We start from the raw sequence: 72089 nt of genomic DNA, 5'->3' as shown, positions 1-72089 counted from the left end.
CAAGTCACAAGAACTGTTCTGAGCCACCGTAAATTAACTGTGTTAAAAATTGTGGTGCAGAAGTATGAAGAAATCACTCAGAGGAGTGCAGAAATTAAGTTGGAATTGAATTGAAGGCTGTGAAGATTCATAATGGATGTTATTTGGGGTCAGGCGATTATAAATATGTAATGAATTTGAAGTATACTGTTATCTTGACTTATATCGGATGTCATTGTGGGTTAGGGTGATTTGTAAATATGTAATGAACTTGAATTTATATTCCTGTCTGACGGGGGGATGGAGGCAGGGTTTGGTTTTGTTACTTTCTGGAAAAATTTAATAAAGAATATTTAGAAAAAAAATGTTTACAATAAAAATGGCAAAGGCAAATTTACTGGAGACTGGATATCAAAACCAAAGTTTTAAACATAGATGTATTAATGCTTGTTTTCTAAGTGCTTTACTAGTAATGTTTGTTTGGATAACACTGATTGTTGTTGTGCCTTATTTTATGTACCCCACTAAAAATAATATTACTAATAGTGTGTTGAGTGAAAAAGTAGATGTGGGAAATCTTAAAGATGGCATCGTAATAGAAACCTACGAAACCTCTCTCTTACCCGGTACAAACATATCCCGGATTAGTTTGGTGGCAGCAATGGCATGTGAGGGGCCGTGGGCAGTGGCAGGACTCACGGTGCCTTGGTGTGTGCCGGACCAGCTACGTTGTGGGGCAGACACAGCTCATGTAGCAGTAGGAATACCTGGCTGGAGCTCCGGAGCTGGGAAAGATTAACTTGACTTTTGCTAACGGTGATCACTGGTGGCTGGTGTGCATACGCTTCATCATGGTTGCCGCGTTCCCGGAAGAACTACCAAAGTCAATAGCAACTCGAGGCAGAGGGAAGCAAGGTACGGCGGTTGCGACAGAACAGCAAAACGGAGTAGATTCAAAAATTGAAAATCAGAGACATGAGCGCCCTTCTCAAACTGACAAGCTGGGTAAGGGTATACCTGTAGCAGGGAAAAAAGAAATGGCGACCCCACGGCAAAAGTAGTCAGCCACAAAAGTAAAGTACCCAGGCGAGTTGGAGAAAACACAACCGGCTATCACAAGTCTTTTCATACCTAAAAGTGAGGCAAAAGACATGTACCAGCAGGAGAAAATTCTACAGAGAGCCCAGGGATCGAAACTGACCAGATGGAGCAATCACTTACTGACAATGCACCACTAGGAGTTGAACAGATGATGATGGAAAACATGTGCACGACGGAAGGACCACAAGTAGAGGAATGGGCGAACAATCAAAGGGAGACAGTGAAGAATATAGCAGCGGAACAAGATTCAACCTCAGTCTGTAATTTGGTTGATAAAGATGTAGTCCCAGATGTGGCAGATATACATGGCAACTTAATGGCCCCCCAGAGGGCTGTGGTCAAAGGGTTTATTGATAACTGAACACAATGGACCCACCTTCGGGGGCCAACTCAAGCCGCACAGCCGAGTATTTGAATGAATCCAATCAATCAAATTATTAATTTATTCTTCCATTTAATCCAATCTTTTTACTCAATATTTTCACCAGTTTTCTCTTTCTTCAATTCATTTTATCCATTCATAATCCACAGCAGAGATGATCACAAACACAGGAGCGGTAATAGCTTTCTCATGTCACGTCTTTATTGAAAACTGCCCAATGCATTTCGGGATTTCCCTTCGTCAGGGGCATCTATAATACAAATGATTTTTTAAGGACTTCATATACAAAACCAATATCATGATTCTTATACATCTAATTACATCTCTCATGAAATAACGAACTACCTCAATCTGTTTTATTGAAAATGTTATCTGTGGTTTTTACTGGGGTTTTTTATCCGTATTTAAAATAACATAACATCAATCACAATCCCGTCTTCAAAAACCCACGACATTATCCATTTCATTTATACTAAACCCTGCCAAGCGTGATTATCATGACTCCCATAACTATTCAAAATGTCTATTCAAGTCCTCGAACTACTCGGAACTAAATCTACTCACCGTAACTTATATTGCATTCCGTTTATAATCCACAAAGGGCTTATTGAACAATGTGAGCTACCCTTGGATGTAACAGGGGAAAAGATGTTTCCCTTATGGAAGAATCCGAACAGTCAGTAATATATCCGATAGTAGGGAAGAAGATGATTGTTCACTTTCAGGTGACAGCATGAAAAGCCCGCTACCACCAGGAAAAAACCTAAAAGGGTATAAAGGGGTGGTGCTCGTCGAAATGCCTCTAAAGATCAAGATCAAGAGAGATGAAGAGAGAACTGACGAGATGGAATGGGACTATTCAGCTTCAATAATGATGTCCCCAGAGACACAAGACGAAGATAAGAAGCTCTCAAATGCCATGGGAGGCGTACCAGAGCAAAGTAGGAGGGGGCCCCCCTCAGACCCATCACTCACTCTAATTCTACAATCCCTGAGATCCTTTCAAGACGACGCCAAAATAGACAATCGACAAGCAAGGCATGCCACAAATAATTTACAAGGGTCTGTATGTATAATAGGGAAGATTTGTTCAGATATCGCAGAACGGATGAGCATGGTAGAATCCCGCACGGAAGTCTTGAAAAAGACAGTGGAAACCCTCCAGGTACAGTCCACTCTTCAGGATAAAACTATTAAAGATGTGATGTGGAAATTGGAGGATTATGAGAACCGCCAATGCCGGAATAACCTGCGGCTGCCCGGGGTACCGGAGAACCTCGAAGGCAATGACACAAGGAAATTTGTGGGGAAGATGCTCAAGGAATCTTTACTGGAATTATCATCTTGGGACTGGGAAAAAGAAGTACAGAGTGCTCACAGATTTCCATTAACTCAAGCTAAGCATTACCCCGGGCCATATTGGTGTTTTTCGGCAACTTTATCTTCAGACAGGCTGGATATGATTTAGCTCGACCCAACGCTAGGAAACAGTTTGAGTACTGTGCCTATTTTGCGAAACCAGATTTTGCCCACGCATCAGTGGAGCGTAGATGGCGACTCAGACAATTAATGACACCCTTTCAAAAGGTAGGGGCGTTGGTATTTCTGTAAAATCCATCTAGGCTCAAGGTGGTCTATAAGGGGCAGAATTTCAACTTCAGCTCAGAAATACAAGCCTAAAAAATGTTGGATGATATATGTCAGAAGCTGGAGGATCGAAGAGATGAAGTTTTTTTGTCTTTTTTTTTAGTAAAATTCAGCACTGGAATTGTGGAATGGTGTATAAAATCTGTTGAAAAATACAGGATTAAGGCATAATGTTATGTAATTGCAATAGTAAGAGAAGGGGTAGAAAGGTGGACAGATTTGGACGTCCTCACACAGGCTCATGCTTGAGCCTGGTTGCCTAAAAATTGGTGGAGGGTGGGTGTGAGAGTGGGAGGGGGAGGGTGTCAGACAGGCGATTGAAAAGGACATGAGAAATGTAAGTATGTCAATGGAGGGATGAAATGTATGGTGTGTAGGAAGAACCAGGATCTATGTGGATAAAATGTTTATACTATTCACTGGATATGGAGTTCTATCTAATAGGCAATATTTAAGGGTATGGGGGTGTTAAAGGTTATGTCCATGAATATATGTGGTTTGAACAATATAAATAAAGACAAAAAGTGGCAGTGGGATTACTAGCACTGGGAATCAATATTGTAAGTCTTCAAGAAACACACATAGAAGGTTCTCAAACACATGTTTTAAAAACACTAGGGTTCATGGTGATGAGTGTGGCATCACAGGGAGCCAGGGTCCGAGGGGTGGCTATTTTAGCCTAAGGGAGTGGGTTGGTGTTTAGCCGATCTAAAGCAGATAAATTTGGCTGCTGGGCAGTTACAGAATGTCAATATGGGGCTGGGCAAAATATAACTCTTTGCACAATATATGGTAGTAACAGTGATGATGAAGTAGTGTTTGATGATATTTCAAGTGAACTTACCCACTGGCCTTTACCACTTATGGTTTGTGGGGATTTTAATATTAATCTTCCCAACGACTGGTCTGTGGAGGAGGGATGGCTTTATACGGGCCGGAAGCATAAAGTATTCAAGGCATTAAAGAATATGTGTCAGATACATGGTTTAGTGGATGGCTGGCAGACTGCAAATTTAAAAGACCCAGTGTGTACATTTTTTTCCAACCCACGCTCCACCCACGCCAGACTAGGTTATGTGCTCATCTCCTATTCTTTCAAAACAAATTGCAGAGTAGAGAAATTGCTGCGTGTCTTATCGGATCATAATCCATTAATTTGTAATATAGAAGTAGGAACGGGTAACTCCAACACAAGATCCTGGACATTCGAGAAGCTCCTGCTTCTAGATAGTGAATACTGTGCAAACATGAGGGAATGGATTCTAACTTTTTGGAAGATAATGTAGGGTGAACGACAATCAAAATAGTGTGGGACGCTTTAAAGGCTAGAGTTAGAGGGGAAACGTTACGATATTCTCTAAATGCGAATAAACAAGCCAGGGAATCTTTGAAGATATTACAGGATAATCTTAAATTGGCTGAAGAGGAATTGGTGAGGGTGGCTAGAACAAACAGCGAGATAGGGGAATACAAGGACAGGTTGCAATAGCTAAGGCAGCGTTAACCAACATATTTACTGATAAAGCTGTAAAAATGGCTTTAGAACAAAAATAAATGGTCTATGAGGTAAATGAGCAAATTGGCCACCAACTTGCAGTGCGTACAAGACAACAGGTCTCTTTAAACCTGATACGAGAGATTAATGTTCCAGTGTTAGGCCAAATAACTGACCCCAAGATCATAAGAGAAGCCTTTTGGAGATTTTATCATGATTTATATGCTGCAGAGTTTGGGGTGGGCAGCAAGATATTGAGGGGTACCTAAACATATAATGGACGGAAAATTTGATGTTGAAGATCAAGAATCTCTAGAGGATCTACCTGACGAGGAAGAAATCATAAGGACAATTAAAGGTCTGTCAAAAAGGAAAACTACTGGAACAGATTGTATTCCATCTGAATTTTATGTCACCTTTATAGAACATATAAGAACTATTCTTTCAGACCTCATGATACATATTTTTAAGGGGGGTCAACCTCCGAGCCCCTGATCAAGGGCAAAAATAGTTTTCTTTCCAAAGAAGAATAAACCTCCAGAACAATTAGGGTCTTATAGGCCTATCACACTCATTAAGGCTGATTCTAAAATATATTCTAAAATGCTGGCTTATAGAATTGCACCTATCATTCATAAAGTGATCTTCAAATGGCAACATGGATTTTTGCCAGGGAGATCCACCATAAATCATATCCAAAGAGTTATCACCCTTTTTGATACTATGGATGTTGCAGGAAACCCTATGGCATTGGTTTTATTACATGCCAAAAAAACCTTTGATAGGGTCTCCTGGCAATACTTGTGGGTCGCCATGGCCAGGGTTTGAATTAAGGATGGGTATATTCAAGCAGTGCAAAAGCTATATATCAAACCAACAGCGGCAGTAATAATTAATGGTATCCTTTCAAAAGATTTCACAATATCCCGAGGTACGCTGCAGGATTGCCCCTGTTCTCCGCTGTTATTCGCGATTTAGATCGATCCTTTTATCTGTAGACTTGAAGAAAACACAGAAATAACACCTATATGGTCTCAAAATTATCCCACCAAATCCTTAGCCTATGCAGATGACATCGCTTTGGTAACTGCAGATCCCAATACCACCATGACAGTTATTGAAGACGAGGCCAAGAGTATCGTAGAGAAGGCTACATATTTAGGGCTCTGCATATCATCCAATTTAGATAATGTGGTCAAATTAAATCTAGAACCAATTATGGATACAACGCAAAAAGATCTTCAACGTCTTGATTATCTGCATCTTTCTATTATAGGCAGTGTTAACGTTATTAAGATGGTGTTTTTTCCCAAGATTTTATATTTGTTCAGACCAATATGTTTAGAATTTTCAACACAATGGTTTAAATCAATAGAGGGATTGTTTTCTAGCTTTATTTGGGCTTATTCGCAACCACTGCGTGCTTTTAAATTCCTCACCCTCTCTAAAGATAGAGGAGGGCTGGTATTCCCAAATTTAAAAGCATATTATTGGGCTTCCGTCTTGCTATATAGCAGAGAGTTATTACAGAATACTAGTGAGGAAGTACAACGGGATAGTACACCATCCATTTTTGTACTTGTGCTTGGCAACGAGAGTAGAGGCTATCTCTGGCGCCATCTACATGATAGTTATCATAAAAAAGTCAGGTACAAAACTTTATTTAGTGGGTTTAAAGTATGGAATTCAATAAGAAAAATGCTTGGAATTTGTAGAATTTCTTTTTACACTCCCCTAACCGACAATCCAACTCTGCCGGAGATTTTTAGAGGAGCTTGTATGTAAAAATGGAGAGATGCAGGAATTGTTCAGATAGGCTGTCTCCTCTCCCCTATAGGGATACAATCTTTTGAAAAAATAAAAAAGGATTTTAATTTGGATTGGTGAGACTTTTTTAAGTACCTTTAAATTAAAGATTTTTGTGACGGAAAGTTGGGGGAAAGGCTAAATTTGAAAAAGTGGAAATTGTGGAGAAACTACTTCACGCTAAAACAAGCACCATTGGGGAAATATATACTCTTATTAATACGTTATTCCCAGATGATATGGATAAAGTCTCAAAGAAGTGGCAGGAGAAAGTAGGAATTTCAAATGAGGAATTTAAGTATGCATACGTCATGTCACAAACTATTTTAATGTCGACAAAATTACAAGCAAAGTTTTTTAAAACATTTTTTTTGTATTATACGCCAGATAAAATTGCTAAATGGGGGAGTGGTAAGGGAACATTCTACCCGAGGGTTAAGGTGATTTGTAAATATGTAATGAATTTGGATTTATATTCCTGTCTGACGGGGGGATGGAGGGAGGGTTTGGTTTTGTTACTTTCTGGAAAAATTAAATAAGGATTATTTAGAAAAAAAATGTTTACAATAAAAATGGCAAAGGCAAATTTACTGGAGACTGGATATCAAAACCAAAGTTTTAAACGTAGATTTATTAATGCTTGCTTTATAAGTGCTTTACTAGTAATGTTTTTTTGGATAACACTGATTGTTGTTGTGCCTTATTTTATGTACCCTACTAAAAATAATATTACTAATAGTGTGTTGAGTGAAAAAGTAGATGTGGGAAATCTTAAAGAGGAACCACAAACTAATATTGAGAGAATAACAAGTGATAATATATATCACCAGGATAACTCCATTAATGATTTTTCGTTAAATGTTTTACAAAATTGTTGTATGAGTATGTTGAAACTATGGATGCAAGAAAGTGTTATGTGTCCATGCAATTATCTTCGTCTGTGTCTGAGGGGGTGATATATCATCACCTTCTCTTAACTTATGGAGTTTCGTGAAGTGTACCAACAAGTCTGTTCCATGAAAAGGGAAATTTGCAGTACTATTACTCATATTATGATTAAGTGTTTTCTGAAGTGCCAATTAGAAAGAATATGAGCAGGGTAAATAGTGCGAGAAATGCTCAATACATGGGTGAATTCTTTCATGCGACTAAAACAATAGATACTGTATATGCACATTGTAATAATTTAACCTGTAGTTTGTGTCAGGAAGTAATTGAGTTTATACATTTGGTAGAAGATAGAAGACAGAATTCAACTTATGGAGTTTTGTGGAGTTATGTTGAAACAAAAGAGAACTACTGCTTTCTATAATTAGTATAAATGATGACAATCAGATTTTTGGGTTGTTATTATGATGGCTTAAGTGGCCATCAAAAGGCAGATCGATGGAGCAGGGTTCCTGTGAAATGAAGCCTGCTCGGATTGAACTCCTCAATGTGGGACTCATTACCCAAATGTTGTGAAAACCTAACCATGCAAAACTAAAAGGGATAAAATGAAAATTGTGCAAGCGTGTGCTGGGAGTGTTAGAGTAGGCCCAAATGCACATGCTAAAGTCGAGGGTTTATTTTTCACTAACAACTAGAAAATAACAAGCACCACCTAGAAAAGAAAGCGAATGAAAACATTCAAAAGAGGATTTAATAGTGGAGTTTTATAAAATGATAAATAACACTTGTATTTGTTTTCCCTAGAAGTGTACTTACTGCCCTGCAGAAAAGGCCTGAGAGTCTTTATAGAATTAACATGACATATTAGAAATGTAGAAGGGAGAAAGAAAATGTGATGTGTCCTTCGCAAGTTCCTGATGATGGCCAAGGATAAGCAGAGAGGAAAGAGATAAAAAGAAATGAAGCTTCCTTGCAGAGCGGAGCATGAGGACATATGTATTTCAAAATGATAGTGAGATGGAGAGACGAGCAAAACAAGGAAGCCAGATACTAGAGTTTCCTATGCTGGAAGTTGATTACAATGGGGTAATTACTATAAGGCACTGTTCCAGGGTCGGTATGGTTGAAAGTCAACCAAAGCCGTACCTCAACAAAGGGAAAGTAAAGAGAAGGATCTATGTATTAGAGGTCTAGGATGGGGTACTCAGGATGGGGGGAGACAGCATCAGTGTCTCTTGTTGCCCTCACACACCCCGAGGGATGTCATGCTTCATCATCGGGCGGTGCTCCTCGTCGGGCCGGCGGTGCAATGCCCTACGGGTCCCCCGAAGGGTCTCTTTAGCGGAGATCTTTTAAGAGCGCTGCCGATTGGTGCATGTGGGTATGTGGAGGGGGAGTACCAGGGTCAGTGGTGGCTGTAGTGTGTGCAGGAATAAAAATACCTAAGGGTTACCAAGGAAACTAGTTTAATAAGAAGGCACCCTTAGTACATTAAAATACGTGGCAAAAATGTTACTAATTAAAACGTGATGTGTTTAGTAGTAACTAAAGGTACAGGTCAAATGGTCGACATGTTTCGCGCCTTTCAGTGGTCAGAGTGATCCATGGCGCTTCATCAGGACCAGTAGAAGTGAAAAGTGTGGGGAAAGGTGTCCAGACTATGTGTGGTGGGTGGGGTAAAATATCACCCTCCCACTCGGCAATGAAAGGGAGTACAGTGTCTCCTAAACAGGTGATGCGTGCAGGGAGGAGTCTGTTGTGCCCCCTTTGCGTAAGACCTAAAGTAAGAGCTGAAATTGCTCCTTGAGTTAAAAAGCGGCGTAGGAGGCCCACACCATCTAGGGGGGTTGCTCAGGTGACGGCACTGGAAACCTGCCCGGTCCTGACGCCTGCTCGAAGGTGATTACAATGTGCAAAGTTAAACAAAGGGACATTTAAAAGTTAGACATGTCAAGACTGGTGTGACTGTACACCCCCTGGTTTGACCAATGAAAATTAATAAATCCATGTGAGATGACACTATGAGGGTTGGACCTTTAGTGAACTTAGAGTATAGCTAGTAGTAGCAAGTGGGTGGGGTTTAGGAGCGCGTTTTCTTACTTTACGAGAAGAGAGAGCTGTGTTGCTGTTTTCTAAATTCTCTGGGCTGGCTGTTCTGCTGATCCTGACTCTTTGACTTTGCTTCTTAACTCTTCTTGAGGAACCCAACTTACTCTCATGGCCAGAGGGTAGTGTTCAGTTTTCTAGAACCTCATAAGATTGGTTAATATGATATTCTGAATTTGCATAAAATTATTTTGCAAATGTCTTTTATTCTTTTGTCTCTGTGCCTCTCCATTCACTCATTGCGTTGACATTTGAGATTTACAATTGGTGTTTATTTGCTAATGTTTCTCTTGTGTGGTGATCTATGATTTGTGCTATATTGTACTTGATGAGCAATTCACAATATAGATAAAGCCTTTTAAACTTTCAAGGAGTTTGTCATTATTAGTGTCATTGATCAAGTTATATGAAATTATTATTCTTTTGACGATATTTAGAAATTCTGATATTATTTTGCCAAACTCCTGATTAACTGTAAAAGATTCATTGCCAAGACAATAATTAAATAAGTTGAACGAGGGACTGTAGGGTTATTGAGTTGGGTCCAGATGATAAAATGTGTCTGTTCCTGAATGCTGGATCAGTGACATCGCTTGTTAGCACCAAACGCATTCCCTTTTTGGGATGCACTGCAAAGTCTGTAATATCGGCAACATGGCAGCTGCAGCAGAAACCCTATAAAACGTTTGTGATCCACTCACTTCAGCACCCCTGTCCTGTATTAATCGTAAATAATTCAGTTAGACCTTATATTTGGGTGTTTGTGCCTATCTTGTAGGAAATGCAGCCTGCCAATCAACACTGGGCGAGTTACACTCATCTGGCACGAGGAACCTGAGCTCTTTGGAATAAATGGATTCTGATTTGTGCATGAAGAGAGCACTGCCACGGCTGCTCAACATCACTTGCACTTGGAAAACTAAACTGCAAAAGTCGCAAAATGGCTACAACATTTTCGGAATAGCACCAGACAGACAGGTTTTATTTCAACATGGCATGTGTTCCTGCAAGTCAGCTAGAAAATGTCTAAAACACAGAACCAGCATCTGCTTGCTTTTAAATTATTTATAATGTAGAGGAGGAGACCCTCTGGAAGTCATTAGTTTACCAAAAAATCATAACCGCTCAGTCTTCTCAGCCTAAATCGAAGCAGCCTGCATATCAGTAAAGCACGCACAAGGGCCTGTGAGCAGACTACTGGGAATCCTCTCCCAACACAGACCTGGTGTGGCTTTATGTTCTTAAGGAGGGAACAGCCCAACACTGTATTAGAAATAAGAAGATGACGCGTTTGCACATTTTGAGGTCAGAATAGTTAATGCCAGGTCACACAATGGCTCTCTTAAGGCACAGGCACCTCAGTTTGAAAGCCTGTCAGGCTGAGTACAGGAATAAATGATTGATAATCTAAAAAGCAAATTGCAAATTAGAAGTCACTCACCTTTCCATTGACGGCTGGCAGCTGTTTTCCAGTCAGAATCCCAAAGCCAGGCCAGCAGATTAGGAGCATGGTGCGGAAGAGAAATGGGGTTAGACATTATGAGTCAAAGCCACTGCATGCCAGCAGCAACAATCATGACCTGCGGGTCTCTGTGCTCCATCAAAGCTGTGGGTGATACTGAATATATGAGAGATGTGCTTGGTGTACCAGGTGCAAGAATGGCTACCCATTTTCTTGACACTGGGGGACATTGTGTGTTCTAGCTGTGGGATCAACGTGTGAAGAGCCTACACATTACATATCCATGTGGCAGGTGCAGAATGTGACCTCATGCCCGTCTGGGTTACAAATTTTGGGCCAGATTTACAAAGGGTTTGTGCTGCCCATGCATCAAGCAAGGCAACGCAAGTCCTTAAGTGAGATTTACTAAGCCATGCAAAGCCATCATACATGTTTAGTAAATCCAAGGTAATCCAAGGTAATGCATGGCAACGCATTTCGCTGCATTGTGTTACCTTGAGGCAGGGAGATGTTCCATGGGCAGAGTGTGGCGGCATTTGCACACATCCACCCATGACCTTTGGCACATTCTTAGATTTAAAAAGAGTCGAAAACCTGGAAATGCATCAAAATGGTACGCCTACCAGAACCAGGCGTATTGAGTAGAAATATCTTTATTTCTCCTCATAACTTCATTTTTCTATGTGTGATGCATTCTGCATCACACATAGAAAAAGGAAAATGCCTTTAATGATTGTCTTTGTACAGGAAGGTGTGCACAAAAACACATTTTTCTCAGGTCTCAGGCACCGTTGCATCATGGTGCAAGGATGCCAGAGTTGGCACTAGACAGCACACAGTGCACTAGCGCAAGGAGGCATCAGAATTGCACCAAATCTTTGAAAATATGTCTGCATGGTCCCCCTCGCCGCAATAGTCATTCAGGATGGGCTCAGCATAGTATCCTATGCCGACGATACCCAGCTCATCCTTTCCCTTACAAAGAACCCTGAAGACACCAGACTCAGCTTCCAGGAAGGAATGAAAGACGTTGCAGCCTGGATGAGCAACAGCTGCCTCAAGCTCAACTTGGGGAAGATAGAGGACCTCGTCCTGGAACCATCCCCCACCGCTTGGGACAACACCTGGTGGCCCTCCTCCCTCGGAAACCCACCCACCCTGACGGACCACGCACGGAACCTCGGCATCATTCTAGACTCTTCCATCACCATGACCTGCCAAATCAACACCATCGCCTCTACCTGCTTCAACTCCCTCCGCATCCTCTGCAAGACCTTCAAGTGGATCCCCCCCCCCCCGGAGCCAGAAAGACCGTCACCCACGCTCTCATAACCAGCAGGCTAGACCACGGGAACGCTCTCTACGCTGGAATCAACAAATACCTGCTGCACAAACTCCAAACACATCCAGAACACCACAGCCAGACTCGCCCTCAGCACCCCACAACATGAGCACATGACCCAGCACCTGCAAGACCTCCACTGGCTCCCCATCAAGAAGAGAGCTACTCACCCACGCCTACAAATCCCTCCACAACATCAGACCCAAATACTTCAATGAAAGAATCTCTTTCCACATACCCAAAAAGAAACCTCTGCTCCGCCGACCTCGCCCTAGCAGAGACCCCACACATCCACCGAACCAGAACAGATGGAAGAGCCTTCTCCTACATTAAAGCCTGGAACGAACTCCCAGTCAACATCAAACGCTCCCGGACCCTGCACACCTTCAGGAAGTACCTCAAGACCTGGCTTTTCGGCTGACCCGGAGCTGCACCTCCCCCACCCCAGCGCCTTGAGACCCTCACAGGTGAGTAGTGCGCTTTAAAAGCCCCTGATTGATTGATTGATTCATTCATTCATTCATTGATAACGCAAAAATGGCTGAAAAGAGTCACATAAAATTTGGCAGGATCATACATTATGGTGCGTAGATTATCCTTTTTGGGTACTGCAGGTAAGTAGGGTAAGTATTTTTTAAGTTATAAGCCATTTACACTTAGTGATATATGTGACTGCAGTACTTGTTGTGGAATTTAGTGAACTTCCGTGAAACTACTGTGGTACATGGTGATGACAATTCATTATCAGATTGGATAATGACTGCCTTACAAAAGTGCAAGGCAGCCATGTTGTTTTAAGGCCTCTTTGCCGATGTTCTGGCTTAGGGCCTTAGATATAGCTCAGTATTAGGTTTTATATTTTTCCCTACTTATTAACACTTTAGTAAAGTGGTAATAGAAAGGGAAAAATAATTATAAGTTTGTGTATTTTTTTAAATTTCACAGAGTACTATGGTACTACCTATGAAATACCATGTTACTTAAAAAAGAAATATATTTAAAAAAGTGAAAACACACTGCAGTACACTATATTTCACAAATATAGTGTAGAACAGTGTATAATTTTTAACATATTTAATCCTGTAAAAAGAATTGTATGGAGTAACGCAGAATTACCTAAAAAAAAAGCTCCTAAAAATACAGTGCATACTTGGTACAGTAGCAGTACTCTGCAAACTTATTTAGAAATATGTAAAAAAATATATAAATACATTTCTCTTTCTATTACAATTATAAAACAATTGTAATAGGCAGGGAACTACAATAAATCCTAATACTTACCTATATGTAGGGCACTTAAACAGAACCCAGCAAAGTGTAGTAAAAGCAATATGGCTGCTTTTTCCATTTTCTAAAAAACAGTTACTACCTAATTATATACTGGCTTGTTATCACCATGTACCATGATATACTGCAAAGTTACCGTGGTATACTGTGACCCAAAATAGCTGCCTACCTATATTACTGTATTGCATCACACACGGTGTCACATGGGCAATGCAATACATACGTCAGATTTACAATTCGAAACAAGGTCAACATGCATGGCCCTGCATTGATTGGTAAACTCGGAGAAAGACAAGGCAGCGCAATTCACTGTTTTGGGTTACTCTGTGCACCATATTCTACATTGCTGATAAATTTAACAGACATTCCTGCGCCACTCAACTCTATGGTATTCCAGTATACGCCACTCTAGTGTACACCACTTCACTCTACACCACTCCGCTTAATGCCACACCACTGTATGTCACTCCTCTATATGCTAGTCCACTCTACGCTACTCCACTCTACACCTCTCCACTGCACGAGACTTCACTCTACGACACTCCACTCTGCGTTATTATACTGTATGCAAGTCCTCTGTACAGCACTACACTGTACACTCTTACACTGTACGTACCTCCACTCTATGCCACTTCAGTCTATGCCACTCCACTGTATGCCAGTCCTCTGGATGCTCCTTCACTATATTCTATTCCACTCTATGCAATTCCAGCATACTCCACCCTACACTAATCCACTGTATGCTACTCCACTCTACAACACTCCACTCTACCTTATTCTATTGTATGTCATTCCACTGTACACTACTACACTCTACGACATTCCAGTGTATAGCACTCCACTCTATGACACTTCATTCCATGCTATTCCATTGGACACCACTCCCATATTAGCCACTCCACTGTATGCTATTGCACTCTATCCCGCTCCACTGTAAGTCACTCCAGTCTACGCCACTCCAGTGTATGCTGCTCCACTATAAGCTATTACACTCTACACCACTCCACTGTGCAATACTCCACCCTACACCACTGAACTCTACTCTATTACACTGTACACAACTCCACTCTCTGTCAGTCTACTCTATGCTATTACATGGCATGCAACTCAACACTACGCCACATCAGTGTATGCCACTCCATTGTATGCCACTCCACTATATGCTACTCTGCGCTATTCTACTGTATACTACTCCAGTATATGCTACTCCACTCTATGCCACTCCTGTGTACACCACTCCACTCTATGCCACTCCATTCTATGCTAGTCCATTGGAAGCCACTCCACTTAACCCCACTCCACTCTATGCCACTCCAGTCTATACCACTCCACCTTACGCCACTCCGCTGTACGCTATTCAACTCTACACTATTCCACTCTACGTTTCTACACTCTATGCCACTCCCCTGTACTCCACTCTTCGCTGTTCCACTGTATGCCACTCCACTCTATGCTTTTACACTGTATGAAACTTCAATATTTGCCACTCTACTGTGTGGTATTCCACCCCACACCAATTCACTGTATGCCACTCCATTCTACTCTTTTCCTTTGGATGTAACTCCACTGTAATCCACTCCGCTGTATGTTATTACACTCTACCCCACTCCACTGTAAACCACTCCAGCCTACACCACTCTACTGTAATTTACTTCAATATACACTCTATGCCCCTCCATTGCATAACACTCCACTCTACACCACTCTGCTGTATGTCACTCCAGGCTACGCTACTCCACTGTACGCCACTCCACTGTCCGCAACTCCACTATATGTTGTTCCACTGTACACCACTCCACTCTCCCTTTTTCCGCTTTAACCTACTCCACTCTACACTACTTCACTCTACACCACTCCAGTGTGCTCTGCTCCACTATATATAACTCCACTCTACAAAACTCCACTACAGTTTATGCCACTTTACTAGCATCTACTCTCCTCTATTTCCATACACTACACTGTTCAAAGTTGTACTTGGACTCTATGCCCGTAAACTCTATTGTACAACACTTTACTTCACTCTGTGTATGAGACGCCACTCCAATTTATAACAGTTTCCTCGTCTCTGTGCTGTGCCATTTCAATGTATGGCACTCCACTCAACACTAGTCCCCTATACCATACTATACTCTACACAGCACCTTTGTACACCATTCCACTCTACGCTATTCCACTCTACACAACTCCTCTGTATGCTATTCCACGGCATGCCACTCCACTTTACGCTACTCCACTCCAGTGTTCTCTCTTCCACTCAATATAACTCCACTATATAAATATCTACTCTACTATACTTTATACCACTTTCTTAGACTCTGCTCCACTCCATTCCCGCACACTCCACTGTCCAACTTAATACTAAACTCTATGCCCATACACTCCATTGTGCAACACTCTGTTCCACCAAACAACACTTGTCTATACTCAACAATACAGCACTCCACTCTACGGTACAAGACCCAACTCTAATTTATAACAGTTGACTACCTAGGCTATACCACTACACTCTACTCCATGCCACTCTACTCAATGGCACACTAATACACCACCCTACATGTGCCACTACACTTGCCTCTACTTCACTGTACAAGACTTTACCTCACTCTATGCTATTTTACAAAAATCCACTTTACACAGCTCCACTGTTTGAACTACTACTTACTCTATGCAACTCCACTCCACAATACTCTACTCACTGTATGCCACTTTCTGACACTTTACGGCTGTATAAACAACTCCACTCCACTGTACAACACTACAGAATACTGTATGCCACCGAACAACACTCTAGTCCACTCTTTGCCACTCTTTGTATTCCACTGCACCCCACTTTACTCGACTCTACAACACAGTATTCCTCTCTACTCAACAACTCCACTGTACACTGCTCCATTCTACGCCACTCTATGCCATTTTACTCAATAACACTGTATGCCAATCCACTCTACCACACTGTACAACATTGTACTATACACCACTCCACTCTACAAAACTCAACTAGACTGCATACCACTCTACTCTGATGTAGTCGACAACACTTTCCAATACTGTACAACACACCACTACACTCTACAGCACACCATCATACTCCAATTTACAACATTTACTCAACTGTATGCTACTCCACTCTACTGCACTTCATGCCACTACAGTCTTCTACGGCATGCCACTCCACTCCACTCTACTCTATGACACTTTACTCCACTCTACGCTACCCCACTCCAGGGTACTCCAGTCCACTATACTCCACTTTATCCCACTCTTCTCCACTGAACCATACTCGGCTCGAAAGCGCTCCTCTGTCCGACACTCTACTCCACTGTATCCACTGTTTAGAATCAGGTGGTCTTTAGATTCAGGAGCATCGGCTATGTTGGTGCTCCTGGATCTATCTGCCGCTTTTGATACTGTGGATCATGGGAGGCTACTGTTAAGGCTAAAAAACACAGGCCTGGAAGATAAGGCTCTGGGCTGGCTACAGTCTTATCTCACTGATCGTACCCAGAAAGTAGCCTTGGGCCCCCTTTCTTCAAAACCCAAACCCCTCTGGTGTGGTGTCCCTCAGGGCTCGGCCCTCAGTCCATTACTTTTTAATATTTATCTGGCTCCACTCTTTTCTCTTATTGCTAAATGGGGCGTCAAGGCGATTTCATACGCCGATGACACACAACTAATTTTCCCCTTCTCGGATGTTTCAGAGGCAGCCTTCAGCAATATGAAGGGATGCTTGCGAGATGTTGCCAATTGGATGAATGCAAACAAACTCAAACTGAATGCGAGTAAGACGGAGGTCATCTTCTTTGGCAAACATACTCGGCCCCCCCCAAGCATGTGGTGGCCCTCCGAAATGGGTTTCCCTCCTCTACCCAGCACTAATGCGAAAAATCTGGGAGTAAGATGGGATGAGAGTCTTTCCTTCTCTCCTCATATACAGCAGGTCTCTGCGTGCTGTCTCCATAAACTAAGAAACCTACGCAAATTTCTGTCCCTTCTGCCTGAAGACTGTCGCAAGACGGTGGTCCATGCTACAGTCACTTCCAGACTGGACTACGCAAACGGCCTCTATCTTGGCCTACCCAAATATCTGGTGCAACGATTGCAGATCGTGCAGAACGCGGCTGCGAGACTGCTAAAAAACATCCCTTTTAAACAGCATGTCTCTCCGCACTTGCGCGATCTGCATTGGCTCCCTGTAGCCTGCAGAATCAAGTTTAAAGCTCTAACTCTGGCGTTTAGAGCCCAAAAGGGGACCTGTCCCAACTATTTAAAGCTTAGACTCCCCAGATACTATCAGGAGAGATGCTTGCGCTCTAATTCACGACACCAGCTTTCTATCCCCCGCGCCAGGAGAGCCAGACTCGGAGGCAGATCCTTCTCTGCCTGCACGGCGACACTCTGGAACGCTCTACCGGCCAACATCCAATTGGCTCCAACGGAAGCCAGTTTTAAGAGGCAGCTAAAGACTTGGCTCTTTTTCCCAGAATAACTAAACACTCCCTCCCCTTTCTCCGCCCATTCTGCCTGGAAAAATGATCACTCAGCGCCGGGACACCTCCTTGCGAGGTAGCTGTTCGCGCTATACAAATATCGGTATTATTATTATTATTATTATTATTATTATTATTATTATTATTATTATGCAACTCCACTCTACAACACTGTACTACACTCTATGCCACTCTACTACACTCTATGCCCATCCACTCTATGCCACTGTACTACACTGAATGACACTCAACTTTGTGTCACTCCACTCCTCTGCTGACACAGCACTCTTCTCTGCGACACTCTCTTCCTCTGTACAACACCCCCACATAACAACACTCAGCTCAATGACACTGGACTCTATAATAGGAAACAAATGTTTATTAAAAAAAAAAAATTTTAATTCATTGAAATTCAATGAAAGAAATGAAAGGTTAAAGCTTACTTATAGTGAGCAAAACTTTTTTTCCTATACAAACCAAACATAAACTAAAAATTCTAAAGTTGTAGTTATAGCTAGGTCTGGGCAAAGTGACAAAAAAACTCTGCTGCGCTATGCAGAGTTCCACAAGTGGCAGAGTGCGTTAGGTCGCACCGTTCACGCTGGTTTTTAGCGCTGTGTATTTGTCCCACACTGAAAAATCAGGGCAAACCATACCATGCGCAGAGCAAGAGGACGCTACTTCTTTCTGCTGCTCAAGTGAATTTTATACTTGAGCAGCAGCTTCCCCAATGTGAACGGATGTTTTTTCAACATGAGCGGTGGCGACCATCTACGACCGCCCGCGTTGAGAAATCTCGCTGGGAGGTGGTCTAGACTAGCATTGGTTTTCCTCACTCATGCTCATCTAACTTAACATTGGTGAGCGCGAGTGAGGAAAAAACTCTGCTCCGTTTTGCGGAGGGGAGTTTTTTGGACCTCCGCATGCTGTCTTACACTGTGCAACACGCCACTCCACTCTGCGATACTCCACTCCACTCCACTATATGACACACCACACCACTCCACTGCATAACACTTTAATCCAATGTATGCGACGTCACTCCACTCGACTCCACTATATTCCAGTCTCCGACACTAGACTCTATGGCACTCTCCTTCACTCTACTGTACTATACAATGCTCCAATTAATAAGACTCTACACTACGATTTGAAACACATTTTTATTTAAAAATAAAAACGATTAAAATACAATGAAAAAACAGATGTTAAGAATGATTTAGCAAGAAATACTGTATTTAGGGGCACCTGCATCAACCTATTTACCAGCCGCAAACGTGCCTATTTGTAGAATCAGCCCCTTTGTGACCGGTTGATAGCCTTTTGGGATGCATCAACCCCAAAGCCATTCGCTAAATAGGTAATCGCAAATTTTTCGATTACCTATTTTGCGAATGCAATTAGGGAATCTCAATTTGCGATTCGCTAAATGCAATGCAAGAAGCATTCTCAGAATGTGACTTTGCATTAAGAAATCGCAAATTAGCATCAACTTCAAGTTGATGCTAATTTGCAATTCCTTAGAAAAATGCACAAAATTGCATTATTCTAAGTGCCATGTGGCGCACACACATGCTCTTGGGGCATGTGTGTGCGCCATATGTGCACACATGCCAATTTTGGGGGTGCATCAGGGTGGTCTTTTGGCCCCCTAGCACCCTTGAAATTGCATTCGCTATTTGCGATTACCTAAATGGTAATCCCAATTTGCAAATGCTTCCCATTCATTCCTATGGGTGTCTGGGCAATTTGCAATTCGCTATTAGGGAATTTGTAGGAATCGCAATTTATTTTGTGATTCCTATATGCATAAGGAATTGAGAGTCCTTAATAGCGATTGCTTAATAATCGCATTTAAGGAATCGCAATTCCTTCGGTTGATGCATGTGCCCCTTTATCTTTTCTATACAAACCCAATTTAAAATACACAAACGTTAAAAATTGTAAGATATAATTGAAACTTAAACTTATAATTTATGCACCAACTTCAAATTACTATAAGTCGCGCACCTCCGAACACAGTCTTGTTACCTCACTCGCCGCACTACATTAACGAGGTGCACTACTTATAATAATTTGAAGGTGGTGGATAAATTATAAATGATAGCTATAACTATATCTCTTGAATTTTTAAAGTTTGTGTCTTTTATGTTTGGTTTGGTTAGGGGAAAGTTTTCATAACTACCACTAAGCTTTGACCTTTGTTTTTTTCATTAAATATATATCTGTGTGTGTGTATGTATATATATATATTCACTGAAAAAACCATAGGTTTCAGGCACGTTATAGTTAGGAATTAGCATTTAAAAAACCTTAGAAATTCACTGACAAAAACATAGGTTTCAGGGGCGTTATAGTTAGCTGGACTTTTCACTCGTACAAAACCATTGAAATTCCCCCGTTATAGTTAGCTGAACTAACTATAACTCGCGCTCCCGCAATGCACTGCTGATGACGTCACATATTACATCACTCATGACATGGTCAGTGACATCACGCATGACATCACTGATGACATCTCAAATGACATCACTGATGACATCATCCAGTGAATGAGTGTTTTTCTGAAAATTACATATGTTTTATTTATGTATATCTCAAGGTCGATGGAAGAATAAATGGGTATATAAGTGTCTAAAAGGATGATTTGTTTTTGAAAAATTTATTGTATAACTGACTGATTAAGTGTATCTTAGTGAATACATGGCTTAGTGAGTAATGTTAAAATGTGTAAATATCTGTATCAGTCTCTCACTTTGTGTATAAGTGGCTGCATGGGTTGGTGAGTAGCTACATGAGTGTCTATATAGGTTATTAGTTGGTTTTTTGAGTATCAGTATGAGTGTCTGAGTGTCTGTATGGTTCGTGGGGGGTATTACGTAGTGCATAGGTGCATGAATGAGTGACTCACTGTTTGTATGTGTTGAAGACAGCATGTGTGCAGGAATGTATGGGTGGATGAGTGTGTGCATGGGTGTGTTAGTGAGTGATAGACTGTCTCAATAGTGTCTTTATGAATAACTACATATGTTTTAAACTAGTATATGTGACTATTGGTGTATATAAGTGAGTATATGTAAGAGTGAGAGATTGAAAGAGTTCCTGTATGAATAAGTATGTGTTTCTATAAGTGACTGTTTAAAAGACTAAGTATGTGTAAGTTTCTGTAGAAGTAAGTGTGGTGGTGTGTGTATAACTGTATATGCAAGTAAATGGATGTTTGATTCTTTATTAGCATGAGTGACTATGTGTGTGAGTAACTCTATGGATGAGTGGCGTTGTGTAACAGGATGTATAGGTGTGTGAGTACATATGATGAGTGAGTACATGTATGAGTGACTGTATAGGACTGTTGGTGAATGAGTGGATGTGTATGTGGATCTTAGAATTACTGAAAAGGTTGTTGTAACTGGTATTGGTATGTCCATTGTTTTGAACATTGTAGTTTCTATTTTTGAATGTGTGTATCAAAGGTTATATTAGGGGAAGAGGAGGTGTGCCACTCTATCACAAGGATGATGTCATGAGTGATGTCATTAGTGATGTCATTTGAGATGTCATCAGTGATGTCCTGAGTGATGTCACTGACCATGTCATGAGTGATGTAATATGTGACCTCATCAGCAGTGCATTGCGGGCGCTTGAGTTATAGTTAGCTGAACTAACTATAACGGGGGAATTTCAATGGTTATGTACGAGTGAAAAGTCCAGCTAACTATAACGCCCCTGAAATCTATGGTTTTTTCAGTGAATTTCTAAGGTTTTTTAAATGCTAATTCCTAACTATAACGTGCCTGAAACCTATGGTTTTTTCAGTGAATTTCAAAGGTTTTTTAAATGCTAATTTCTAACTATGCCTACAGAGATAGGACATGTGAAGAAAGAAGAAAAAACGCACAGAAAAAAAAAAAGAAATGCAGAAAGAAGCAACAGAAGTCCTCAAAGACGAAGAAAAGTGCAGGAAGAAGGATAACGTGCAGAAAGAACAAACAGAAGAGCAGAAAGAAGCCTTGTTGCAAAATCATCCTGTACCCTCTACTTTTTCAGACGGATACTGGTGGTAACTGAGTCTGACTAACCAGTCCTAGAGCCAGTGCTATGTTAAAAGACACTCAGAATACAGTGAAAACACCTACATACACTAGGGAACACTATGCGTTGGGGTCCCCCTGTGATCAGCATGACCTCCTCTGTAAGCCCCTAGTATATAATAGGGCATTATAGAAACACCTAGGACATGCTGGACAAACCGTATGTATCTATCACCATGACGATTTGCGTGATATTCATTAAAAGGCGACTATGCATAGAATGAATCCACATGGAATGTATTTACAGCGCTAGTGAAGCTCTGACGTGTCTGACGCCCTACCGTGCCTAATCCCGGCGCCCCCGCCGGTGGGTACTCTCCAAGTAGACACCCTTGTCGTTTATTTATACAAACATGGGTAGCTATTGACGGGCACATTTAATATACACGCACACCAAGCCATTCAAAGGGGATTCGACAAAAATTCGACAAAACTATGCAAGAAACCCCCCTCACGGCTAATAAAAAACACATCCACCGCCGGATGTATAATACTTTTTATTTTACTCTCTGGAAAGGAGACGGACCTCACTTGAGAGTCACAGCGTGCTCCTGGCTGAGCCCAATGCTGTGTTATACCCACTAGTGCCCGCCGATTGCCTCACACCTCTGTGTTGTTTTCCACCAGCTAGTGCGTATGCTATGTAGGCCTGGGCGAAGCACTACGCTACGCACGCGTAGTTTGCGAAGTTCGCGCTACTTCGCACTACGCGAACTGCACGTAGCACAGTGCGAACACGCGTAGCGTAGTGTTGCGTAGTGCTGCGGTCATTTTTTGCTTGCTCGCGGTCCTCAACGTCAAGTTGGCGACCGCGAGCAAGCAAAATGACATCCCGGCGAGACTTTTTCCTTGTTCGCGATCGCGAGCATGGAAAATAAACCTCCCGGCGAGATTCCCAACGCGAGGAGGTCAGGTTTCTCATTGCGAGGGGTCGCGTATGCTAGCGACCGCTCGCGATGAGAAACTACCAGTTCGCGTTGAGAAAGCTGCCGCTCGAGTAAAAATCTACTCGAGCAGCAGAAAACTACAGCTCGCACTGTGCAAGATGCCATTTTCAATGATTGCACAGTGCCGGTTGCTTGTCCGCACTGTGCAATCATTGAAAACAACATCTTGCACAGTGCGAACATGTTACTACGCAGTTCGCGAAGTGCTACGCGTAGCTCGCGTAGTGCGAACTTCACTTTGCGTAGCTTCGCGATACGCCCACCCTTAATTGCTATGACACTCTCTAGCCCATGTGCACTGTAACACCACCCCGTGAATATGTCATGCCACACTTGCCTTCGCACGGGTTATATTGCCCCATCTAATGTGCCTTCCTCGATGTGTATGTTATAACGCACAGCGCTATGCCATACATATTACAATCTGGGATCCATATCTTTGTCACAGTGCATATGCAACGTTACACTCCCCAGCACATATTTTATATTACAACTTTAGAGACTAGTTATGTTACACAACACTGCCCTGTGCATATTACACTCCAAGGCGCATATCGCATAGCACGCACTTGTGCCTGTGCTATCTCGCGCTCTCCAATGATCCTGTCATTGCGCACAATGTATTGCATATTATATTTCACGCCCCGGTTCATCTTATATCACACTTTTTGGTGCATAGTTTATACCATATACTACATCTAGTTTTCATTTTCAATCGTGCTCTCAGGACTATGTTCTATATAACACTGCGTCCACCTACCCTTTTCACGGGCATTACATTTTGCGATGGGGTGGAGGGTCAGGGGGTGTTTCTGCCAAGTGAGCCCGGAGTCACAAACGTCCTCTTCTTCCTGAATAAAAGTGAGATTATGCTGCATACTTGTTCATATTTTAAGTAGTTCGCACAGACATACATTTTAAAAACAATAAAGTTCCTAATACCCACCTTCTCTGAACCGTTAGCTTGCTGCCCCATCCACCTTCTCCCTATCCTCTGTTGTCTGAATCCATGGACTAGCTTCCTCCCTCCTGCCATGCATGGTCTGATGTGCTGCCACTGCCCTCCATTTAGCATGATGTACCAGTCCACTCCTCCTGCCCTCCATTGCCCAATTCTATGGCCCATCATTGACCTCCTGCTTAGCCTCTGTGCTTAGCTTGCTGCCCCTATTCTCCTTCCCCCTGCCCTCCGATGTCTTTGTGCATGCCCCTGCTCCATCCTTTTTGCCCACTATGTTCCATGGACCTGCCACTCCTATCTACTCTGAGTGTTCTGTTGAGCTGCCACTCCCCTCCCACCTGCCTAGCATTGTCAGATGACTGTAATCTGTCCCTGCCACCTCCACCCTGCCTGTCCACATGCCATGCCCCTATCCCCTTCCTCCTGTCCTCCATTGTCCATTTTACTGCCACACCCTTCTGCCCTCCCTGATCTGTTGTGCTGCAACTGCTCCTCCTGCCTGCCCCGCGCGGTCTGTTGTGAGGCCCCTTCCCCTGAACTCTCTTGTCTGTGCCCAGGTCTTGACCCTCCCTTCTATCCTCCATGGTCCTTTGTGCATGCCCCTGCACCCTCCTTCTTGCCCATCATAGCCATTGTGCTGCCAATAACCCTTCCGCTTGCCATGCATGGTCTTCTGTGCTGCCCCTGACCCCCTCCCACCTTCCCTCCATGGTCTGTGTGTATGCCACCATAGTCTCATTGTTGCTCTCCATGGTGTGTCTTGTTTCTAGTGCCCATCCTGCCTGACCTCCATGGTCATCTTGCTGCTCCTGCCCTGCCACCTTGCCCCCAGCCCTCTGTTTCCATGTGCAGACCCCCTATTCCCTCCCTCCTGGCTTGTCTGTTCCATTGTAATGCCCCTGATCCGTCCCTCCTGCCCTTTATGGTCTGTTATGCTGCAGCTTTCTCTCCTGTCTGTCCATTATGGTCAGCTAGCTACCATTGCCTCTTTCCCATCTGTTCTCTGTTGTCCATGTGCATGGCCCTGTCCCCTCCCTATTGCTTTCTATGGATTGTTGTGCTGCACTCCCGTCCCGCATGCGCTGTGTGGTGTATTGTGCTGCTGCAAACCCTGATGCCTGCCCTGTAGGGTCAGTTTGGTGCACCTCTCCATGTCCCTCCTGTCCTCTGTTATCCGAGTCCATGTCCCTACCCCAATTCCTCCTGCCTACCATGATTCAATGTACCATACTTGCGAACATTTTGAACTTGGTAAGAGGGAGATTTTGAAAAAAAACTGGGGTATTGATTTTCCCCTTTGAGTTACATTGAAAAAGAGGAGATTGTAGACAGGAGACAGATAAAATAAAGCCCATTTGAGCTTAAAAACATTGGACGTTTCCTGGCTGAAACGGGTCTGTTGGCATGTATGGTTGTACTACCACTGCCTCTTCCTTCTGCCCACAATGGTCTATTATATTGCCACAGCCTCTCTTGCCAGTCCTGTATTGTTGGTTTGTTGCCCCTGCCCCCCTTTCCACTTCCCTCCATAGTCTGTTGTGCTGCCACTGCCCTTCCTGCCTGCCCAGTGTGGTCAAATTGTTGCCTCTGCACTCTCCTACCTGCCTTCAATTTTCAGAGTCCGTGCCCCTGGCCTCTGCCTCTCAACAGTATCCCAATGAACAACTAGATTGCTAACATTCTATATTTATTACAAAAGTGTGGAACGCCTGACGTCATCTTGATGTAATCAAAACTGTAATACCTAGAGTATTTCCTTTAGAAATTACATATATGAGAGGGTCTTATTTGCATCAAAATTATGGTTAGTGCTCTAAAAAACTAAAATGAGGACATATTTTCTGAGTTTTCAAATAGCGACAAAGAACTTTTAAATTATTTGTAATCTTTATGTTTTTTTATCCAGTTGACCACTTGATTAAATGTTGCACCTTGGCGAGAGGATGTGGTGTTACTTCCAGAGCTGCAGACTTTTCAACTGGGGAACCAGGTTGGAGTTTCTGCTTCAGCTCAACATTCTGTGATTGTGGTCAAATCACTTAATCTCCCCTTGTTTACAACCATAATGAATTTGATCTTGTGTGATGTAACCAATGCTCATGTAAAGCATTCCAATAACTGACAAGTCTGCACTATATAAAACTGCAAATACACAAAAAATAAGTGTTTTGCACACTTCTGTCATTGGGCTACATGTGGGCTACATCTGGATGATATTTGTGCTGCATTTAGGCTCTTTTGTGTCTGGTTGCCATCTTGGGAGATTTATTTGTTATGAAGTTTCCTAATTTCCTCATTTACTGCAGTCTCCTTAGTAGGAAATGCTTTCAGTTTTTTACTTTGATTCCATCAAGAAGGTATTCAGATATGTCACACATTTGCCATAAATTCTGAATGTTAGCACTCTAGTTGCTCATTAGATCACTGTTGTAAAGCTACTGCTCACCACGGAAGTCTGCTGCTGGTATTAAAAGTGCATGTTTCAGTCTGCATGTCAGAATTTTTTAATGAAATAGAAGAGGATTTGAGAAGTCACTCAAAATGTGCCCTAATTTTTCTTTCTGCAGCACTAATCATACTTTCTATGGCAAAATGAACCCCCTCATTGTGTTCCTTTTTAAATTAAATGTTTTAAGATTTACCACTTTATTCCAACCAAGATGGCTTCAGGTGTGCCATACGTTTGTCATAAGTAGGACTGTTAGCGCTCTAGTTGTTCTTTAGAACACTCTGGGAAGCTGCAGTAGATAGAACACAAAGGAATCAACTGACAGTCTCTGCCCTTGTTGGATGTACATGTTTTACTGAGAATGTCAGACTTCATTCTCACATGACTGAGAAAGATAATGTGAATTTACAGAAAATATGCTCTCAGTTAGCTTATAGATCACCTTCCAAACCTCTGTGGGAAAAGCATGAGAAAATAGTTTTCTCTCAAACATGATATCACAGCAGAAGGTTTTTTCACATGGTAAAATCACCTTAGAACACACCACAATTCCTAAAATGAGTATGGTACCATCAACAAATGATTTATAATGTAACTAAAGTCTTAAAACCTTCTATTAACTGCAATGCTTTTTAATGAGGTGCTATCATGTATATTGGTCCCAAGATGGCTGCCAACACTTCTTGGATGAAGTGCTGATAGCTAATCAGATCTCACGATGAGATGTGTGGTTAGGCTCCGCCTAGATATATATGTGATTTTACTTTTGATTTTCTCAGGAACTACTGAACGGATTTACACCATTTAAGCCAAAGGCACATGCCTGACCTGAGGACTACCTCTTTGCCAAATTTCAAGTAATTCTGTTCAGCCGTTCGGGCTGTACCTTCGACTAAAGGTCCTATGGGAAAATGCATGGGGAAAACGTGTTTGGGACCCCCTTTTTTCTCAGCCCCCGCTTGACGAATCACCCTGAGACTTTCAGGGTAGGAGCTGAGCGGAGCGCCCCATTAGTTTTGAAAATTTCACGAAGATAAGTCAACCAGCGCCAAAGTTATTCAAAATAGAATTTTCAGATTTCCTATGGGAACTCGGTCCTAACTATAACTATCTACTGGTGACCGCCAGTAGATAATATGTATGTATATGTATGTATATATATACATATATACATCAATATATACAGATGTATATATTAACACAAAAAAACAAAGGTTACAAAGACGTTATAGTTAGGCTGAATTTCACTCGTATGTGTTGGTGAGTGGGTACATGAGTGGCTGTATGGGTGATTGATTGGTTGTCTGAGTACCTGTATGAGTGTCTGTGTGGCTGGGTGAGAGTGTGTGTGACTGCTTGCATGGATGATGGAGTGGGTGAGTCAGTAGCTGTATGGGTTAGTGAGTGTGTAAGTGAAGGGCTGTATAGGTGACTGAGTGTGTGTGTGTGTGTGTGGCTGTGTCGGTGAGTGAATGGATGTGTCACTGAAATATGCGTGAGCAACTGAATATGTGAAAGGCAGTATAGGTGAGTGTTGGAGTATATGAATGTCTATATGTGTGAGTGAGGGATTGTGATAGTGGCTGTATGGGTGAGTGTGTGCTTGTGTGAGTGAATGTATGGGTGAGTGAGTGAGTATGTGTTAGTATCTGTATGTATAAGTGAGTGGGTGTGTGTCTAACTGTATAGGTGAGTAAATGGCTGTGTGATTGACTCTATAGGTGAGTGAGTTGGTGTATGAGTAGCTCAATGAGTGACTGACAGTGTTGTAGAGTAAGTTCTGCATAGCGGTATTCTTATAGAACTACTCTTTATTGGTGGTCCACTTATTCATTTTTGCGTTCTTAGTTATGCAACTCTCTTCTTTTATCCCCCAGATTGTGTCTCCTATTCACCACAAACAGCACATATCCCATCCAGCTGTATGGGAGATATATTGAGATCTCCTCTCTCCTCCCTTGAGGACATGCATTAGTTTCTTTCCATTTTGAACCTCGACCTCTACTCCTTTTCTTAGAGGACTTCTACCCAAGGAATCATTTATAAGGTATGCGGGGTATGGTTTAACCCTCTAGAATAGACATATAGCTGCCTTTTGTTCTTTTCTCAATTTTTAGTACCATTAACATTAACTACATTGAATTTTGCTAGACTCGCCCTAGGAATTCCTCACTTTTGGGCCATTTTCTGCGTTACTCTTCTTTTGCTTCGAAAGTCCTTATACCTCTTGAATTTGAAGTTCGTCTAGAGGGACAGGTAAGTACATGGCTCCCAAGATTTTCCTTTGTTCACAGCATCAATGGTGAACGGCACATATTTCCATATGGTGGCTACCGCTTGACAGGCAACTGGCACTTTACCCGTAGCCGTCAATCCATCTTTCTCTGAGACACCGGGATGGGTTTGCACGGTGCATGTTTGTATCCCTTTCTCTGTGACTTTTCCTCTTTACATAATACTCTCTGGAGAGTTGGGGCTTTCCCTATTTTTGCTAGACTCCACACTGGTCATACTAGACATTGTTCTATGCTTCTTACAAGTAGCCTTGACACAAGCTACCTTCTACACTTTCCTTATTCTTTGTTTTTTGTATAGTTAGTCGTATCCTTGCATGAGCCCAGTTATTTCACTCAAAAAAATTATTTTTTTTCCCTTTTTTTAGAAGTTGCCCACTTTTGGACACCAAGACTACCTTATCCTCCCATGTTTTTAGGCCCTGAAGAAGGTACAACCCCAACTACATGTCATTACCGAAACGCGCATCAGCGCATGTTGTGGAGGCCACCAAAAAACAGAATCACCACATACAATGTTTGTAGTAGTGATCAAACTACTTCTATTTAGAATTGTATCTGTGTAGGAAATTCATAAAATTATATTAAGATACTACAATAACACTGAGTGAAATAACTTTTCTGTTCTATACACTACTCAAACATTTTGAGACGGATGTATAAATGTATAAACAGACTCTACATTGTAGGTTTTTGTCTGAATATGTCTGAGGGATGGTTCTCCCATATTTCCTTACTTTTTTTTTTAGTGTGTGAAATCTGTTTGTGGTAGGATTGTGTTATTTATAGAATGTGGGGTCAGATATATTAATTTATTTCTTTGTGTCTTGGCGTTGTTTTTTCATTCTGTGATTTTATAGTTTTTTTCAGGCTGTGATTATATAGTATTCAGTTTAGATTGTTTTCTTACTCATAATAAAAATAAGAATGTATTCATTCTCTGTTTAACTATTGTAACTTATAAATGCATTGCATGCGATTGAATATTTTCATCCATTATACCAGAATGTATAGTGAGTGTAGTCTCTGTTTGGCTCATGCATGACTCTTTTTTAGCACAATGAAAAGACAAGTTTGTATTTTGCTTATTAAAGTGCCTTCAGGAAGGATATTATTCATTTTAGAGAGTGTGTGTGACTACCTGTATGGATGAGTGGGTGGGTGAGTCAGTATCTGTACGGGTTAGTGAGTGCATAAGTGAAGGGCTGTATAGGTGACTAAGTGTGTGTGTGTGTGGCTGTGTCAGCAAGTGAATGGATATGTCAGTGGTATATGGGTGAGCAATTAGATATCTAAAAGTCAGTATAGGTGAGTGTTGGAGTATATGAATGTGTGTATGTGGGAGTGATGGGTTGTGATAGTGGCTGTATGGGTGAGTGAATGCCTGTGTGAGTGAATGTATGGGTGAGTGAGTGAGTGAGTATGTGTTAGTATCTATATGAATAGGTGAGTGAGGGTTTGTATAACTGTATAGGTGAGTAAACGGCCGTGTGATTGACTCCATAGGTGCATGAGTAGGTGTGTCAGTAGCTCTATGAGTGACTGACAGTGTGTGAGTGGCTATATGGCTGTATGAATGGATATATCAGTAGCTGTATTGGTGAGTGTGTTGTTGTATGAGTGGCTGTATGGGTAACTGAGTGGATGTGTGTGTAGACCTATAAATCAGTGAGTAAGTGTAGAAGTACTGGTATGTGTGTGTCAATGATACCTTTTTTCATTTTTTTAATAAATAAACGGGAGGGGCCATGCAGTCCCCCTCCGGGGCCAATTTCGGTCCTGGGGACCCCATGCCCTGGGGCCCGGCCTTTAATTCTTTTCATTTTAATAAATAATGGAAGGAGGGGGGGGGCAGTGGCCCCTTCCCTGGGCCATTTTCAGCCCTGGGGACCTCACCTGCCGGGGACTGCCCCTTTTATTAATTAATGATGATAAAATAATTTAAAGGAGGGGTCTGTGCAGCCCTACTCCTGAGGCCAATTTTGACGTCATGGCCCACGGCCCCGGGGCAGGGCCTTTATATATATATATACATATATATAAATATATATCCAATTACCACTCCCACGTGTAGCGATCACACATAGAGTAATACGAACAACGAAATACGCTTAGTGCCAGTGTAGCTCTTTATTTTCACGTTTGGTGCAAGCCAGACAGACGCGTTTCGGCCAACACAGTGGCCTTGGTCACTTGTCTGCATTACGTGATAGGGATACATTTATTGGTTGATGGTTGATCACATGATCTCTGGTTTCTCGCACAAAAGGCATAGATATAAACAAAATACTGCATTATTTTGAAGTCACAAAATAATAATCAAGCGGAATCCAAATTCATTGACTCTCATTAGGTATTGAAGGTATATGGTATAATGTGTTCTGTAACCACATTGCGTCAACATTAGGAAAGCATATATAACAATGCACAAATGCATTTACGTTTTAATGCTGGATTCAATGGATAAAATCATTAGGAGAACATCATAAGCATTGTCTCGCTAGTTGTTACATGTGGTGTATACACTGTTAGTCTACATTCTAATTACAACAATAAAACTGTGCAAATACTGCATCGTACAGTACGTTGTAATCATATGCCCATAATGTCAAGGTATTCATCAGATTTCTTCAGTAATGTGCGATACCAATGTATCACTGTTAAGTGCAACAAAAAGTGTCAAACGTGCAAAGTTAAAAACAAAACATGTCATGGCATAAACATGCAGATATAGTTGGTTAATAAAGATTCCTAGTGAGACTACAGTGTGTTACTTAACAATTTCATACATAAGAAAACACTATTTAGAGATTCATCTTCGAAGTTGATACTGTAAAAAACCAGGCCTATGGTGAATACTGATAACCTACTGTGTAATGAAACTTCACAGGTAATTGTGTAAGTCCTTCCCTGTATTCATACCCTGGGGGTATTTAGTGTCGAGCTCAACTTTCAAGTTGCCTCAGTTTTTTCTCACGGTTACCCCCTCTTTTATTAATGGGGACAGTATCAATCACATAATATTGGAAACTTTCAAGATTGTTATTATGTCCCGTTTAAAATGTCGCGCCACTGGGTATGCTGGGTCGGAATTAACAATAGCACGTGAGTGCTGTAAGATACGTAAATGAACCTGTAGTTTAGTACTGCCTACGTACTTGAATCCACAGCCACATTGTAAAACATAGACAGCATAGTCCGTCCAGCATGTGAAATGGCCTTTCAGTTTACTGGGTTTAGTATTGAATGAAGGTCGTGTAATAGGAGGTGGTGTTGACTTCGAACTTGCAGCCACAGCAAGTGCTACATTTGAAAAAACCTTTTTTCGGGGATAACCAGCTGATTTTTTTGTTGCTGTTATCGCATTCAGGGCTAGCCTTAACGAGGTAATTATGCATAGAGTAGGCTTTTCTTAAGGTCAAATTGGGTCTGTTCGGAAGTATTTGTCTCAGGGTGTTATCAGTTAGGACAATAGGCCATATATATATATATATATATATCTTTTTTTTTTTAAAAGGGGAAGGGGACCGAGTGGCCTTCATCCCGAGGCCGATTTCGGGCCCAGGGACCCCATCCACCAGGCCTGGCCATTTCTTTTTTTCTTAAAAAGCCGTGGCCACCTCGTTTGGAACGGCGGGGAGCCTGAAGGCCCCTGAGGTCCTTGCTGGCTCCCCTCCTCCTGTGGGACCCGGCATTGCTTTTACACACAGGGAGCTGCTGACAAGCAAAGTGTGCTCCACTTTGAGCAAGCGAGAGCAAAATGCTCTCTCTTGCTCAAAGCGGAGGCAAAGTTCTGGAGTCAGCTTTCTTTTATCAGGATATAGGGTGGGGCCATAAGTTTTCTAAAGTATAGAAACCGGAAATGCCCAGATTTATATGCCCCACTCCCTTCTATGCCAACATAAAACAACTTTACCATGTCCTAGTCAGGCACCTTTACTAATTGGCTTTCAAGTTTTACCTTAATGTGTAGGAAGGAATATTTATGAAAGCAAACGGTTAGATGATGTGGTGCCCATATCCAACTTTTCTTTACCGAAAATAGCCAAGGCTGGTTCGGCCCCATAACGCAATAGTGCCTTCCCTTTATTGTTTTTGGTGGCCCTTTGTCCGTTCCACTGCCATAAAATCCATTTTCTGTGGAAACGCTAACAAAAAGAATTTTAGTTGTGTCAAAAGTGGCAGCCATCACGGCCTGCCTTTAACATCCATACTGTGTCGCACTAATGTTTTTCTAATGTCTGCATTGCCGCGCGTCGTGCCTGCTCCCTGCGGCCATCGCACAGCACTGAGTATACACACATGACATTTTGCGGTGATAAATGCCTGTAGTAATGTGTTTTCCCATCTCTATAACTCTTTAATAACATCGCACCCTTGGGGGGCTTCCATAAAATATGTACAGCGAAAGAGCGAGAGCCCAGCGCCTCCGCCATCATCCAGAACACATCAAGAGAGAATCCGTACATCTCCCGGTCTTTGGTTCCAGGACAGCGTTTTCCCACCGGACGTGTCCTCTAATCGCGCCAGCCATGTTGTCTCAAACACGCGCCATGTTCGGGAGACTGCAAGAGCTTTCAAATGGATTCTCTCTGCAGGTCTTGTGGACGAGTTACACTTTATTAACTAATTTCCTCTCTCTCTGGTATAAATTCTGCTGTACTCAAGGGTGGCGCACAGCTTACTTTTCATGTTTAAAATGCACCTAGATTCGAGGTACATTTTTAACGTGTTGCCTAGGAAAGTGCTCGGTGTCTCACGTTTGTTTCATCGCATTGCCTATCCTAGGTTAATTCCAAGTATTTCCCTCTTCATTTCTAAATGTAAGCGATAAGTGTCCTACCAAAGCTTATAGGCTGACTTACAAAGGCTATTTTCTTGATTTACGACTGTCCTAATCCTGCAAATAATATTGCAGAATATACATATTATACTGCATTTACAAAATTTCAAACACCTGCTTAAATCAGTGATGTAAGAGTAATTTGAAGATGAAGGACCAGATGTGTGCCTATGTTGCAAACAGGGCTCCGGCATGCAACAGGCGTGTGCATCTGTTCACAGTGCTCCCAGGGCACTGTAGTATTACAGAAGAAGATGCAGACACTTGTGCGCCCTCTACAGGGATGCTCCTAGGATTTTTGGGCTCCGGGAGATAAAGAAGATGTGAGACCGCTCTAATTTGCAAGTGACATCACAGGACTTTTAATCTTTGGTATCGCTGAAGTCACCCAGTGTGGATATCAGAAACATGGATAAAGCTAAATACACAAATAAAATAAGTCTGTCTATTTTAAAGCTGTATTACAATAGTCACGTTGAAGGGAAAAGCTAGGCACAGGTCTCAAAAAGATGGATTTCCTTACTCAATTTTAACGGATTGTTTCTAGATGAGTGCTTGATAAAATATTCCAGAGCACTGCGCGAAATTAATTGCAAGGCATCAATATCGTAAAAATGATGCAACCGGGTATAAAGTTTGATGATGCACTTAATTTGGAACCATTAGTGAAGCGAGTTGTGAGGATAAGGCAATGGACAGCTTTGGTGTGAGTGTGTTCACGCAAGTGTGTGCGTTTGTTGTAGCAGTATAACAGTGCTGTTTATTCCTACAGCTGTGACTAGAGTTTAGGACTTTGTATCCTCTGGACAGAGAAACAATATAACCCTGGGCGTAGTTTGCGTAGTAGCGCTACGCGTAGCTACGCGACTACGAGAGCTACGTGAACTGTGTAGTGCACTGTGCAAGATGCTGTTCGCACTGATTGCACAGTGCCGGATGCATGTCCGCACTGTTCAATCATTGCAAACCGCATCTTGCACAAGGCAAGCGGTTGTTTTCTGCCCCTCGAGTAGATTTGTACCCGAGCGGCAGCTTTCTCAACGCTGACTGCTAGTTTCTCATCACGAGCGGTCGCGAGCATACGCGACCACTCGCAATGAGAAACCTGACCTCCCCACGTTGAGAATCTCGCTGCGAGGTTTATTTTCCACGCTTGCGATCGGCAACTCGATGTTGCTGATCGCGAATGAGAAAAAGTCTCGCCGGGATGTTATTTTGCTCACTCGCCGTCACCAACTTGACGTTGAGGACTGCGAGCAAGCAAAAAATGCCCGCTACGCGTTTTTGCACTGTGCTACGTGCAATTCGCGTAGCGTGTTGTTGCGCAAACTATGCAAACTACGCCCAGAGTTAAATATCAGCGATTAGGTTTTGCCTTGAGACGACTGCAGAGCAGCTCAGTTTCTTAGCTAGAAACTGGAAGCTGACCCCTTAGTCATCTCCAGAGAATTAATCTAATATACTCTTGGAGTCATTAGGAAGTTCTTGCATCGAAATGCTGTGGGATGGCACTAAAGAGCTCTTGCTTTGGTGGTGAACTAGGAGGATTGCTGTGGTGGACCCACTATAGGGTTTACATTATGGGGGTGTCGGCAAGTGTGACAGAATAGGGAGCTAGACTTTCTTTATGGGGGAATTGCAGAGAGCTGCAATAAGTTTGCCTAACAGAGAGACTAGCACTTGCTGACAGTGGCACAAAGGTGCTTTTCTCTGCATTGGCCTTGCAGATGGTACTGAGAATACGTTATTACACAGTTTATTCTGGACACCTTGCCTACTGCTACAAATACAATATACACCTCAAGCACAGCTCATTGTACTATAAGGCTCTCCTTAGAACCTTACACTTAAAAAAACACATGCTATAATTTACGATGACCAAAGTAGCAGTTGGGTGTCACTTAAAATGTCATACAGATGATGCAGATATGCCATAAGTAAACACATGGCAAATGGAGAAATGTCACACATAGGCAAGGGAGTAGCCAGAAAATTAAAACGTCCCCCACGTTGAACCAAAGGTCTTATAGCACCAAGCAAGTGAAGCAAGTTGTTGCACCCCTTCCCAGAAGAGCTCTCTTGTCTCTTCCATCAAAGCACCTATCCATTCATTCTTTCATCGACCCGCTGATATCCACCATTTCCCCTTTACATTATGTCATCTATTCATTCTTCCATCCATCATTCAGTCTTTCACCATTCTGTCCATTCATCCGTGTTCCCATTCATATCCAAGTCTATCCATCCATTTTCAAACCTAGCCCTCCCTCCATCATTTCATTCACCCATCCCTCCATCTACCCTTTCACTCATCCACCCCACCAACCATATATCCATCCTTTCAATCATCCCTCCATCCTCTCGCTCATTCATACATCCACACTTTCACTCTATCCTTTCCCTCATATATCCATTTAACTTTTCACCCATCCATTCATCCATTCACTCATCTGTCCATCCATTCACACCATAATTTTACTCATCCATCCATCCTTTCTTCCATCATTCCACCCTCCCTTTCACTCATCTATCCATTCTTTTAATCATCCAACCTAACATAAATCCTTTCACTCATCCATCCTTTTATGCATCTATCTATCTATCTATCTATCTATCTATCTATCTATCTATCTATCTATCTATCTATCTATCTATCTATCTATCTATCTATCTATCTATCTATCTATCTATCTATCTATCTATCTATCTATCTATCTATCTATCTATCTATCTATCTATCTATCTATCTATCTATCTATCTATCTATCTATCTATCTATCTATCTATCTATCTATCTATCTATCTATCTATCCTTTTGCTCATCTGTCCAGCCACCATTTCACTCCATCCATCTATCCATCTACCCTTCCACTACATCTATCCATCCTCCCTTTCACTCTATCCATCCATCCATCCTCCTTTTCACTCCATCCATACACCGACCCGTTAACCCAGCCATCCATCCTTTCACTAATCCATCCGCCCTTTCCACTCATCCATCTATTTACCCCCTAACTCATACAACCTTTAACTCACTCATCCATTCATTCTCTTCTCATCCATCCATCCAATCTTTCACTCATCTATCCTTTCACCCTATTACTCATACATCCGTTATTTCACTCATTCATTCTTACACCCATACTTTTACTAATCTATCATCCATCCATTTACTAATCCATCCATCCACACATCCATCATTTCACTGATCCATCTATTCACCCACTCACTTCATTTATCCTCCTTTTTACTTTTACACCAACCCACCCTTTCACTCAGGCATCCAACCTTTCCCTAATCCATCTACCCTTCCTTCCATCATTCCATCAGTCCATCCATCTATCCACCCATTCATTCACTCATTCATCCATTTACCCTTTTACTCATCCAGCCTTTCACTGACTCATCCATCCATTTTCTTATCCATCCATCCACCCTTACACTCATCCATCCATTCATCCATCCATCCATTCATCTATTTATCTATCCATCCATAATCCATCAATTCACTCATCCTTCAACCCTTCCACTCCATCCATCCTGCCTTTCACTCATTCGTTCATCCACCCTTTCACTCAGCCATCCATCCTTTCACTCAGCTATCCACCGTTTCACTCAGCCATCCATCCTTTCACTCAGCCGTCCATCCTTTTACTTATCCATCCACCTATCTATTCAGCAGGGGGCTCATGAGTCATGCATAATGCACAATGCCAGGACATGGGTTAACTGTGGCATGGGGTTGTGGTTCCTTTTATGTAGCATGAACTCTGTCCAATGTTTTTGGAGTGCTTTACATGAGTGCTAATACCATTACAAAAGGTCTGGTTTGTTTTTAGGCATAGGGAGATTTAACGATTTGCCCAGAATCACAGGATTTAGAGAGGGTGCCAGGACTTGTACCTGGTTTCCCACTTCCTTTAAACTGCCTACGGGACACATTTTCAAGAATTTCCAACCCCTGGTCTTCACAACAATAGTGTAGCATTCCAGCCCAGGAGAGGGGTCCCCCTGCCCTGGGCCTCACAGCATTGGATAATGGCTGCAAGGCCCAGAGAATGGGGCCCCATACCTGGACCTTGCAGCTTGATGCAGTGCTTCAAGGACTAGGGGACTGAGCTTTACTCAACACTGCCCCTTTGGTGTTTGGCAATGCAAATCAGATAGGGCATGGAGGCTTTACGGCAGGTTTTTAAGAGAGGTGCTGCCCCACCCCTGTTGTTATGAGCCAACACAATTGTTTGCTTTGCTGCTGCCCACTTCCCCATCCACTGTTTTCCTTCCCCCACCCTTTCACCCCAAGGAATGCCACCACGCCCTTGGACCAGGGAGGTCAAGATACCGCTCTTAAAAATAATATTTTTAATTATAATTGGATTTATATAACTTACTACCCGCAACGCGGTGTTGAAGCACTTTGATTTGATCGGATTGGGAAATTGGCACTGGAGGAGCAGGTGGGCTGTCTGATAGTGTAGCATTTCACACAGAAGCGGGCCCCATGTTTTCAACCTGAGCGTGGGGCCCTGGACAGCTGTCCATATTGCCCATGCTTAGTGCTGGCCCTGACCCTCTTCTGTAAAACACACAGTGCCAGTAAACATAGATCGCCAGTGCTATCTTCAGGGGGTGTTCCCTCATTAGTATGGGGGCATGGCCTCATGCTTCCGAGGCAAATACTTTGCCTCTGTGCATGCCCACGCCTTATTATCGATGCAGCCTACACTTGGAATAATGTGCACAATCGCAATATGGAGAGTTTAACTAATGTCAGAGGGGGAAGAAACCACCAAGACCAATGATTCAGTGTAACACAATTTATGATTTTTCAAGGGAGAAAAAAGGATATATACATTGTTCCAGGTCTATTGAAAAGACATTTGTGCATAGTGTCCCAAGTGAAAAGGGAACCTAAATCTAAGTGACAGTGTGATGATTATATACAAGGTTTCCAAAATGTATACAAGTCGACCATTATCAAAACAATTCAATGTGAACAGCAGCTATATACAGTGATACGTGCTGAGTAATGGTTCGCTTCTTCTGTTTGTCGACGGCGTTTCGACCCTCTAATCAATGTAGGGTCTCTTCAGGACTAATGATGTAGGGACGTCTATGAAGTAAACGTAAAGAAAGCATAAGGCCCATGTACCGGAACAAATGTGAAAAATGAACTGAAAAGGACGTATAATAAGGGGTGGCTGATATTTCAATTGCACAGCCTCGTGAAATGAAGAAAAGAGGTAGCTACTCACATGAGGACCAGTCGGGATACTGGTATTGTGAGGAGAAATGAAAAGAGAATGCAGTTACACCCGGTTTGTGGTATCAGGGAGAAGCTGGGTGAAGGGAAAGGAATCTGTTGTATTAGAGTGTCAAAAACCGCTTACCTCAGTGTGAGGGAAGGCTGACAATTGAAGGATTGGAAGCGGCCTAACCGGCTCTTCGAACAACACACTACAGCCGTAGTGGTATGGCAATCTAGTTGTGGGGACGTTGATAAAACAGTGTCAATCCACTGTATGTATTCCTACGGGTTTTAAAAAACACAGGGTGTCGGTGGCAGAAGGGATTTAAACGTAAAAATAAAGTGGCAATAATTGCCGTTTCTTACCAGGATCGTTAATTCCTTATAGAAACGCGGGACGAAGCTCCGCTTGTGTTTCAGCTTTGTCTCCAGGTCTGATGACAGTGAGCCCCAGGGTGCACTGATGTACATCGTAAGTCATTACATCTTGGACAAAGTGAATTGTTTAAATATTCAGTTTTAGTGTGGGTCTACTGTATGTACTGATGTTGATATATGATTTATATTTTTATGCCTTCATATTGCACATATGTGTTTTGTAAGGATACAGTGCGCCAAACGCCTGCAGAGAGAGAATTGTTTGTAATATATCAGCAGTAATTGGCTTACTGGCTTGCACAAATACTCTTTGTGACTTTTACGATCATTCCCCTAGGATGCCTCTTGAGTCACAAATTTGTTGTTACAGGATTCAACTCACTACCTATGTTTTCCAATCCTGAGTGTGGAAAATTTTATTTTTCAGACAAATCCTACTCCAGTCCTCCATCGCAAAAAGTAAAGACTGGTAACTCATTGCCCAAGCCTGTACGATATGTCACCATCATTGATTAGGTTAAAGACACAAAAGAGTTCCTTGCACTGTTTATAATATGTAAACATGCCCTGTTTAGAATGTATACATTTGCATGCGCTAAATTGCATGTACAGTAACAATGTAGTATATATGACCACCAGCCATATGGTCTGGGACTACCGAATTTCCCCCTCCCCCCCTGCGCACACCACATTTCCAATGATGGACATGAAAAGGGAATTTTCTTTTGGAGGCGGGGGTCGTAATAACCCCCGGCCGTATTTATTAAAAATATGCAAACAAAATTAAAATTTTGAAATAAACGATATTTTCACAATTATACGCAGAAAAATAACACGACATTTGATTACAATTTATATGCACAGATATCAGATGGCTAACCTTAACATATCTCTAATACATAGTTTTTCCTATCCGAATCTAAAATAAAGATCATAATCATACATTAATTACATTCTGCGTATCCTATTTGGGCCTACGGCAAAGTCGCTAACTGGTATCAGATCCTTATCAATAGGCCACGCCCTCCCGTAAGAGTTGCGCATGCACAGAGGGCCCGCTTACCGAGAGGGTACTTCCCCCCCCCCGGTTACCCCCATACGTTCCCTGACTCCATTCAAATTTGGGGGGTCTTGCACTCTGCGCCATTTAGTGACGTCCATGCCAGTGCGGGGTGGCCAACCAGCCTAAAAAAAGTGTGACTCCCCCCCTTTCCCCGCACCCATCCAGCCTACCAGATGTACCGCCCCTGGAGTTATAAGAGAGACCCCTTGTCCCTCCCCCTGTGCGACCCCATCCGAGAATGGCGCCGCCCCCTAAGGACCTTAAATTTCACTGCTCACCAGCCTGACCAAAGGAATAGCAATAAATACGACGATTGATGACCTGTAAACGGGAAAAACGCCTAAGGAACAAAACCACACCGTCAACTTCATTACCCAATGACCATATTGCTACAGGGGATGGAGGGTGGGAAACAAAAATTTAGCAGCCTCCCAGAGGCTGCGTGCTGGATGCCTGAGAGCGCGGGACAAAGAGTCCGAGTCCCGCGCTCCCCGGCTTTTTATGTTTGTACTGGGGGAAGGCCAGTTCTAACTGGTCTGTCCCCTGCCCCCCCCCCCCCCCCCTGACCCGGAAGCGCCTAAACGCTTCCGGGCCAAGGGTTCGCCGCCACCAGCCAATCCCAGCTGCGGCGCACCCACCACGTCATACTGACATGGTGGAGCGCGCCGGACCAGGCGAGCTGGCGAGGGAGGGGGGGAGGGGGTCGGTGCCCCGCCATATCTGCGGCGGGGCCGATACCGGCCCCGCCTTTCTCTATGGTCTGGGACTACCGAATTTCCCCCTCCCCCCCTGCGCACACCACATTTCCAATGATGGACATGAAAAGGGAATTTTCTTTTGGAGGCGGGGGTCGTAATAACCCCCCGCCGTATTTATTAAAAATATGCAAACAAAATTAAAATTTTGAAATAAACGATATTTTCACAATTATACGCAGAAAAATAACACGACATTTGATTACAATTTATACGCACAAATATCAGATGGCTAACCTTAACATATCTCTAATACATCGTTTTTCCTATCCGAATCTAACATTATGATCATAATCATACATTAATTACTTTCTGCGTATCCTATTTGGGCCTACGGCAAAGTCGCTAACTGGTGTCAGATCCTTATCAATTGGCCACGCCCTCCCGTAAGAGTTGCGCATGCGCAGATGGCCTGCTTCCCGAGAGGGCGGTTACCCCCATACGTTCCCTGACTCCATTCAAATTTGGGGGGTCTTGCACTCTGCACCATTTAGTGACGTCCATGCAAGTGCGGGGTGGCCAACCAGCCTAAAGAAAGCGTGACTCCCCCCGTTCCCCGCACCCATCCAGCCTACCGGATGTACCGCCCCTGGAGTTATAGGAGAGACCCCTTGTCCCTCCCCCTGGGCGACCCCATCCAAGAATGGCACCGCCCCCTAAGGACCTTAAATTTTACTGCTCACCAGTCATGACCTTACCGCCTGACCAAAGGAATAGCAATAAATACGACGATTGATGACCTGTAAACGGGAAAAACGCCTAAGGAACAAAACCACACCGTCAACTTCATTACCCAATGACCATATTGCTACAGGGGATGGAGGGTGGGAAACAATTTTAGCAGCCTCCCAGAGGCTGCGTGCTGGATGCCTGAGAGCGCGGGACAAAGAGTCCGAGTCCCGCGCTCCCCGGCTTTCTATGTTTGTACTGGGGTCAGGCCAGTTCTAATTGGTCTGTCCCCTGCCCCCCCCCCCTGACCCGGAAGCGCCTTAACGCTTCCGGGCCAAGGGTTCGCCGCCACCAGTCAATCCCCGCCGCGGCGCCCCCACCACGTCATACTAAGGACTAAGGACGTGGTTGTCCCTCCCCCTGGGCGACCCCATCCGAGAATGGCGCCGCCCCCTAAGGACCTTAAATTTTACCGCTCACCAGTCATGACCTTACCGCCACATGCCAGCATAGTTGCCCGACTATCTGCCCCCCCCCTCCCTGTCACTCAGAAAGGTCATGCCCTTAAATTCCCTAGGTAAGCTATGAAATTCTCCAACATTATTTCTTTACCTAACCTAGTCAAGTGGACCCCGTCCTTTAAGAAGCACGGTTCTCCCCTGACACACCCATGTGCAATGTTCTGTAAGCTAGGAGATCTGAACAGTTTCCCTATTTTGTTGTTGACCCTCTTTACCGAGTGATTCAACGCTCTCACAGAGTTCCCCCCCTCCACTTTGATCTGGGTATCATCTGGGACCAAACTATGTTGCAGCCCTGGCACGCCTTGGCTAACCAGCCGACCTCAGAGATTATCTCCTCAATCAAGACCCTTCTGCCTAACGTCACCAAGTCATTCCCCCCCAAATGTAAAATAACGCCCCACAACCCACACATTATGTGTTCCTTTTCCTTGTATTTCCGGCCGTCGTTGAGCAGAATCTTGCTGTTGTGGCGACGGCAGTTTCCCTCCTGCGTGACAGGTTCGAGAAACTGTGAAAGAAATCGATAAACAAAACAAGCATCAGACCCCTATTGCATTGTGTATTTCACAACATGTGCAGCCGCATATAACGCTTATAACTATTGGAAACCCATCGTCCAATCCTCTGTACACTACTGCAATGCAACCCCCTGGCCGTTGCCTCAGTGGCAGCCCCTATCCTGAATGAATGTGTGCCAAAAACTTTTGGATTCAGACCTGCTTTGCTGATCGCCATTGCCAATACTTTTTTAAACTGGAACATGGTAAGTGGGGTACCATGTGCGTGTATTAACAATGTCCCACCTACCACACTGCTCCTCTGCCTGAGGTACGTTTCTAGGTGCATTACCGGGCAACAAGGGTTGCTTTGAGCCCTATGAAGGACCACCCCCTCTCCCCGTGCTTCCTGATCGGTTTTTGATTTTTTGATGGTCAATAACAAAGTATCACCCTGTATCTTCACGTGCTCGAGTAAGAGCCCACCCTGCCCATCCGACTTGTTACGTGCCACCAATTCACCTACCCTGAATGCCCCATAGAAAGCCAATGCAAAGGCAGCTCTGAATAATAATGTCTCCCCCTCTGAACTGCAGATGACACCTAATGCCGTCAGCAACGCACTCAGCCGCTCAAACCCTATCGGCTGCCTGGTGTCAGGAACGGCACCCTGCAAGCGTCTCCACCCCTTCAATGCCTTCCGTACAATGAAACTATTCGTGGGATCTTTCGTGTCTCTGATCTGTGCAAAGAAAGAAACTGCTGCTACATGTCGCCTGGCTGCCACTGCGGAGCGTCCCTCCCTATGTAAGTGGTCTAAAAACAAGAGGAATGCACCAGACGTATGCCATCTATCCTCCCAGTCCTGCCCCAAAAAAGTACAGTAAGACCAAAACGCCCCTTCATAAGCTTTCCTGGTCCTGGGTGCTAGGCTAGCAGCCACGAGGTTCTGTAGTTGGGGGCACCAATCTGCCAAAGTACTTCGGGAAAGTGCGCCGCTGCTGCCTCTGCCGATGATAGATGTTCCCTGAAAACCTGCATCTTGAAGCGAGAGAGTGCGTCAGCAGCATTATTCTGCACACCCGGTACATGTTTTGCCCTAAACTGTATGTTCAACTTCATACATAACAGCACTATCTCTTTTAACAGGCGGAGAATCATCTTACACCTTGCCGCCTGTTGATTGATGGCTTCCACTACTGTCATATTGTCTGACCAGAAAATTACAGACTGATTCTGCAGATACTGGGGCCACACCGTCAATGCCACCCAAATAGGGAATAATTCCAAAAAACCCTATGTTGGCAGTTAGGCCACTCTCCCCCCACCAAACCGGCCACCGCTGGGCCACCCACCGGTTCCCGAGTATGGCACCAAATCCTACACTGCCCGCTGCATCAGTCCATAAACCCAACTCAGCAGAAGCAGTCGGGGGACCGGGCCACACTACCCTGCCATTGAAACCCTCCAGAAATGCGATCCAAATCCGCATGTCCTGGCGAACCTCAGATGACAGCCGTGTATGATGGTGTTTTTCGTGCAGGCCAGTCATGGCCTGTGAGATGGAACGGGAGAATGGTCTCACCATAGGTATCACCCATAGCGCAAAGTTCAATTGTCCTACAACCTGCTGCAGCTGGTGTAAAGTTACTTTGTCTTTCGAGAGACATTTATGCAAAGCTGCCCGAAATTTCATTATTTTTTGTTCTGGTAACCTAAAACACCCTTGTATTGAATCTACTTCAATGCCTAAAAATTCAATTGTGGTTGTTGGCCCTACCGTCTTCCCCGGTGCCAAGGGAACCCCAAATGTACGCATTAGCACACAAAATTCATCCAATGCCCCAGAACATTCCTGGGAGCCTGCTGACCCCAGAAATAGAAAGTCATCCAAATAATGCATGACAAATTGATGCCCCGTCACCTGCCTGAAAACCCATTCCAAAAATGAACTGAATTTTTCAAAGTATGCACAGGAAACCGAACACCCCATGGGCATGCACCCATCCATGTAGAATTTTTTCTGAAATGAAAAACCTAGCAGGTGATGATCTAAAGGATGAACCGGCAGCAGCCGGAATGCAGATTCAACATCCGATTTTGCCAGCAGGGCCCCTGGTCCCAACTCCCTTAACATCTCAACCGCCTGATCAAAGGAAGCATATTTCACACTGCAAAGTTCCTCATTGATGGCATCATTCAATGACTTCCCCCTGGGGGCCGATAGATTGTGAATCAACCTGAACTCGCCCTCCTCCTTTTTTGGGACCACCCCCAGGGGAGAGCAGACAAAGTTTGGCACGGGGACGAAGTCAAATGGACCCGCTATTCTACCTAAGTGCAATTCCTTATTAATTTTGTGCTCTGCCACCCCTGGGTTTGATCTTACAGACAATTGGTTTTTGCACTCTGATGTCCCTGTGTAATTCCCCGCAGGTATCTTGAAACCGTAGACAAACCCCTCCTGCAACATCCTAGCAGTACCATGGTCCGGGTACCTATTTAACCAGGGAGTCATAGCAAATACATCAATGGGTGAATGCGATATCTTTCTTTCTCTTTCCTTATTCTTGCTTCTTCCTGCCTCTATTTCCCGAGAAACCATTACCTTTTTTAAGGCATTTTGACTCTGGGTGAGAGGGGTGGTTAGATATGGCGCATGCGTGCCTGAATTTACAGGTGCCCTGGGCTCTGGTACATGGCTTTCTATTAAAATCCCAGCATACGCCTTTTCGCCCTCCCCCTTTCCCTGTACCCTGTGCTGCGGCCCCAGTCTGCGTTGGCCGAAAGCTTATTTGGCAGGTCTGTGGTATGTGTCATAGGTGTATGGCGCTTCAGAGAAAGTGCACAGGCATTACTAAGTCTCTAATACGACGGTGCTGAAAGGTGTAGAGACACCACACACTCTACAGATGTAAGCCAAAGTTTAACGTTACTTGTTACTGAAGCCTCAGCACACGTGAATGATATATTTCTCGTTGTTAAATTCAAACATGAAAATATGAGTACATAAAGATAATTCAAATGACATAATACAATCTTCTTCTTGTCTTCTTTATTAAGACGAGTTTTGGTGAGGTATCGAGGTTACAGCCATTCACAGCCAACACGTGTTTCGTCGCTTCGGGAGTGTACTCCCACGACTTCCTCAAGGCTCTCTTTGTATTTTTGGAAATTCTTTATTGTGGTTGTAATTCCGGCCCACAAGGGGGTCTAAGTTCGAAGGTAGGAACGAGGGATTCCACAGATCTATCAGGGAGGTGTTCGTGTTCAGACACTGCTCTGGCATTTCTCTTCAGCTAAAGTGCCCTCGTCCTCACATCGGTCCACTAAATGCAAACGTAGGGTCCGCCGAGTATGGAGAAGACGGGTTGCCATACTCGGCGGACCCTACGTTTGCATTTAGTGGACCGGCTTATTGACAAAGATCACCCCTAACAGAAACAATGTTAATCACACCTGCAGCCTTATAAATAAGAGTCTCAGACCTTCCCCATTATGCCCCCCAGTGCTATCTTGAGGGCCCTGTAAATTCAAATAATTCTCTGAAAAATATTTTTGCCGGCAGCCGTCAGCTTCGAACCCGTGCCTCAGAAAGTATTCACAACATCGACAATGCTGAAAGAACTGCTTGTTTAGACCGCCAGGGCAACAAAAAACCTCCGGCACAGCACGTTTCCAACAATCTTCGCTACCGGAGCCGTGAACCGCGCTCCCTCTTCACCGCCTTACAAAACCAGAGTCCCAGCCCCCTGAAATACCTTCTCGGCGCGTGCGCGCGCCTAAAACCCAACCGCCTACACTCGAAAACCGGGATCCGATGATCCGATATCCTTCGACGCTCCCAAGCAGCTCTCCTTCCCCCCGCAACTGGAATTGCCGAACTCCGCCGATGCACTCCTTCCGCGTGAGATGCCCTCCTTCCGCTCTGAAAACCTGGAATCGCCGCAAGACCTGCAAAATAAAAAACAAAAATTTAGCAGCCTCCCAGAGGCTGCGTGCTGAATGCCTGAGAGCGCGGGACAAAGAGTCCGAGTCCCGCGCTCCCCGGCTTTTTATGTTTGTACTGGGGGCAGGCCAGTTCTAACTGGTCATTCCCTGCCCCCCCCCCGACCCGGAAGCGCCTTAACGCTTCCGGGCCAAGGGTTCACCGCCACCAGCCAATCCCCGCCGCGGCGCGCTCACCACGTCATACTGACGTGGTGGAGCGCGCCGGGCGAGCTGGCGAGCTGGTGAGGGAGGGGGGGGAGGGGGTCGTTGCCACGCCATATCTGCGGCGGGGCCGATACCGGCCCAGCCTTTCTCTAAACGTGCCCATTCCATTGTGTGCCACACATTTCTATCCTTTCTTTCATCTCCCTATTTCTCACTGAGCTCTTTCCTCACTTTCACGTTTACCGATAACCGGATGGAACGGTGTCGCGGTGATCGCCAGCATGGCCTGCCGTTCACTAGACCAGAGGGCGGGAAAACACTGTATGAACCATCAGTGTACCCTGGGCTCACTGGCATCAGACCTGGAGACACAGCTGACGAATGCGGCTTTGCTGGAACACACGCGGAGCTTCGTCCCGCGTTTCTATAAGGAATTGACTATCCTGGTGAGAAACGGCAATTATTGCCACTTTACTTTTACGTTTAAATCCCTTCTGCCACCGACACCCTGTGTTTTGTAAAACCCGTAGGAATACATACAGTGGATTGACACTGTTTTATCGACGTACCCACAACTAGATTGCCATACCACTACGGCTGTAGTGTGTTGTTCGAAGAGCTGGTTAGGCCGCTTCAAATCCTTCAATTGTCAGCCTTCCCTCATACTGAGGTAACGGGTTTCTTGACAATCTAATACAACAGATTCCTTTCCCTTCACCCAGCTTCTCCCTGATACCACAAACAGTGTGTAACTGCATTCTCTTTTCATCTCTCCTCACAATACCAGTACCCGGACGGTCCTCATGTGAGTAGCTAATTCTTTTCTTCATTTTTCAGGTGTGGCACACCATTTTCACGAGGCTGCGCAACTATCAGGTACCCCTTATTATACGTCCTTTTCATTTCCTTTTTTGCATTTGTGCCGGTACATGGGCCTTATGCTTTCTTTACATTTCCTTCATAGATGTCCCTACATCATTAGTCCTGAAGAGACCCTACATTGATTAGAGGGTCGAAACGCCGTCGACAAACAGAAGAAGCGAACCATTACTCAATGCGTATCACTGTACATAGCTGCTGTTCACATTGAATTGATTTGATAATGGTCGACTTGTATAAATTGTGAAAACCTTGTATTTAATCATCACACTGTCACTTAGATTTAGGTTCCCTTTTCACTTGGAACACTACGCACAAATGTATTTTCAATAGATTTTGAACAATGTATATATCCTTTTTTCTCCCTTGAAAAATCTCCTTATTGAGATTGTGCACAATATTACAAGTATAGGTTGCATTAATCCCCAGGAACCATTGTTTTTCCTATATAACTAATTACCTTGGTTCCTTAGTGAATAGGGTTCCCCTGTTTTGTCCTTCAATTATTATCGATGCTGACACAGAGACAAATAGGACGCCAGGAGGTGCATTGAGTATGTGCCACAGAAAGGTGGCGCACAGCAAGTGTGACCTCTGAGTGCTACCTGTGCGAGTGGCAAAGAACGTCCGTATAATTTTCCAACCCATCAGTTTTCCCGGGAGCACTGAGATTTCCATTGAATTCTGGTGCTGTGTCACCAACAGCTAGAGTCTACTAATCGAAGGAAAATGTTCAATCGATTTATATAAAGTAGGTTAACCTGCTGTATGTTACAGCAGGAATACCATAGCGAGACAAACGTGCTGACTGTTGAGCATCACAGAAGAATGAAGAAGGAAGAAAGAGATAAAAGAGAAGGTAGATTGGGTATGACAAGTGGGAGACAGAAGGAAGCAACATGGGAGAAACAGGATTACATAAGAAAAGAGTGGAGGTCTAAAAGAGGGGGGAGCGGAAAAGATAAAAGGAATGATGAGGCTAACATCGAGGACAAGTAGGCAAGAGAAGGAGGAAAAAAGGGTGATAGTGAGAAACGACAGGTGCGAGGTTGAGAGAGAAAGAGTAAGGAGTGATGCCATGTAGGAAACAAGCATTTGCAATGCAATAGGTCTCGCATTTATGAGACTTTGAGCTATTGGCATTGTAAAGGTCAATAGCTTAAATTCTCACAAATGCAAGACCTATTGAATTGCAAATATTTTTTGTTTCCAAGCGCCCCTTGCCGCGCTTGCATGAGAATAGAGGCCACGTCTAAAGAAAGGGGCGCAGTCGCCACTAAAGTGAAAGCGCAGTATGGGGCATTTTTACCAAAAAAGCATTTGTTTCATAGATGGGATTAGCAGGTAAAGGGGCCTGTGGCGCCATGCGCCATGCCAGACTACTGAGTGTGCCCAGTGATCCACAATGCTGGTAATGGTGCACAGGAAACTTAATGCAACCCTCACCCTACAACAACTAGTGTCCTGAACGTCTGTCTTCTGGGTATGCTGTAATTAAACCTGGGTCTGATGCATAGCGATTGCAAGCTCTATGATTGATGATAATTCAAACCCCTATATGTGGTTGTTGCCTAGGCCAACACAGCTAATGATACTCCAGATACTTTGGGGTATATTTATTAAAAAATCATACAGTGCAGCAAGTCCCAGGATGCTTGTTTCCAGTCCAGGGAGGACCTGGCTTGGCATTTCTGGCTGGACTGTTCCCATGGGTAACAGTGTCAAGACTGATTTGCAAATGGCTGGGTCTAAACTGGAATAGCATGGGTAGCAAAATAACGATCTCTGTACTGGGGTGAATGTCTGCCATTGTGCAGCGATCAGTCCATCAATTGTTCTTTTTGCATTTGTCACCCAGAGAGGGACAGTTATGCCCAGATGTGGTTCACAAGCTCTCCATGCCCTTTGGCGTCAAGCTAGCCTTTTTGATGAGTGGTGATGCCCCTAAACTGGTCCCAGAATGCTTGTTTTCAGTCCTGGGAGGACCTGGCCTGGCAGTTCGGGCTGGACTGTTACCATGAGGAACATAGTCAAGACTGATTTGATTATGGCTGGGTCTGAATTGGAATGGCTTGGGGAGCAAAAAATAGATGGATTTAGGGCCAAATCTCCGTACTGGGGTGAATGTCTGCCATTGTGCAGTATTTTGTCCATCAATTGTTCTTTTTGCATGGTAGGGAAAGGGCAGGAATGCGCCGTATCTAGCATGATATGGTCAGTCCTGTGTTTTCCCTGTGCTAGCCCACAATGTGCTCCGTAGCGGAAATGCAAGCACCTATAGTGTTGCGATGTTCCAGACAACACCATGTGGGATGCCCAGGAGAAGGCATGAGCATTTTGTTCAGTTTAATGCTCGAGTCAGACTGTGAATAAAAAGCCTGTGAAAAACAGTGGCGGTCAGTTTGGAGACCACAACTGTATATGCAATGTGTATATTGTGAGAAGTTGGCCTGGTATATGCTGTCCACCAGTTATAGTGGGCACCTTGCACCAGTCCAAACAACCCCTTATTGATGACAGGTTAAAGACAACCTTTATTGAAAGCTATCCTAGTGGTAGCTATGGAGAGCAGCCTTCAGGCTAAGTCTTGAAGGAATGTAAAGCAGCTTGTTTTACCAGTCTATAATCTCGTGAATGACCAAATGAAAGGGAACCACACCAGGTATATATATAAAACATATGTATTTATTTCTAAACACACCCTACTAGTCTCTTTATTAGGCTAGAGGTCCAAACACATATGTTACACTTCAAATATTACAGTAAAATAGCACAAATACACGTCAGGCCCTAGGTTTGAGCCAAACCATATATTAAAATAGTGGTATAAGAACCACATTCACTAGACACAAGGCTTAGAGCCTGTAGAATCGCTGGGACCCCAAGGAACCACCCAAGGCAGTGACACAGGGGACCCACGGGCGCCGTGTGCAGTGTGAGAACACAGCAGCGAGCTCCCGTTAGCTTCTATGGGGAAAGTCGCGGTTAGATTTTTAAAGATTAGGGACACTTAGAAACGAGCTAGAACCAAACCCTTTTGGCCTTGGGAAGTTCTGGGGTCAATACCCACGGGAGCACCGGAGTACTCGAGTTACTTCACCGAGGGAAGCCGGGTGCATAGGTGTCAAATGGTGTTGGGTCGCGTTGTCGTTTTCAATGGGAGCTGGCAAAGAAGTGCTGCTGCCGGGAAGATGCAAAGTGTCCGAAGAGATCCAAGCCTGGATCGAAGTCGAGAAGAACCTGAAAGCAGAGGGGACAGAGTCTGTGTCACTAGCCAGTGACCAGGAGCACGATAGGCGAATGCCCACCGATGTCGGGTGATTTCAGGTGAAGAAGGTGAAGCTTGACTTTTCAGCCACGGGGACCAGGAGGTGTTGAGGACAACCAGGAGCTGGATTTGAGCTGTCCCACAAACGATGTCGAGTGTTGCAGTGTTGGTGCCCGGATAGGACACAACAAGCCTTGGCAACGCAACCCAAGCTGAAAGGAGAAAGATGCTTCGGTGCAGACCAGCAAGGTCTGAGGGACTCACCACACAGTGGGGAGTCAGGGCACGTCTGGAGCAACCAGGGAAGCCCAAGGAAAATCAAAGTTGCCTTCACAGGGGCCCACCAGTCAACGGAACAGGGATCACGAAGGAGCATCAGGCTGAAATTCAAGAAGCGGGCTCACGGAACACTCGTGGAGTGTAGGCCCATAATCTTCGGTGCAAAAGGTGCTCGGGGCTCGTAACCCAAAGCACGATTTCAAGAGATGTCGCAAAGTTAATGCACTTGCAAATGTGCACGGTGACCAGGAGTTCCAGTTCCACGTTACTCACAAGGGCTGCGGGTCTCAGCTTTGCTGGGGACTCGGGTCGCCCTCAGAGAAGTCTGGAAATCCTCTTTCTGGGATAGAGATGCTTCAGAGTCCGGCGGGAGCTTCGGAGATGCAGACCGGCAAAGGCTTTGTTGGTGCCTGCCAAGCAGGGGAGTCACTCCTTGACCCCAATGGAGATTTCTTCAGTCCTCTAATCTTGAGTAGAGCGTCGAAGTTCCGGGATTCAGTTGCAGAGTTTCGTCCAGGGAAATCTAAAGTCCTGTTGCCAGTGGTTCCTTACTTATACCTAAGGAAAGGGTTGGACTAACTCTGGGTACCCACCTATGGGAGGGTTTGGAAAGAGGGGTGGCTACACCCATTTCCTTTGTCCAGTTTCATGCCAGAGCAGGGGCTGGAAGCCCCTGAACCGGTTTGAGCTGGACTATGCACATGGACACCAAATGTGCCCCCAGTGCAGGACTTCAAAGCACTCTGAGAGTGCTCTCACCCAGCCCCAATACACATCAGCCTGTCTGGGAGGGGACTGCACCTCCCTGTGACAGGAAACCTATTGTCCAGGCCTCCCCTGCCGGATTTTCGGTCAGCAGCAGGAGGCCCGACCCGTGTCTGTGGCTGCAGCATCCATTTTGTGATGCCAGGGCTCTTTTAAGTTGTTACCAGGTATACCGGTGCTGTCATGTCTCTCCCTCTAGAAGGGTGGGATCATATTCTCACACCAGTTATTGATGTGGGGGTATGATTCCAAGGTGTTTGACACCAAACATGACATGTTTCCGTGCAGCCAGTCCAAAGTTATCATTAACCATTTTCGTTATGATGCACTTAAGAGTATATGGTCAGGCTGCACTACTGACAACCCCGGAGGATAGATTCCGAAGGCTGCAGAGGTGCTCAGCTCATGCCTGATCACTGTCTCACATATACAAGCACCCTGCCTTCAGGATTGATAAGGCCTGCCATAGGGGTGACTGATAGGTTTCTATGTGCAGTGATAGGTGAGATGTAGTGAACCTATATCTCTGCTTACAGAGATATAGGTTCACTACATTACCCCTTAGTGCATGTACCACCTTACCCAGGCTGCAGTAGTAGACCTGTGGAGTCATTTTGGAGGGCTTTCCAGGGGTGGCACAATGCATGCTTCAGCCCCTTGTAGACCTCTGGGATACATATGCCCTGGGTACATAGTATACCATATACTAGAAACTTATAAGGGCACCTCAGAATCCAATCTGTGTGGTACCTAAAATACATGGAAACAATTTTGAGAGAAGGCAGCTAGGCTGGGATCCTGAATAGCAGGGCCCCAGCCAGACTAAAGTCGAAAAACAGTGTTACAGCAGCAAAAAGTGGGGGTAACCATAAGAGGCAGATCCTACTCTCCTACATATATTGCCACTTATTGCGGCTGCAGCACCATGGCACCATTACACTGGTGAAGAGGGGGCCGCACTGACCTCCTGCATGCACCTGCACTCTTGGTCTTTTGCTAGTCGATCTTCAATGGGCGCGCCTGCAATCGGTTCATGGCCACTGCTGGCAGCCCATGATCCCTGTCTGCTGCCGGCCCCTCTGCCTTCCTGCCCACCTGCCTGTAGTGCCTCTGGGAGCTCACATGCCCAGCATGGTCACTACGAACCCTCCGCTCCCCCTGTGAGCGCGATGCCCACATCATCAGCTGACTTCGGCCCGCCGGCCTCTCTGTGATGCCTCGAGATTGGTGCACACCGGGCTAGCAGCTGCCAGACCCCATTCAACTCTGGCTGGCCATCGCCCAATGAGGCGAACTCCTACAGTGAGGCCCCATTCACGCTCTCTTGCCTACATGACTTTGTCTGGCCTTCACCTGATGAAGCGTTTTCATACAGGGAAGGTCCCTGTCACACTAACTTCTCGCTGCCCACCTGCGGCCTAGGACTCGAATATGGGATGTTACAACGAATGCGCTACAACTCATTCCATTACAATGCGGTTGTTACAACGACCGCGTTGTTACATCGCAAACCATTACAACGCAAGTCGTTACAACTACTTGCTGTAGGGGACGCTGAATGTTGGAATAGTAGAATTTACTATTCCAACTCCCATCTGTGCAACAGAGGAAAGGTGTTGGATTTTAAATCCAACACCTTCTGCCCCCTACAGCAAGTAGTTGTAACGACTTGCGTTGTAATGGCTTGCGATGTAACAACGTGGTCGTTGTAATGAACGTGTTGTAATTGAATGCATTGTAGCGCATTCGTTGTAAACGATGTCTCCCCTAGGGCTCTTGTTGTGGAACTTTATCCAAGCTCTTGCAGCAGTAGTGCACCAGTAGGAGGACTACTTACTGCTTCTGCACCTCCACTACCTGGACCTAACTGGTCAGGTTTCAGCTGTACATATAGAGGAGACCTCTACCACATAAGTACACAGCCTGGGCTCTCCCCACTGCTGACTACTGCCCAACGTCATCTCTGCATGTTACACATGCCCAGAGTGTGGCAGGATGTCACGACCTGCCACTGCTTCAGCAATCTGCCACACAAAAGACAGGGCATTCCCCTCACCTACCTCCACGCCTCGACTACCTCACAATGTCCTCCATTCCTGCCTTGGAGCCCTTCTCAATCACTGGGCCCCCACCATTGCAGGCCGACGGCTGGAAAGCTTGGGTGGAATGCCTGGAGAACTACTTTGAGGCAGTGGAGATGGCTGCAGACAGGAAACAGCCATACTTCTCCACCTGGGTCGGCACTGAAATCCACAAGATCTTGAAAACAGTTGTCGAGGCTCGGCCCCCAGACAATTACATGATGGCGCATTTTGAGCCCTACACAAACCCTGATTATGAGTGTTTTCTGTTCTGTCAAGTATGGTAGAAGCCTGCTGAGTCTGTCGATGTGTTCTTCAACCACCTAAAAGAACTTGCAAGCACGTGCATGCTATCGGACGAAGCAGTTTATCCAAGGGTGGCTCTCTTCAAAACTTAGTGAAAGGATACTGCCAGAACCCAAACTATCCATGTGAGATATCCTGACCCTAGGGCTCTCCAAGGAACTTTCAAAAGCCCAACCTGCGCCCATAAAATAGGAACCCGCCAATGCACTTCGCAAAGAAACATGCAAATCAAAGTAGGAATCAACCAAACCAAAAGCACCTGGTTGCACATGTGATTGGTGTGGTGGCTCCTATACCCACTCAGGTGATTGCCCTGCCAGAAGTCCTTCAGCAACTGCGGCAAGCTCAACCACTTCTCTAAGGTGTTCCACTCCTCCCCCTTGAAGCTACGTTCTACAACCCGGAAGATGCCAGTCAGCGCAGTGAAATCTCACCCCGTCACGCTGGCTGATAGCGACATGGAAGATGATGATGATGCTGAAGTTGTCGATGTAGTCAGAGCCATCAAACAGATCCGCAGAACACCCCAGTCGACTCCTGTGTGCCTTTTAGATGTACAGGGCCATCCATTCTTGGCCTTTAAAGGCACTGGCACTGCTATAAAACTGATGGCCATAGAGGTCTACCATAGTATTGCTGACCCTCCAGCCCTGCACCAGGGCCCAAGTATGTGCCTTCTGCAACCACTCACCATTGCAGCTAGAGGGCGTATTCCAGGCCAGCCTCACCCATGAATCCACCTGCGGAAGAGCCAAAGTGTTTGTGTCTCATGAGGGAACGGGGTTTCTCGACATGTGTCAGAATGGCCAGGAGCTCAACTTAGTCTAATTCGCCTTCAGCGTGCACGCTAATGACCTTGACCATCTACTGCAAGACTTTGCTTCTCTTTTTGATGAAACTGTCTGCCTGGTGACCGGCCGGCGTGCCTACACATTGGTGACACGATGGCCTGGATGGTGCTTCAAAACAGCAGTATTGCCTTCCACCTCGACTCCCAGGTGGAGAAGGAACTGAAGCTCTTAGAAAAGGCTGGCATCGTCAAAAAAGTGAGAGGCCCAACCCAGTGGGTCTCTCCTATTGTGGTGGTGAAAAAACTCATGCAGCCAGATGCCGTACACATATGAGTGGATATTAGAATACCCAGTCTGGCAATCAAACAAGAGTGTCATCTTACACCAACCATTGATGACATCATTGGAGAAATGGTTCTCCAAGATGGATCTTCAATCTGGTTACCACAAGATACCACTACAACCAGACTCATGTCCAATCACCATGTTCTCTATGCATGCCAACCTCTGGAGTTACACCCGTTTGAACTTCAGAATCCCCAGGGCAGCCAAGGCCTTTCAGCATGTCATCAAGGAGGTTCTCCATGGCCTTCCAGATGTACTAAAAGGGAGTGATGACATTCTGGTATACACTCCAATCTTGGAAGAGCACCTCACTTGCCTCAGAGCTGTAATCGTCAGGCTCAAAGAGCTTGGTCGAACCCATCATAGGGAGTAATGTGACTTTCTGCGGAATTATATCTGGATTTTTGGGTACTGGCTCCCTGACCGAGGTATTGGCCCTAACCCTACAAAGTGAAGGGCATTTAAAATGTATCAGCCACCTCCTCCATGCCAGGCACCCACAGCTTCCTGAGTATGGTCATATACTGCGGGTGTTTCATGCAAAATTTCTCTGACATCACCATGCCCCTCAGGGAACTTACCAAATCCACCAACCACTGGATCTGGAGAGAGGAGCAGGAGGAAGTCTTCTAACAAACCAAGGCTGCACTATCCGCTGACACAACCCTGTTGTACTTCAATTCCCAGAAAGACTCTCAACTGGTCATGGACACCAGCCCTCTCGGGCTAGGAGCCGTGCTGGCCCAACTTCGAAAGTGTGGTGAGTAGGCACCCATCGCTTATGTTAGCTGGACACTTACACCAACCAAGCAACACTACTCTCAGATAGAACAGGAAGCAATTGCTACTCTGTGGAGATGCAGACACTTCTCTATCTACTTACTCCCATTCACCGTTGTCACCGATCACAAACTCCTAGTCCCCTCATTTCGGGGGTCCTCGTCCAAGCCCCCCCAAGGATTGAGAAATGGATCCTGCAACTGTAGGAGTTCAATTTCACAGTGAAATAGCGACTACGCATTGCAATCCGGCAGACTTCCTATCCCACCATGCTCGCCCAGCCACCGGCCCAGAGTTAGCGGATGTCCTCGAGACAGAAGAATATATTAGCTTGATGGTGGAATGATCCAAGCCAATCCCCATGTCCCTCGCAGAGGTAGTGGAAGCCACGAAACATGATGAGTGTCCACAAATCACAATATAATCAACCCTGTCAGAAGGATGGCAACCCCTTCACTGCCTGGCCCCATACTGCACCGCAGAAAGCAAAGTCAACACTCCTGTCTCTGCACAACATCTGCCAGGAACTGTCCATTACAGATGAAGGCTGCTTGATGATTAGCCCATGATTTGTGCTCCCGGACCTCAAAAGACAAAAGGCTGTCCTCCTCGCCCATGGGGGACACACCAAGGTGCCATCAAGTCAAAGAACAGGCTGAGGACCAAGGTCTGAATCTGAGCCTAGGCAAGAGAGTGGAATAAGTCATACAGGTCTGTCTGAACTGCCAGCCCACCAGCCAATTCGACCCTTACAGAAGAAGGCCTGACCGCTCCATGGCAGCATGTTAGTGCAGAATTTGGAAGTCTTCCTGATAGCTCCAAAATGCTTATTATCGTGGATGACTATTCCCAGTATCCTGAGGTAGAAGTCTTCTTGACCACACCCAAAAATGGAGAAGCTGAGAGCCACCAATAGCTTGTTTGGTGAAATCCACACATATAATGCCCCCCCCCTTCATGGCCATCAATGGGCCGAGTACCTTTGCTTCAGAGCCACCAAGCACTGTCGCATCACACCCCATTGGCCCCATGCCGATGGAGAGGTGGAGCGTCTGGTGAGGACCCTTACTACAGTGATCCGCATTATAGTGACTGAAAATACCAACATTAAATGAGCTATATACAGCTTCCTTCTTGAATAACGGCTCACACTCACTCTACAACCAGCATTTCCGCAAGCATGTTATGTCTTGGACGTACACTGACAGACACTATTCCCTATTATCCAATGTAAGCAGACCAACCAAATCCCCCAAATCACTCTGAGTCCAAGCGGGCTCAGAACAACAGCTACGCCTCAAGGAAGCAGCGAGCTAAGTGAACCACTTTTTGACTCAGAGATAAAGTCCTTGTGAAAGATCTCCACACAGGGGGCAAGTTCTGTCTACCATTTGAGATTTTTTTTTTTTTTAGCAGAGTTTTATATAGCGCAAACTTGACCCGAATCCAATCAGGTATCAGAGAGCTTTACATAGCACCAGTTACGTAACATGAGGACACACATTCATTTTTTTGTTAGGCATTTTTAGTTCAAGATCAAGGACACTATGGTGATTGTTGTGAGGGGAGCAAAGAGCATTCTCAGAAATCTGTCTCAGTTCAATATGCCCTGCCACTGCCCGATCTAGAGCCAGAGGAATGTGACCCACTTGATGAAGGGTCAGTGGATAGCCTAACCAATGGAGTTTCACTATACTCCAAGAGGCACTGCCAGTTTGTCAAGAACGCCTTCACCTCAGCTGACTGCATCATCCCCGAGTCTGGTCACAGCTTCCGGTGGGATGGGCCAAGCAGTATCCAGTCCTCCTGACACTGGGAGGTCCTCCCCAGCAGCCTCTGCCCGGAGTAGCCGAGGACAATACCACTTGAGACCCAACCCAGGGCCGTTCCAGCATTATGCTGGATTTCAGACTGATTGACTGACATGGGACCAGGGCCTTGGGCCTGTGAGCAGTCCTAGGAGCACTGCTGGATCTTCTATTTCTGATGTCATTATTGTTGCAGGGTGTTAGAGTGATACCCCAAGGGCATGAGTACTTTGCTTTAATCTGACTATCGCATCAGACTGTGAAGAAAAAGCCCGTGAAAAACGGGCATGGTCAGCTGAGAGACCACAACTGTAATGCACTGTGTGTGTCTCCACTTATTGCGGCTGCAGCGCCATTGCATTATCACAGCACCCTTGGGACCCGCATTGTAAGCAGGATTTTGTTTGTGCAGGAAGGCAAACCTTCCTGCACAAAAGCAATCCTGAGAGGCATTTTCCTCTTTCTATGTGTGCTGCAGAATGCAGCTCACACAGGAAGGGGAAGTAACAAGGAGAAATAAAGACATTTAAAATCATTACGCCTCCCCTGGGGAGGTGTAGCATTATGACGCTTTCCTAGGTCTACCAGTAATGTAAATCTGGGAATGTGCCTAAGCCCATGGATGGATGAGTGGAAACAACTACGCTCCATCCATGGAACTTTTCCCTGTGGCAGAGTATCGTGACGCAGTGATTTGCGCTGCATTGCGCTGCTCTAGATTTATCAAAGCGATACCAAAGGGGATGATGGACGGAGCATTTGAGCAAATCAAACACTTACCCCCAGTCAACTGATCTTTACTTTATTTATTTATTTTTTATTTTGAGAGTTTTATATAGCGCTGTTTAGACCCGGAGGTATCAGAGCGCTTTACATAAGGTTCCACAGAAATTACAAAATTACATCAGTTACTAGGAATCACATTATTACACAGTTAAAAACAGTTACAGGTTACATCGGTTATATGAAACACATTTAAATAGTATGGAGGAAGGAAAAATAGGGCGGATAGGGGTAAGGGGAAAGGATGTAGGTGGAAGGAGGGAGATAACGGCAGGAGAGACAAAGGAAGGTCTGTCCAATGACCGGCTGGGAAGGTGACAGCCGAGGAGGGAATCTACAGTCCATCTCCCCAATAGCTATCAGGGTAGGGGAACATCGTTTACAACGCGGGGATTACATCGCGATGCCATTACATCGCGGTTTTTACAACGCAAGTCGTTACAACGACATGCGCTAGATGGCGCTCTAGGACAAGGAATAGTATAATTTACTATCCAACACCTTCCCTACTGTACGTAGACTGGAGTTGGAATAGTAAATTATACTACTCCTAAGTCCTATTCCTTGTCCTAGAGCGCCATCTAGCGCAAGTCGTTATAACGACTTGCGTTGTTAAAACCGCGATGTAGTGTACCGCGATGTAAATGTATGCGTTGTAACGTCATACATCCATCAGGGTAGCTCCACCGTGCATCGGTCAGGTAGCAAGGTATCAGCGGTCGAGGGAAAGTTCACAGGATAAATGTCCTGAAAGGGTGTGCAGGATACAGGTCGGTTGAGGGCTAAGATCAAGGTCTGGTCGATGACCAGACCTTGTAATGTAATCTAGGTTTAATCCATCATCATTCTTTAGCTCACTCCACCACCCCAGTTCAGACATGGCCATATGCAAATCAGTCTGACCCTGTGCCTCATGGGAACAGTCCAGGCCGAACTGCCAAGCCATGTCTTCCCTGGACTGGAAACAAGCATCCTGGGACTGGTTTCGGGTTCATAACCCTCATCAGCCAGGCTATCTAGAATCCAGTGGCAAAGTGAGCAAGGGCCCCACGTCTGGGCATACCCTGCCAGCTTAGGGCGAACAAAGCGATGCCAAAGGTGATGATGGACGGAGCGTTTGAGCAAATCAAACACTCACCCCCAGTCAGTCAGTCAAAATATCTTTATTCGACTCAATTAAAGTCATACAAAGATATTAAAAACATGTCATACAAAGAGTTACTAACATTTCATGCGTGTTAAAATATGACAATAAAATAATTTACATTAAAACAAGTCTAGGCACACAAAAGTTAAAAAGGAATAACGATGGATCTAATGGGTATGTTTTTTCATCCTAACTGCAGCTACCAAGAAATTGGCTATACAAAAGGTAATATGTATGTTGGGCAATGATTGCAAGAAGAGCAGAGCCGGTCTCACTTGTGTGAAGCCCGCCTCCTTCAAAGCTGATACCAGATATTTTTTCCTTGGCTCTAAATAAAACCCACAAAACATAACAAAATGCATGATGTCTTGGGGTGAGAAATGATCGCAACTGCAGGGTGAGGCTATTTCCGTTTTTTTCCATGTTTTAAAAGTGCCTAAATAAAAATGTAACAAATTAAACCTGAACTTGGTTAAAAGAAACCTATGGGATGGAATTGTAACGAAACCAAGATACGGTGCTAAAGAAAATGAATTAACAAGTAAGTAATGGCCCCTTACTGATGGTTTCACTAATTCCCTTTCTTCACGAAGTGCTCTTGCCCTCCCCATAAAATGCTTTTTGACAAGATCGATTTCTTGGACCTTGATATCTTGAGGGGAAGTAAAGAGCTCTGGTCATCCCAAATCTGAGAATACCTTCAACAGATAGGCCAGCCAGGGGATCTTTTTACAATGGTCTAGGGACAAGACGTCGGACATGATCTTATGGTTCAGTGGGAGGTCTTCATGAATCCACGTCTTTAACCAAAAGATCAGGGGAGCCATATTCAACCCATCAGTAAGGAAATCTAGGCCCACCTCCAAGTGTATTGAGTAAGTTGGTGTTGACTGCGGCACAGAGAGGAGTGTCCGTATGAATCTGTTCTCCGCTCTCTGGATTGGTTCCACGTTTACATAGCCCCAAATTGGTGAACCATATAACGCAACGGCAACAGGTTTACTCTTGTAAATTTTTAACAACGCTTCCATGGGCCTGGCACCTAACCTGCCCGCAAAGCCCATGAGGGCAGACGATGATCTAATAACCGCCAACCTCTTCGCCCTCACTTGAGGACCCCAAGTTCCTCTCTGGTCAAAAAGTACCCCCAAGTAGGGAAAAGTGTAAACTCTAGAAACCATATCCCCTCTACACGTAAAGGTTATTGTTCTCCTCTTACTACTTTCTCGGCCCACCACCATGGTATGCGATTTACTAGCATTTATTTTTAAATCAAGCTGTTCCATGAATGTGCCAAAGGCATTTAAGAGGCGTTGAAGGCCGACACCCGTGCGCGCAATTAGCACGGCGTCGTCCGCGTACAGGAGCGCTGGGATCTTAACTGCTCCCGCACGCGGAACGTCGACCTCCTTCTCCTCCAAATGTGCACCCAGACCGTTAATATAAATTGTGAAGAGCAGAGGGGCCAATATGCAGCCCTGCCTTACCCCCCTCAGGGATTTGAAAAGGGACGTGCACCTACCCTCATTTGTGACTCGTACGGCCGAAAAAAGCTCCTGGTGTAGGGAAGCCATAAATCTTACCAATGCCTCGTCGATCCCCATTTTCAGCAAGGTCATCCATAACTTAGCCCTGTTCACCAAATCGAAGGCCGAGGAGAGGTCCATGAATGCTAGAAACAAGGACCCCTCCTTGGCCACCGTGTACTTTGATATGAGCAGGTGTAGGTTGGAGCATTGTTCGATTGTGCCTTTTTTCTCTCTAAACCCATACTGGATCTCTGACAACCCTCCACAACTCTCGACATTATCCCTCAGCCTGGACAAAAGGACTCTGCCTAAGTCTTCACTGACGAGTCCAAGAGGGATATGGGCCTATAACACCCGGGGTCGTCCCGCTGGCCCTTTTTAAAGATGGGGACGATGGTGGAAATGTCCCAGGAAGATGGTGTAGGGTTGCTATTAACGGCGGTAAAGACATTGGCCAATACCTCTGCCCACAACTTTGGGGCATGTATGAAAAAATCGGCTGGCACCCCGTCGGGGCCCGGGGCCTTATGCTTAGTTGTGGCCAAGATAGCTTTCTCCACTTCTGTACTATAGAAATGAATAGGAGTGGCGTCTAAAGTGGCCAACGACACATCCTGGGTTGCCTGATCATTATCCCCGTACACATTTTAAAAATGATTCAACCACTTGTCATCTGGGATGACACAGTCCGTGGCCTCGTTATTTTTGGTCGGAAAAGAATGATTGTTTAATTATTTCCCAGAATTTCCGACTGTCCTTCAGGACAGCCACGGATAGAAGATTTTCCCAGGCTTCCCGTTTGATGCTTTCTTGTCTGATTTTTATAGCTGACTTATAGGTTTTCCTCAATCTAACAATCTCGCCCCTTACCCTAGGTATTTTTTTCAAAGCTACCATCAGAGACCTGTGTGCTTTTGAACATGCGGTGTCGAACCAGCACTTCTTATTCGGTTCTCCTTTCTTTGATTTAGCCAGGAGATCATGCGACACCTGCCCACAGATCGACTCAAAGGCCCCTGTAGTTTCACAACCCGGGGCACGAGGGTTCTGGCAAACCTCAACCTGTTCCTTAATTTTCGGGAAAACCTCAGCATAGAAGTTTTCTGGGACCACCTTAGCCCACTTAACTCTCCTACCCTGATCAGAGGTACGCAAAGTATGGTCCGACCTCACTTTCCCCGGATTTGGCCCCATGTAATCTCCCCAAGCCACTTCAAGTAAGACAGGGTTATGATCACTGTGGTGAGATAACACAGTGCAGTAGGAAAGCACCTGGTTTAAAATACCTTGTGTGGTGAAAATATAATCAATTATGGTTCCGGGATTGGTGCCAGTGAAGGTAGCTATTCTTGGGCCCCCCTCTGGTTCGTACAAGTTGAAATTTGCCAGGAAGTCCTCTAGCTCCTCTCCCTCTGTGGTATGCTCAAAGTGAGGTCCCTCGGGACCATCACCCCATTCCTTGTTACTTAAACTGCATGCTAACGTGCAGGGATAAATGTTAAAATCGCCTAGTAGGATATACTCTGTGTCAAGCTGAGTAATCTGGCTGCCTGACCTTAATATAGCGTCTAAAGTGGCGATATTGCTACCGCTGTTGTCCCTATTCCCTGAGTTATAAAAATTGATGTATAAGGACCTCCTAGTGGGGTTAATCTCTCTCTCTATGATAAGTATGTTGTGCGAGTCAGTACTAATATGTTTTAGGGAGCCCTTCAATTCTAGAGAGAATAACAATAACAGGCCTCCCTTAGCTCTGCCGCTGCGGCTAGGAATAGCTGCCTTGGCGAAGCTAGTGAACCCATCCCACCAAAAGTTAGCAGTTGTATCCCAGGTTTCCTGGAGGGCAATAATGTTATGTCTTACGACAAAGCTTGACCGCTCCTTATCATTACGTTTGGAATTAAGTCCCGCTACATTCCAACATAGTATCTTGCATGTTTCTACAGTTCTCTTCGCCACAAAATCGGTCAAGGGGACCCCATCTTCTGCTCGTAGGTGGGGGCTTCCATTAGCCGATAAGTTGCCCACTCTCTCTACTGCATTTAACTGATCATACGAAATATCATTATCATTAACAATAACATTCTCGTTCTCCTTAAGGGAGCCACCAACGATCACACCCACAATTTGGTCACAAGCAGTTTCTCTTTCTGGAGCAACTTGCGCTTTGCGGCCTTCCAGATTAATTGTCTCAAACATGTTTATACCATCTATAAGACCTCTGCCTCTATCTTTGGTGTGGCTTATTATGCATGGGACCCTTGATCCATTTTTTAACGTATTTGGGCCCCCCATAAGTCAATCGCAATCATTTAAGTTTGCCAAAACCCCATACCTATTCACTGTACCAAACCCCCAATCATAGGGTGGGGCCTCCAATCCCCATCCATTTGTCGCTACATTCCACCTTGGTAATGGGGTATTGGGACGCATCCAAAACTGCTCGTCAACCGGCCAAGCTCCAAGCCCATTTCCACAGATCCCGGGGTCATTTCGGTCATTTACCGGGACACCTGCCCCCCACCTATTCATTATATTCCAGTTTGATCTAGGGGTCTTAGAAAATAACACATTCTGATGATCACCTGGCCCTGCAGAGAATCTATTTGCTGGGCCAATACCATGGTCATTATGTATGGGTCCAAAACCCCCACCCCATCTGTTACTTCTTGTGTTCCACCCTGGTCTTGGAATATTTGGATGGATCGCGTTTTGCTGCTCACTATATTTGACAGGACATTTGGGAGCACGTCTGCGTTTGAGAAATTTAACACTACACAGTCCCCCTTGAACTTTTTTTCCCTGTACCCAATCCATGTCATCCTCCTCGCCATTACAATTTCCCCTGCCAACTGCTCTTTCCCATAATGTGCCATCTGCATATTGCTTGACAGCCAGTGTAACGCTTATCAGAGATGAAATAGATTCTGTCTGGCCAGGGGGTAAGATGGGTACATTCGCTAGTACCAGTACCAATGGTGAGGCTTCCACTATAAATTGTAGATGGGGGTGTAGGGGCCTCTCTTGCTGTTTCCTGACTAGGTACAGCTGGTGGTGCCTGACCAGGCGGAATGGTCTCTGATAAGCCTTCATCTGCTACTATATCACCCCCATTATTTCCCAACACAGTGTCTACTGGTTTAGTGACAATGGTTACTACATTCTCTGTTTCTTCTACTAGCTTACGTTGCAGCCCTCCCGACCTTTTCACCTCTGTGGTAAGCTTATCAATTTTTCCAATCAGTGGCTTAATGATAGTCTTTATCTTTAGATCTATCATATCCGCTATCCTGTTAAATAGATCATCATCTATAATTTGTCTAAGGTTATCTCCCTCATGCTCTTGTTTTTTTCCCTTAGACTTTGGTGGGGAAGCGGCCCTTTTCCTCCCTGACCGTGGTCCCCCGTGTTTAGGCTGACTTTGTCTGCAGGTTCTCACCGCCCTAGTTACAGGCACAGAGGGTAAGGATTCCTCTGCTATGAGTTCCGCCTGAGACTCGGGGTCAGACTCTGCGTTTGTCTCTAGGTCAACCAACAGTTCTATGCTTTGATCATGGTTTCCGACGTCAAGGGGGTAGGTGTCAGGGATGTTCGTGCTGGGGTCTTGCGATAATGTAACAGTCATTTGCGCACTAGTGGAGGGGCTTGCTAAGTGAAGGTCAGGGAATTGACTCAAACCTAGCGATTGCCTTCTGTCACTGTTTATTTTATTTACCACCTGAACCAGATAGTTATCTATGGTGTTAAACGTATCTAAAGCTCCAGAGACGATTTTCTTAGGCATGTTTTCTGTTGGTAGTAAACACTGCTATACGACACAAACAAATAACAACAGGATAAGTGCGCGCTAACTACAATCACATGAAAACTACTTTGATAAAATAGGTGGTATAGTCTTACTTCAGCCGACTAGCTTTGATGATTGTGCGGGCAGAGTGGCGGGCCCAGTCCAGGACTGTCTAAGACTGTCCCGCCCTTGTCCCGGGCTTCGCCCGCGCTGCAGTCCGCGCGCGTCCCGCGTACGGGCAAGGGAGCTGGGCTAAATAGGAGAAGGAAGGGGGCGGGAAGAGGCACCAGGTGCGCGCGATGTCCTGGCGCAAGCACCTCTGGGCCTCGCAGTCCCGCTCCCGCTAATCAGAACAGCACAGCAAAGCCAGGAATGGAGCACACGGGCTCGAAGACTCCACCAGAGTTCCTTCAATTAGGGAAATGTCAAAATAACACGGAATTCCTCCCCAGAGCACACTTGGTAGAAGCTACTGCGAGCGGCACCCCACTTCACTCAACGAGGGCACCACGGTCCCCGATTACGTAGATACGCCAAAGGCCAGGTAATGCCCCCAGGGAGTGAAGAGACCAAAAAGGACCACCAGCCGTCCTGCACGGGAAATGAAGGTCGGGAAAGATGCACAAGAATAGCTTGAGTTCGTAGGTAAGTCTCTCACCAGAACAGAAACAAAAGGATTTAATCCTGAGGCATGTTTCTTCACAGTCCCAAGAATTGCATCCAAGGAGATAATGTGTAATTCAAAAACAAAAGGTATTCCACTTCTTTCCACTAGGTGGAGCTGATGTCAGGCAGGTTGTTTTGGCAGCAGAGGCAGACGATCGTTTCTTCGTGGTATTCTAGACCCAACCATCGAGTTTTCACCGTTCTTTTTAGAACAGGTAAGGGCACAGTTCAACCAGCAAGCAGCAGTAAACAAATCATAAGCGCGTTATACTCGCATACAATGATTTTTGTATCCGGATTGAAGGCACGATCTCGCACCTGCAGACAATGAATGCGCAGCTAAGAGAAAAGAATCTTCAAGCGTTTGGGGAAATACGAGAGGAAGGTTATTCACCGTGCATCGCACGGGAGGGACGAAACCAGAGGTAATGCCGCAGCTGAGCTCGGAGGGCTAATTGGCGGGTCACAGAGACGATGGAATAATCAGCGCGACCTCGCGCTAATGTCACCAGGTTGCCCTAGGGTTCTTTCCATGTAGCAAAAAGAGGAAGGTACTTCAGGAGGCAAATTTGGTTCATTCTCGCCCCCAGGGGGTTTCAGTAACCAACATCCACAGGCAATGGGGGTAAGCGAGGAAGCGCTTCCAGGATGGATGAGGTGAAGGAACTCCAACACGTAACGACAGAAAGCAGGGCGTGGTCCTAACTCTCCAGGAGTGGCGTAGAGTAGTGTGGAGTAGAGTAGAGTCCCCCCAGTCAACTGATCTGGGTTTAATCCATTATCATTCTTTAGCTCACTCCACCACCATGCAAGGTGGCCTTGTGTGCCTTGATAAATCTTAACTTAAGAGTTGCGTCGCTCTTGCACCTCATTGCGTTGCAGAAGGGTTTTAATAAATTTGGCCCTAAGTATAGATTTGCTTATGCTTACAACACTCTATGAGCTGAATAAGGCAGATCTTAATCCAGCATCAAATAACTCCTCATGCCAGCCTGGGGAGGGATGTGGATATTTCCCTCCTGCATGTAGCAGGCAGCTTCACCAAACAACTACTGTGTCATCAACTGTGCTCCCGCTAGAGTTTTCAAACCCCTGTTTATCTCTCCTATTCTCCAATGGGTAGAGTTTAGACCACCAAGAACATGCCACACTCTGGGAAGGTGATGTTGGAGCCTGCGACGATTGAGGAGTTGATCCCCACAGTATAAGCCACCATTGTACAGCCGTCGATGGGTGGGATAGCACCACTGGAAAAACACATACCACACTGGAGGCAACGATAGACACAATGGCAATAGATCTGAATCTGCTGCAAGATGATCAGTGTAAGCTGGGAGGCAGAGTCAAATGGAATGAATCCTTGTAAAAGCAGTTGAATGACATTGAGAAACAACCACAATACCTCACTGATCCAGTTCTATCCCTACAGGGCTGGGCAGAAAATGCAGAGGGCCGAGCCAGGTGTAATAATCAACATACTGTGGGTATGCCCAAATACACAGAAAAGGTCAACGCCACATTACACATCGAAAACTCTGTCCCCGCAAAACATATGACCAATGTTCACAGTGGAACTAGCGCACTGTGGCCCTGCCAGTAAACCGCACTCTGGTGCTTCATCCAAGCTGATCGTCGAACAGATCCTAAATTACCGTGATCTCAAAGTCATGGCCCAGAAGGGAGAGTTTGGAACACAACTGATTGTAGGCAACTCTAAAGGTATTATATTTCCTGACTTCACCATGGCCATGTATCAATGTAAAGCCTCCTTCATAAGTGTGAAGAAGCAGCTAGGGACATTAGATAACATAAACACTCCCATTTCCTTCCAGAACAAAAGTAATTTCTGGCCAGCATACCCATTTTGTCCCTGAACCAATAGATGCCTGGGCTTGGTATCAGGAGGTGGTACCCGGGAAAACACAGAGAGTTGAGGTCAACAAAGGAGAAATAACTCTGGATGTTGCACAAGGATGCACAGATAATTGACCACAAGCATTGCTCCATACTGCTTACAAGTTCAAGAGAGATATAGAGCAGCTATTGAAACAGCAGCCTTCATCTGTGACCCAGATTCCATCCATATATGATATAAAGAAGAACTCATAGGACCAGACTTCAGCGACAACTCTAACCTACTCCCCCTCGTGACTCCACAAACAGCAGATAAGCTTCTCTAATATAGCTAGACTGGGTTTGGCAAGGGTTCACACCACTGGTGCTGTGCTATTTGTGGGTTCAGATCAAATGCTACTGATGTGCAAAACAGCCTGCATGGTTGTGACTAAGTCCGTATAAAAAGACTGTCTCGTCGCCTAATGAGGTGTCCAGGCAGTTTGGAAAAATATATAGGCCTCAAGCGTATTTTGTTAATGATCTTAGGTCCCCTATGGATGTAATCCCAGCCAGTATCTCTTCCTTGCTGCACAAACAACTAGCTCACATCATCTGCCCAATACTCAATCTCTCCATGAGTGAAGGCCTACTTCTACTAGAATGAAAAGCTACACAGATAATCCCCATTCGGAAGAAGGCAAATGCCCCAGCAGTGGATTTATCTAACTACCGCCCTATCTCCCTTCTGCCCCTGCTGGGAAAAATCCTGGAAAAAGATATCAATAAATTACTCTTTGAATATCTTGAGTTCTCGGGATGTCTTGATCCGTCTCAATCAGGTTTCAGACCAAGGTACAGCACTGAATCAGCACTGATTGCTGTTACAGACAATATTAGACACTCTCTTGATAATAGTCAGGCGGTACTACTGGTGCCGTTAGATGTATCAGCAGCTTTTAACACTGTATACCATCTCGTCTTGCTCTGGAGACTAAAAAAGATTAGGATCTGTGGACAGGATTTGTTATGGTTTTCCAACTGCTTATCCCATTGTACACAAACTATTAATCTTGGACCTTTTCGTTCTCGTACAGTAAATTCTATAATAACTAAAAGCTGCAGTCTTGGTGAAGATAGTGTCTCACTTGGACACCTACCTGGATCCTAGGACCAACTGAAATGCTCATTTTATATATATATAGGAGATAATATTTCTACCCAAGATGTTTATACCAATTGACTTGATATGTGGACATTATAAAAGAAAGAGTGCAATAAGAATATGATAATAATTGTACACTCTGATGGGAGTGGAGGAGGTAAAGTTGTGTGTGAGTGAGATGTGTGGTTATGCAGTGTGGAAGGAATAGGGAGTAGTAATGCAGTAGATAGGTAGAGGGATTTCTGAGAACAGGCAGGCCATATAGAAGGAGAGAGTTGATGGTGAAGTGGATAAGATCATCATGGGGTGAAATGTAGAGAGGACTGGGTCCATCTCCTGGAGTAGTGTTTCACAGTTGAATCCTGGAAAATTGCAGCTTTGCCCACTTCCTCTCATCTTGCCATATTTTTTGGTCCCACACAGTGTGTACCTCCTAATGCATTGAGGTATGCATGTCCTGCCTTTTCTGCTCCACTGAGGTTTTATGCGAGTAGACATAATAGATCCCCGTAGTAATCCACTACAGAGGTGACTGCAAGGTCTATCTCCTCCCTAGTGAATTTGCTCTTACTCTTGAGTAGGCAGAGTGTTACAGCTCTCATAGTCAACTAACAAAGTCAAGCAATCCATGGGAAATAGGGCAGATTCTGGGGGTGAGCTGCATTTATATGCCTGCATGGTTAATGTTTTTAGATGTGTTTAATTAAGGTCTGGGAAACTCAGTTTCCCTATAGTTTTCCAATCCTAATCCTCAATAGCAGAGGCAGAAATGTCAGCATCCACTGCAAGATCCTCTTCTACACATCTAGATATGAAGTCTAATTGTAAAGTTACTGATGGTAACTTTACAGTTGTAATTTCTGTCCACACCCTCATGTAAGGGCATGGACACTCATAAACCCTACTACTGGGAGGTTATCTAGGTGGAGATTTCTGCTGAGTCAAATGCAGACATTCATGTTTGTGGAGAACTCCTTACGTAGATCTGGATTTGTGAAATAGGCCCCGTGTGTTCATCTCTCTCATGGCTGCTCTTGAAGTTAGATAAACCTAGGGTACCTCAGTCTGCCCAGCCATTATTCAAACAATCTATCCCTCAACTTACTATGGAAATCCCTGTGTCCTAAATGGCCAATTGAGCTCTAAAGTGTTCTTCATGTTGAGGGAACAAATATTCAGACTAAGCATAAGTCAGCAATGATGATGATGGGGTGTCTTTGTTTTGGCAGATAGGCTTCAACCAGAACATTCCAGAACATTCTGGATGATAATTTAGTTTATTAAAAAAATACATCTTTTCAATATATTTACATACAATTCAGTCACTAAAGAGTGAGAAGGTTGAATAATAGTATATTTTCTAGGATGTCAGAAAAAATGGAGCACAGGATCAATTATTAAAGCCGATTTATACATACCAAAATGCATTTGCAAAGTTTTTCAACAATCTTTAGTATGCCTAAGAGCTGAAAATGTAAGAAGCAGATCAATCTGGCTTGATTTTCACATAATTCTTCTCCTGATACCAGAGAACATAATGTACATTATAAATGTTTGGACACAGGGTTGTTACCTCTACGTCTGCCGTGTCATGCTGTTTTCAGAAATCATAGCGCAGTACAAATTGACTGAAGGTATGCTGAGTCGTGAAGATCCGTTCTAGCATTCTTCAATAGATAACTGTTGCCAACTGTGCCATGCGTGCTTTCCGCTCCATCACCAACAGCGATGAAAAGCTGAACCTCTGAACAGGTGGGAATCTATTTGTTTCTGCTGAGGATTGTTTTGAATCACGTTTGGAGAACAGTGTGAAGACTGTCAAATTAAGAATAAGTGCTCAATTCTTTTTTATTGATTTTGTGTCTCAGTCACAGGTTTCCTGACAGTTCCAGAGCCTTCTGTCTTCATGTTATTGCTGAACAAGACAAAGAACATGCTCTTCTTTGATTCTTTTTGTCCATTTAACCACACATTCAAAACAATGTTCACAAACATACCTCATTTGACCTTGAAATACTATGGAGTTTCTCACCTGACATTAAGTTAGAAGAAATTCGCATTTGACCTTCTTATGTTATGCACAACTGCTATTAAGAGGAACCCATCACCTTCACGGCTCAGATGGAGCCCAATGTCTATCTTTTAAGTGATTTGTTATTTCAAATATGCAACTTTCGTTTTAAAAAATGGTATGCAACATACCAGCATATAAATAACATTACCTTAATTATATACATACATTATATAGACGAAAGGTCGCAAATATTCATTAGTTAAATTAGTAATAACCTCCCAAATTGTGTCATTCACATATCAATGACCTCAAAAATATATGATTGAATCTTTCACATGTGATTAATCTCATCTCTCAACAAGTACCTGGCAGCATTTATCAACTCAAATCCAGTTTAAATGACACTCACATCCATGACAAAATAGTGCTCAATGAGCATCCATTGATACAAAACAGTTGTGGCATCTGTTTGCATTCTAGTATGTGGATGCTGCACATAGAATGTATCTTATGAGTGTAGACAGTTGGGGAGAGTCTGTGGAGCAGTCAGGACCTGTCCTCTCCTGCTAGTCTCATATTCTTGTGCAGCCAGCTCACATCTTCCCAGGTCCCATACAACAGAGTTTGCTGGTCTGGCGGCCAAAGAGTGACACTTCAAGATAAAGATGCCTTACTTTTTACTTTGCTTTGGTTATTTCCTTCTCCTACTGCTCCTAAATACGTATATAATAATAATACAATTTAATATCATGCATGAATCACCTCTGCAGGAGTATCTCAGCGCTCGGTCAACTCAAACCTGAGTATGAGATCTAGAACAGTACTGTTTTTGTGCTTTCCTAAAGTTGCTGTGGCCAGGGCAAGTTAGAAGAGAGAAAGGCAAACGTTCTATATGGTGGGAGCCAGATAAGAAAAGGCTCTGCCGCCATATCTAGATCATCTAATTCATGGAGTCATAAGCAGCTCTTTATCACTGGAACGCAGATTCCTAGTGGGAAGATAGT

The sequence above is a fragment of the Triturus cristatus genome, chromosome 7, assembly GCF_964204655.1.
Source record: "Triturus cristatus chromosome 7, aTriCri1.1, whole genome shotgun sequence".
Classification (NCBI taxonomy): Eukaryota; Metazoa; Chordata; class Amphibia; order Caudata; family Salamandridae; genus Triturus; species Triturus cristatus.
Note: the sequence above shows the minus strand (reverse complement) of the source record.